Here is a 72,089-nt window from a genome sequence, read left to right as displayed (position 1 = left end):
AAGTGCGCGAGGGTGAATATGGGGTACGGGGATGTGTTGGGGTCTGGGCTGGAGACGCGGGGTGGAGAGAGATGCTGGGGGAAGGCTGGGAGGGCGATATGGAGTGTAGGGGAATGCTGGGGGAAGGTTGATTGGGTGATATTGGGTGTAGAGGGATGCTGGTGGAAGATTGGACGGATGACAAAGGGTGGATGCTGGGGGAAGGCTGTGCTGGTGATGAGGGTGATATGGGATGTAGGGGAAGGCTCGGGGAATGAACCTTACAGCAAAAGGAGTACGGGGGAGGCGCAGACGAGGCACCGGGGGACTCAAGGGCAGCAGGGACATGGGTCGAGTCTTCAGGGGTCGGTGAAGTAGTAGCAGCAGGCGTAGTAGGGTAGCAGGAGGAGCCAGCAGGGATGACGTAGTGGTCAAAGGCTCCCTTGATGAGGCTCGGGTAGCAGACGTTATGCGTCCAGCGAAGACACGGGGCCCTGAGGGAAGTCTCCTGGCCCCGGGGTTGTGGCATTCGGCTCCGGCACTGCCCCGCCTCGTCGTCGAACTCCTCCGTCCACTCGTCGTCGAACTCCTCCGTCCACTCGTCGTCGTACTCCTCGTCGCGGCAGCAGTACCTCTGAAGGGCAAAAGAAGTAGAGGTAGAGATATTATTGTGGTAGTAGTAGTAGTAGCCTAATAGTGGTTGATGCAGGAAAATAATATGTAATTGTAAAAGTAATGGTCTAAAATATATATTAAATGTAGTAGTCGTAGTAATACACAAATAAAAAAACAGACCAGATAAATCCACTGAGGAACAAAATTAACAAAACTTCTAAACCTAAATAAACATGTTACAATGACTTACCTTCAGTTTGTCGTACAGCTGAATAAACAGTAAAATACAGAGAAAATACATAATACAGAGAAAACACACAAATCCTTTAAAAAAACAGACGAGATAAATCCACTGAGGAACAAAATTAACAAAACTTCTAAAACTAGATAAACATGTTGCAATGACTTACCTTCAGTTTGTCGTACAGCTGAATCAACAGGAAAATACAGAGAAAATACATAATACAGAGAAAACACACAAATCCTTAAAAAAAAAAAAAACAGACGAGATAAATCCACTGAGGAACAAAATTAACAAAACTTCTAAAACTAGATAAACATGTTGCAATGACTTACCTTCAGTTTGTCACACAGCTGAATCAACAGGAACAGCAGCACCACAAACAGCGCCAGGCCTATCACCGACACCACCACCGCCTCCATCGCCTGCAGCTGACTGATGGTAGGTGTGGAGAGATTGTGGGACTCGAGGTGGAGGTATAACTCGCTACTGGAAGGCGGGAGAGGTATGGAGATGTGGAGGACAGCGTCTGGTCTAATCTCCTCGACGCCAGAAACTACAGTGACCTTATCTGCGATCGCTTGGGTTAAAGAGGACAAAAACGGTTGAGCCACTCCCATGACCCACCTCCCTCTCTTCATCCCCTCCCTCTATATCCGCCCCTATCTACCTCCCTCCCTCCCTCTCCTCCCTTTCCCATTCTTCCCCTTTCTCTCCGCCTCTCCTTTCCTCACTTCCTCTTTTTAATCCCCTACTCCTCCCCTTGATCCCTTCTTCCCCTCCTACCCCATTCTTCTCTCTCCCTCTCAAGGCTCTCAAGGTCTGATACACCTGACATCACCTGACCCAACCCACCTCATACACACCTTTTTTTCTACCTGGCCTTTCCTCACCTGTCCTGACCTTACTGTTAATGACTTCCCCCCTCCCCCCCCTACACACACATACACACACACACACGCACACACACCTGGTAACAGTATCTTGTATTCCTAACTTCTTCTATTATTATTATTATTATTATTATTATTATTATTATTATTATTATTATTATTATTATTATTATTATTACCATATTGTTCTGCTTTACTTCTGTTTTATTATATTCTTTTTTTTCTATTTTATTGTTATCTTTTTGTTTTTACTGGTTTTGATTTTCCTGTTCTTGTTTGTCCACTTTATTTCTTTTATTTCATTTCATTACTATTTATTTATCTTTTACTTTTTTAACTTTATTTCTCTCATCTCACCGGTAATTTCCTTCATCCACCTTCATTATCATATCCCTCCTCCTCCTCTCATTCAATCTCCCTAACCATTATCTTTTATTATACCTTTCTTTTACTTTCCTTTTTTTCTCTCATTTAGTTTATCCAGTTACCTTATTTCTCTGTTCTTTCACCCCACTTCCAATCTCCTTCCTCCACCCCAGTGATTCCCAACCTTTTTTTTTCAGGCAACTCCAATCATGCACCTCAAGACATGACCGCGACCCCACTAGTTTTATGAGTTAATGTAATACACTAACACCTTGTTCGACATTTTTGGATAGCTACATGGACGAGGACGACAGGTGGCAGTGAGGTGTGGGTGCAGTAAGGTGACAGGGTACAGGTGCGTGCCGATATAACGAGGATCAAGCCTCTACCTGTAACCCCTGTAACTACACCTCACCCATCGTAAGTAGTGGGAGGGATTCTGGAGCCGCCCTGTGTAGGCTTCCCGGTCTCTTGCAGTTTCCCTATGTTCTTGTGTTTTCTCCTCCCTCTTCCCACTTTCTTAATCCGTTATTCGCTCCCTCCATCCCCTCCCTAGCCTACTTTTCCCTCCCTCTTTCCCATTCCTTAATTCCTACCTTCATTTCCTTTTCTCCTCCCTTTCCCCTTTCCTCACACTTTCATAATCCCTTTTTCCCTCCCTTCATCCCCTCTTTCCCTCCCTCTTTTTAATCCCTTATTCTCTCCCTCCATCCCCTCATCATCCCCCTTCCCCCCTCTCTTCCATTTTCTACCTCTCCCTGACACATCCTCTCTCTCTCTCATCTCGTAAATATGGCGGCTCTTTCTTTCTTCCCTACTTATTACACCTCAAATATAACCTTGGTAATATTAGGAAGTGTATTTTCTTATTCTTTTTTCGTTCCTCCATCCTCCTCCTCTTCCTTCTACTTTCCTCTTTCTCCTCCTTCGTTTATTTTCCCTGTTCCTCTTCCTTCGTATAAGTTCCCTTCTCTTCCTCCTCCTTATCATATGTGTGTAGGTCGTAAGATGGCTGCTTCCTTCCTCTTATTTCAGTTACGTTAATCTCCATGTTAGTTTTAGTTCCTCCTTTATTCCATTGTTCTCGTTTATTTATTACTTCTCCTCCAACTCCTTAATATAGCGTAGGAAGGGAAGGTTTAATCATGACCTTCAGTAAGCAATGCAAACTTGGGTGTGTTATACCACCAGAGAGAGAGAGAGAGAGAGAGAGAGAGAGAGAGAGAGAGAGAGAATTGAGTAAACAAAGAACAAGGAGAAAGTAACGAAAGAAAGGAAAAAAAAGAGAAGGAAAAGAAAGATAAATGACGATGAGAGAGAGAGAGAAGGAGGGAGAGGGCAAGAAAAAGAAAGAAACATATAGATGGAGAGCAGGGATGAAAGAAAGGGAGAAATAGAATGAAATAAAGAGAAAAACAAAGAAAACGGACGACGAAAGAGAAGTGGGACCCCAATGCAAATATCAGGACGGTTTTGTGGGTCGTCCCTGTGAGCGTTTTTATTTATTTATGTGGTCTCTTGTTACTTACCATTACTCAATATTTGCCCCCCTATCTATCTTACTACTTATTATCTACTATTTATGATCGGAAAGGTGTCACCGGGGGGGGGGGGGGTTGTGTCATGTTACCAAATTACCGTATGCTCAGAACCTTGTAGCTACTTTCAAATTTTTTTTTTACCCTTAACAACTAAAAGACATCAACAATTAACGATTTTGATTATGACTATGAATTAATATCGTTACCGGTGTGGGTGCGACGGTTTGGGGGTCTAAATCCGGCAAATACAATATACGCGGAGTACGACAATTTTGTAACGTTGATCTTGACCTAATCATCCGCCAGTCTGTTTGTCAAGGGTCATCTCCTCTATTTTACTTGCTCTTCAGTGTGTTGCAATATATCACACCTGTACCATGGCCCGTGTGCGTCGCTGATATATATACTCTCCTAACAACACCTGAGCCAGCATACAGGTGTGTTAACATGTGTAATTCATTCAACATTTACTTTTAAGACTATTATAACTCCTACCTGCAAAAACCAGCAGAATGGAGGTAAGTTAGTAAGTTTTTCCCAGTCATGGTGCAGAGGCCTTACCAAACTAGCACTAAATAGGCTTTCAGAACTATCCATGGAAATACCCACCACCTCTACGAAGGCCAAAATACAGTAACATATATAAGTCGGATTCTCATTATTTTTTTTATTCACGGTCATGGTGCAGAGGCCTTGTCGAGCCCTTTCAAACTAGTACTAACTAGGCTATTAAAAACTACCTACGGAAATACCCACCACGGCGTCTACGAAAACCTTATCGAACATGTGTATAAGCCCGGAAATCTTTAAGAATACATAAGAACATACGGGCTCTTGCAGTTTCCCTATGTTCTTATGTACTCTTAAATATTTTGGGGCTAACACCCATATTTGAGGTTTTCGTAGAGGCTGTGGTGGGTATTTCAATTGGTAGTTTTAATAGCCTAGTTCTAGTTTGAAAGAGCTCGACAAGACTTCTGCACCCTTCTGAACCCGACTAATATCCATTTTGGCTTTCATAGAGGTGGTGGGTATTTCCATGGATAGTTCTGAAAGCCTATTTATTGCTAGTTTGATAAGACTTCTGCACCATGACTGAAAAAAAGCTAGAGAACCCGACTAATATCCATTTTGGCTTTCATAGAGGGTGGTGGGTATTTCCATGGATAGTTCTGAAAGCCTATTTATTGCTAGTTTGATAAGACTTCTGCACCATGACTGAAAAAAAGCAATTGCGAACCCGACTAATATCCATTTTGGCTTTCATAGAGGGTGGTGGGTATTTCCATGGATAGTTCTGAAAGGCTATTTAGCGCTAGTTTGATAAGGCTTCTGCACCATGACTGAAAAAGTTAGAGAACCCGACTAATCTCCATTTTGGCTTTCATAGAGGGTGGTGGGTATTTCCATGGATAGTTTTGAAAGCCTTCGCTGCGCCCCCACACCCATTACCCACTCACCTCATTTATTTCCGGATTATTGTTTAGTCTAAAGGTAGGGCAATAAAGCAAGGGAAGGAGCATTTTCTGTTTATTTTCTACATGCACGTGACAAAGACAGTGTAGGTGCTGTGTCTTAGCCTACATTTTTCTCCCATAATACAATCCAAACATGAGAAAGCAAGATAAAATGAAGCCTAAGAATCAAACACAGCACATACACTGGTTTGTCAGACTCACTCAACACCTCTATATACAAGCTTGCAGTTCACATCAAGCGATCAATAAATAAGATGAATATATACAATTCCAGCACAGTAATGTTGCTTTCAAACTGACAAAATCTGAACCACAAACACCCAAATTATTCAGGATGTATAAATAAAAACTCACAAGAAATATAAAAAATAATTAATAAATCATAACAATCATATCTACTAAGCATGAATGTCTGGTTGGCCACAAGACTTATTTTTTCACAAGTAAATGACAAAACTGTATTTACCTATTACAATAAGTGATGATTTATTGTAAGTTATTATTTTCAGCTTTTTCTGTAATCTAGTACTTCAAGGCAAAATAGCCAGCTTTAAAAATTACGGAGAAATTAGTTGATAAATTATTCCCTAAGAGGAAAAATTAATGCAGTCACGTTTTAAAAATGGTGAAAAGTATACTGCCGCCACCACTCAACCTTACACGTGATGATAATTTGAAAATGGTGTATGAACCTAACCTACAAATGGTGGTGTATTTCCCTGTCTATAAAAAGTGGAGACGAATCTTTCTTCATAACGAAACTAGGCTATCTATCCATATTCTATCAAAAGAGGTGACGAATCAAAATATATTGCGGTCGTATGTATCCCTATCTATGAAAAGTGGATGAATTAATCTATACCTACCAAGTTGTGATGAATCTATAAAAAGGCTGTGCATATTCTTGCCAATCAAAAGTAGTGATGAAAGTATCAAAACTGCTATTAAATTATCTATCTATGGGATGACCGTAAGGCAGGTAGGGTCACGTGACTCCACCATAACCACCCCAGCTGTAGCGGCGGCGACGGAAGCTTCTAAGGGGCTGTAGGAGTCTTGAATCCGATCCTCCCGAAGGCGTAGGTCAGGGTGCGGGATCCGGCCGGGCATGGTGAGGCCCAGAGCACTGACGGCCCTCACGTAGGCCTCCCTTGCCAGCCTGTACGTCCTCAGGTCCTGCGAGCACTTCATAGCGGCACGCAGCTGGTGGAGTCTTGGCGCCGGTGACCACGAATGCGGGGGCGTGGCGTGCTGACGACGGGTCTGAAGGAGGATGAAAGGAGTTAGTTGGCCTGTGATGTGTTGAAGATTATGCTGGTGACTTGCTTGCCGAGTTCGATTGATTGCGAATTTAAAGCAACAAATTGATTAACTAATGTTACTTTAGTATGTTGCTTGGTTTTACTTACGACGATGACTTCAGGTGACAGGATGATAATTGATTGAGACATATATAATTTATTTCGTTAATTAAACCAAAGGGGTGAAAGTTACGAAAATGGCTATCTAGAAAAAATGTTCCTCAAACACTTAATGTAAAGAAAAGAGGAAAAGTAGATGCAAAGATTAATAAGGAGGCGTAGATACAAAAAAAAGGAGGAAGGAGAGGGAGAAAAGGAAGGGTAGAAAAAAATAAAATAAGGAGAGAGAGATAGCATGGCCCTAGCTCACCCACTTGACAAGCTCCGCCTCGTCCTCCTCGTCGTGGTAGCTGAAGTAGACGCTCTCAGAACTGCCGTCCCGCACGCCACTCGCGTCCTGAAGAGTCTCTGCGACCATCGGGGAGTATCTGCAACCCCCACGACCCTCCTGAAAGCAAAGGGGTGAGAATCAGTAACTGGCGATCTAATGAATTTATTGGCGAATCTAATAGGCTATATAGGAAAGATTTATATGTATTCTGACACTGATAATATTCTCTTTTTTTTTTTTTTTTTGCAGCAGACCTCAAGGGCAAAAAAAAAAGGAAACAAAACCGCTACTCACTGTTCCTACAAGAGTTAAGAGGAGTGTCGTTTCCAAGGTTTTCACTGACCATAATACACTATACTTAATGACGAATCGGTTATATATAGAAAAGACGATAAAAAGTTCAAATACATAGAAATGAAGACAAAATGTAAAAAACGTTAGCTGCTTACCTCCTTTTGGTCGGCATCTTTCTCTTTCTCTTCCTCATACGACATGAAGATGAAGTTGTAATTTTGTTCATCCTCGTCGTGTTCTTCGTTCTTCTCTTGCTTTTCTCCTTCCTTGTCTTCTGCCATCCCGCCCTCCGTCTTCCCATCTTCCTTTTCCTTGCCACAATCGTTTCCTTTAGTTCCATTCTCGTCATTTTCTTTCTTGTTACGGTTCTCATCTTCTTTTTCCTCTTCTTTCTTGACTTCTTCCTTATCCTCGTCGTTATCTTCTCTATCCGCATCCGTACCATCCTCATCCATTGCATCAGAGACTTCGCTCGACGAGAACTCCAGAGCCTGCAAAAAAAAACGCTGGTAGTCGGTTCTTGGCACGATCACCGCCTGAAACTCCTCGTCCTCTTCCTGGGTCTCTGCTTGATGATCCCCATTCTCCTCTTCACTACTCGATGTCTCCGTCAGTTCTCCCATGCTGACAGTCACGTGGCCATCTCGGGTCACTCCAACGGCCACTTCTCTTAGTTCCTCGGCCTCTGGTAGTACGGGAGGGCGAAAATATGGTGGAGGAGCGTTGGAGTTGAAGTTGCGTCCGGTTAGATATTCAACGACCTCTCTGAATGCACGTTCTTCCTCGTCCTCCTCCGTCTGACAGGGGGTTTCCAGCGATCCTTCTTCGGGTTCCATGTCTATCTCTTCGATCTCCGTCCCGTCAAGTCCATCACGTCCTTTGTTTTCTTTCTTCTCGTTATCTTCGTCTTTCTTTTCGCCTTGTACTTCATTTTTGTCTTGTCCTTCAGCGCCCTGTACTTCATTCTTGTCTTTTTCTTCAGCGCCCTCTACTTCACTTTTGTTTTGTCCTTCAGCGCCTTGTACTTCATTCTTGTCTTGTCCTTCAGCGCCCTGTACTTCATTCTTGTCTTGTTCTTCAGCGCCCTCTACTTCACTTTTGTTTTGTTCTTCAGCGCCCTGTAGTTCATTCTTGTCTTGTTCTTCAGCGCCCTCTACTTCACTTTTGTTTTGTCCTTCAGCGCCCTGTACTTCATTCTTGTCTTGTTCTTCAGCGCCCTCCACTTCACTTTTGTTTTGACCTTCAGCGCCCTCTTGCTGTTCGTCTTCTTTCTTCTCTTCCTCCTTCGAGATCGGTTTTCCGTTCTTAAACGGAACCATTTCAATATAAATCGCCTTGTGTCCTTCCGTCTTGTAAAATACCTCCTCTTCCTTCTTTTCCTCACTCAAGACAGGTTTTTCGTTCTCCTTCATCTCTATCTCATTGTATCCTTCCTTGCAGTCCACGTTCGCTCCTTCAGTGCCCTTCTCGACTTCCTTTTCTTCGTCATTTGAGACCAGTTTTCCGTTATTATACTCCTTCATTTCGATGCCCTCCATCAAAAACACGGGGCAGGAGGCGCTAAGGTTGTGGAGGGGAGGCCCGGAGAACGACACTCTGGTGGCTCCAAGTCCAACAACGTCCTCGTCAACTTTCTTGAGAGGCTCTTCTTTCTCCGAGGAGGAAGAGCTGCCGCTGGTGGTGTTGCTGCAGTTGTGTATGTCTCTCTGTAGGAAAGGAATTCAGCGTTAAGGCAGTTTTAGAATATTATGTATAAATTAACTGATGGATTCCTTTAAACAGGAACAATAAAAGATCTGAATAATGGAAAGATCGAGTTGAAATGGATGTGAACGGGGAGGCAAAATGAAGGAGGGGATATGAGTAGAGTCAAAATAATTGCTCGGTTTAGTGTAAAACAAACGGAAGGAATACCCACTGCGAAAACAAGTTACAAGATATAATAATGCAATGGTCAAAATAACTGCATTTACTGTTAAAAATTATGACGAACACATTTTCAACACAGAAACTCAAAACGCACAAACGAAAAGAAAGAGAACAAACAGATAAAACAGAAAAAAATAAATATAAAAGCAAGATAATTTCGAAAACACAGAACACCACACAACACACTTACCTTACAACACCCGCTGTAGCGGACGAGGACGTAGAAGAGACACGCCAGGATCCCGACGATGAAGCACAGGCCCAGCACCTCGCCCGTGACCTGCGTGGCCACCGGGGGAGGGACGTTGGAGATCTGGTCCTCGGCGTTGAAGGGGACGGTGGTGTTCACTTCTGTGGAGTTCATGGTCCCAAAAGCGATGTATGGTGGTCTGATGGGGTCTTGGGGAAAGGCCTCGGTCTTGTGGTCTCGTTAGCCTGGTGGTCTTGCTTTCTTGTGGTTTTGGTCGTTGGTCTGGTGTGGTCTTATGGTCTTGGGGTATTGGAAGGCCTCGCTGGTCTAACACTTGCTGGTCTAACACTTGCTGGTCTAACACTTGCTGGTCTAACACTTGCTGGTCTGGACTGGCACTGGTCAAGTCTCTTCAACTCTCCAGTGAGATGTCTCCGTGGAAACTGATCTCCCGGCGCCACTCACCCTCGTTAAATACCCCGGGGCCACTCCCCTCGCCCAGGTGCATGTCGGAAGTCAAATCAGCTCCTCAAAGAACCCCAAATAAGCCTCCAATAACCACTAATAACTCCTCTGGACCATTCATTTCATAGATAATCGATACAACATACCACTTTTATACGTTTTTCGATATGAAACGTAATATTTATAGTTTAAAAGTATGATATTTACTATAGTTTTTCCATTCACTGACCTGACTTCCCTCCCGACATAGCTGCCGCGCCGTGATTGGCTGGGCGGCGCGCGGTCAGCCAATCAGAGGACCCGTGAGTGACCTGCCTTCCCTCGGCCCTTCCCTTCCCCTCCGTTTCAACATGGCGCAGGTGAATTCAACACACACACACACACTCACTCACTTATTATTATTTTTTCACTATTTGTTTCGCTTCTTTTCTCTCCTTTTCTACCCTCCATTTTGCTTTTTTTGTTTTCGTTTTATTCCAGTTCTTCTCTATTTTTCACCTTCCCTCCGCGGCTGAGTTTAACGAAAGCGATTTCAGCCTCTTTTTTCCTTTTTCTTCTCTCCTTTCATTCCTCCACAAAATTATATTGTTTATATATTTTTTTCTCGTTTTATTCTTCTCCATTTCTCCTCTTCCTCCCGCGGGTGAGTTTAACAAGAGCCATTTCAGCCTTTTTTCCTTCTCTCCTATTCAGTCATCCCAGAAATTATCTTACCTATTCATTTCTTCCGTTTTATTTTAATTTATCTCTGTTTCTCCTCTTCCTCAGTCTCCCCGCTTTGAGTTCCACGAGGGATCGCTTGTACTAACTGGTCTAATCTTTCAGATTTTCTTTAAAAGATATATGTAGCGTTTCGTTTGGCATGTTCATAGTTATAATATATAAACTATATAAAATATAGTATATAGGACTATATAAAAGAATTAAAGGCTCTGCAAAGAAAACTAGTGAATTGTTATTATTAGTCGTATATTAATATAATATTATGTTGGAATTATTGATACATATCAACACGAGTATATGTTTTATTTGCATATAGAAATAAAATGTATGATTAAAAACACCTTCAAGCTCACACACACACACACACACACACACACACACACACACACACACACACACACACACCACCGCCACAACGAATTATTTTCATTATTATTATTATTATTATTATTATTATTAAAAAATCGCAATCCTCGTTATTTTATAAGGAACATTTACTTTTTTCACCATCATTTTTACCTTATTTTAGTAATTGCGTGTATCTATATGGGCACCTGTTTTCTTTATTTATTTAACATATTTTAGCTATCTCTCTTTTTCTGTCTTCTATAGGGTAACAAAAATAATTCCAGCCAATGTATAAGACTTTTTTTTACTGAATTTAATACTCGACGACCGGCAGACACAATCCTTTTTTTCTCTCTCTCTTTCTCTCTCTCTCTCAGTAAGTAAATAAATAATCATACAGCCACAGACAAAAAAAATGCTATCTTTGTCAATGTAATTTTCTGGTATCTTGGTATTTGAACTTGTATATACTTTTTGTATGTTTGTCTGTCTCTGTCTATCTTTCTCTCTACCTCTACTTTTGCGCCCAATCCCTTTGCGAAACTGTATATATTTTTAATACTCTGTCTATTTCCATCTGTCTGTCTATCTATCAGTATACCCCTGTTTTTGCACCGGTCCCGTTGTGAAGCTGTATATAGTTTGTATTTTTTTTTTTTTTTGCCCATCTCTATTCATCTATATATCTATCGTTCTGTTAACTGTTACTGCACCTTGTTCCCTTTGTGAGGCTGTTATTTTACATCTGTCTCTTCATATCTGTCTATCTCCATCTATCATCTGCCATCATATCTATCTCCATCATATATATCTCCATCATATATATCTCTCCAGCCATCATCTACCATCATATCTATCTATCTTTCTATCTACCTCTGTTATTGTATTTTGTTCTGTTGTGAAGCTGTATTTATTTTGCATCTCTTTCTAGCTCAGCCTATCTAGATTCATCGATGGCTGTTATTTTAGGATGTTATTATAGGCCTACTGTTACTGTTTTATTGCATTAGGTCCCGCTGGTCGCAAGAATGCCTGGCTGGGAGGGATAACATACCAAGGGACAGTTAATCTTCAGGTCACACGTCTCTCATCTCCACCCCTCCCTCCCTCCCGCATTCTCTGTCCTGATCTCCGTTTCAACACCTCTGTTCGCTAGAGGGCGTGACATAACCCTTTGTAGTAGTAGTAGTAGTAGTAGTAGTAGTAGTAGTAGTAGTACTTGTAGTTGTAGTAGTAGTAGGCAATAGTAATAATATCAGGCAGATACACAGAGATAGCAACAACACACTTCGTTAAAATCATCACCACCACCTGACCTGACCTTACCTTACCTGACTACTCTCCACACCTGACCCGCTACACACACACACACACACTCAACACACCTGCGGATGTCACGCCCACCTTATACCTGTCTCACCTCCTTAATTACAGAGCTTACCTTTACCTGAGTACCCTTTCCCGCCCCTAGCCACACCTGTCAGGTTGTAATGTCATTAATCTCACTCCTCCTGTCTTTATTTTATCTCTCTTTTCTCTTCTCTCCTTTCCTAATCTATTTTCTGCATGCTTCATTTTTTTTTTCTATTGCATCCTCCTTATTTTTCTTCCTATTGTATTCTTTCTTTTATTGTCGTTGTTATTCTTAATCATGATTTTTATCCTTTCCTTCTTTTTCCTCTTCCACCTTCCACCTCCTCCTCCTCGCTTTCACCCAGTATCCTTCCCTCCACTCGTTCTCCTCTTTCCTTCTTTCTTCCTTCCTTTTCTTAATCCTCTTTTCCTCCATTCTTCCTTCCTGCCACTCCTTCTTCATTGTCTCTGCGTTTCTCTTTTCTCATCTTTTCCTCCATTTTCCCCTCTGCCCCTCCCCTCCACTACGTGTACATATTACCCTGTTTCTTTCTCCTCCTCTTTAACCCATTCCTCTCTCACCTGCCCTTCCCTTTTCACTGTTTTTCTTACCTTTTCCCTCCTCCTCTTGCTACTGTAACACTCCCACTAGTAATAATAACGATGATAATAATAATAATAATAATAATAACAATAATGATAATAGTTTGTTTTTCGATCTCTTCTTTATTGTTATTGTTGTTTTTTCTTCTTGTTTATTGTTATTGTTGTTTTTCTTCTTGTTTATTGTTACTGTTTTTTTTTTCTTGTTTATTGTTATTGTTGTTTTTCTTCTTGTTCATGTTCAATTTTCTCCTTTCCTTCTTCTTCCACTCCTCTTCCCATCTAATTATATAGTGTAATTACCACTCATGTATTTATTTAGATAGATAGATACTGATATATTGACTTATTAATGGATAGATGGGTCGTTAGGTAAAGAAATAAATTGATAAATAGATGCGATAGGTGTATTTATTGATGGAGAGAGAGAGAGAGAGAGAGAGAGAGAGAGAGAGAGAGAGAGAGAGAGAGAGAGATAGTTTCATTGGTTGATAGCATGTTGAAATAAAATAGTTGAAGCTATACGTAGAAAAGATATATTTAGAGAGAGAGAGAGAGAGAGAGAGAGAGAGAGAGAGAGAGAGAGAGAGAGAGAGAGAGAGAGAGAGAGAGAGCCATCATTAGTTATACATCAAATAGCCGTCTGGTAACAGTCTTTGAGGCGCATCTTCGCGTTCTGAAAAGCAATAAAGCGAAGATGGTGATTCCACCGAAAGGAAAAAAAAGGAACAGAAAAAAAGCTGTAGGAACCATTGTTTATAGGCCATAACTCAAATAGGTAGCACGACTACCTTTAAAAACTAGCACGGAGCATTTAAAATACACCTAAACCACACAGTAAGACGCCGGGAAGGTATTGAAAAAAAGTTTCAGGCATAATGAAAGCAATTTAGAGGGTTATTGATAATTGTAATCCGTGCAAACAGAGTAAACAGGCCACACTTCCCCTCCAGCGCCTCTACTGCACCAGCCAGCCACTGGGCGACGCCGACCCTTGTTCGCGTTTTCCTGAGGTAAGGGAAGAGCCCCGGGGGCGCCGCGCCCTGCAGGCCGCGACAGCCGGGCCAGCAGCAGCCGCGGGGAGGACGCGGCGCCCCAACCCGCCGCGGGAGGCGAGAAAAGTGTGGCTTGTGTCCCTTGGCCCTGGCCGCGGGGTCGCGCCTCTGTTGCCCCGCGACGATGCCTTAGAACCCCCTTTTTTTGCCGCCCCCGCGCCGCTGGCGGGGCTGGGACGGGCGTGGCGGCTGGGCCTGGCCGGCAGGGTGCTGCGGGGCGCCTCGCCGCGGCCCCAGGGGCGGGCAGGGGGCCGGGCGGGCGGTGTGCAGGGCGCCGCGGTGGGCTGTAAGGCGGTAAGCATCATGGCGGAGGGCGGCTGGGGGCCACAAGGGCACAAGGCGCGGCCCGCCAATAGTGCAGCCATTTGAACGGGTTTTGTTCACCTGGCCTCACTGACATGTGTCTGTCGCGTCCACCCGTGTCCCCAGGCCCCCCCCTTGTCCTTCCAGCCCGGCGGCCCCAGAGTGGGCGGTGCCCGCCGCACACTGGGCCGTGGGAAGGGCTGGGGGCGGGGAGGGTGAAGGCAAGTGACATCAGATGCAGGGGAGCTAAATAATGATTTGTATTGCAGTTATTCCCTTTGTTGTTGACAGATGACTACTGAGAATGCAAAATCAAAGAGCTAGGATTCTAAACTTGAAGTAAATGTACAGTAAAATTAGATGGCTGTCAAGAGAAAGTCTTATTTATTCTTTTAAATGACTTCAGAATTGTTGACAAGGCTCTGTTGTTTCTCTGTGATAAGCACTAAGCATGACATTTCTTACTTGTCAGATGTACTACAAAAGTTAATCAAGTCAGTTTACAATTGCCCAAAATGCGATTAATCTTAAGTTATCAATGTCAAAATATTGCTAAAATGGAAATAAAGCTTGCCATCTCAACTGCACAACAGTTTCGTAGGGTCAGTATACTTGGTTTCATTTCATCTGTGCATGAATTTTGCTAGATGTGGCACATGCACATTGCTAGGTTGTGATTTGGTGAAAATCTTGTCCAATATTATCAGCTACATTTAATAAAATATGTATTGAAACTATTTCCCCAGTTATGGATTTGAATGTTTATGTATACTTAGAGCCTTCACGCCTCTTTATATAAATCTCAATGTATTAGTGCGAAGCAATGTATTAGTGCAAAGCAATGTATTAGTGTGAGGAATACCTAGGGCTAACAGGGTATTAGGCTTTATTAACAGGACAGTAACCAACAAAAGTGCAGAGGTCATCCTCAGACTCTATTTAGCATTAGTTAGGCCACACTTAGATTATGCTGTCCAGTTTTGGTGCCCACACTACAGAATGGACATCAATTTGCTAGAACGAGTTCAGAGGAGGATGACCAAGATGATTCAGAGGTTTAGGAACCTCCCATATCAGGATAGGCTGAAACATCTAAACTTACATTCACTAGAAAGAAGAGTACGGGGAGATCTGATAGAAGTATTCAGATGGGTCAAGGGTTACAACAAAGGCGATATAAGTAAAGTTCTGAGAATTAGCCAGCAGGATAGAACATGCAGTAATGGATTTAAATTAGAAAAGTATAGATTTAGGAGGGAAATAGACAGGCATTGGTTTAGTAATTGGGTGGTGGGGGAATGGAATAGACTCAGCAATCACATAGGTATTTGTTTTAAGAGTAGACTTGATAGCTACAGAGACGAGAATGACAGGTGGTAGTTTGGGGGAATCTGGAGCTGCCTTGTGTAGGCCAGTCGGCCTCTTGCAGTCTTCCTATGTTCTTATGTTCTTGAACATGCCAATTTGTATTGATAAGTACTGTACCATACAAGACAATAAAAGACTATCTTGTATCAAACAGCATAGCTAGATCTTATATGAACAAACAGGCTTTTTAATACCTATATTTCATCTCATTTTAGGTACTGTACGTGTAAATACAAAAGATATCTGCCCCTGAAAGTGCAAATAAAGGAATTTTAACTTTATTACATGCAAATCACCTAGGTACCTTAATATTTAAAATAATGTAAAACATTGATGAATGTGATGGTAGACTTTAAAATATATATTACCCATGTGATTTACATGAAATGAATTATTAAAATACCTTTTATTTGCTCTAACAGAGCCAGATGTTATTGTATGTACCTAATATAAAATTAAGCATCGGTATTTTTAAAGTCCATTGTTAGTTCGCATATGATCTTACAGGACTGTTTAGTACAAGCTTATCTTTAGTGTGCTTGCATGGTTTTATTGATGCAAATTGCCATGTTTGGGATTTACAAAACATTCAAATCTGTTTAAAAAATGGTTTGAATATTTATCACAAATAGCCAACGATATCGGGCATGTTGATTTTTACCCAGTCACAAGCTAGCAATGCACATATGCCACACATCTACACTTGTGAGTGGACAGATTATAGAAGACATATGAATATAGGTATTTGCATCCTTCTGCTGGGGCCCCCTCCTCACCCCTCAGGTTTTTTTCTTGCTTTTGTTTTTTCTTTATTGTTTTAGTATCCTATTAGTATTTGCATATAAGAATTCTGTAAAAGTTGGGAAAAGGAGGAACACCTTGTTTCTAACATTTATTGTTAGCTGAAGGGGAATAAGAGAAGTCGAGATGTAGAATGATGTAATAGTCCTGTTAATTATCCAATTATTATTATTATTATTATTATTATTTTATTGTTAACTGATCCCTTTGGTAGTTGTTCAAGTTTACCCATTTACCAAGGACTAAGTTTTGTGATAAAAATAAGAGTTCAAAGAAAATACAATCATTTATTTGTTTCCTGCATACATACAGTTTGCTGAAATTGATCAGTTAACCTTAAGGGCTGACTATGTGCTAAAACCCATAGTGATTTCTTTTGGGTCTTTTATTACTAATCATCTACATCGGTTATATACATTCTGGTGGAACAAGTGGCATCAGCCAGTTCTGTGATGGGTTGACAGATTAGGATGAATTACAATGCTGAGATATCTTCTGGTCCAGTGAAGTGCCAGTGTTACAGTTGAGTATAGGCAGGAGAGGATAAAATGCTTGAAGCACAAGCAAAACTAACAACTTGGTTCTTAAGCCCAGCTGAAAACCATCACCATTTCATCAGTTTGGTTTCTTCCAGCCAATGCCCCAGTGACGGGGGGCCGGGCAGCCGAGAGATGGCCGAGCCTGCCCCAGACACATCAGGGTTCTCCCAGGACCTGTTCTCTCCACTGCAGTTTTGTGAGGTGGTGCAGGAGGGCCAGACAGCACACCACCATGTTAAGGAGGAGCAGCAGCAGCAGCAACAACAACAGCAGCAGCAGCAGCAGGTGTCACAAGCACAGCCACACCACACACAGCAACTGGCCTCCGTCACCACCTCCCTCCCAATGCCACAGGTTGGCTCCTTGGTGAGCCTTGCCGGGGTGACCACCAGCACAGCCACGCAGCATGGCCACATGCAGCCCCAGATGGTGGCCCACCCACATGTGCAACAGCAGCAGCACCCACACTTGCTCCCTCAGCCCCACGCCCAGCCCAGACTCCTCCAGCAACAGCAGATGGCGGTGCAGCAGGCCACAGCACAACAGCAGCCAATGCCACAACAGCAGCAGCAGCTCATGCAACAACACCAGCAGCAGCAACAGCAAGTCCAGCAACAACAACAGCAAACTCAGCAGCAACAACAGCAACAAACACAATTAATACAACCACAGCAGCAACAACAGGCACAGCAACAGCAGGCACAGCAACAGGCAGCAAAGCAACTTCAGCAGCAACAAGTCCAAACGCTGCAGCAAATACACCAACACCTACAGCAGCAGCAAGCCCAACAGCATCAACAGCAACAGGTTGTACAGCAGCAACAAGCAGTGCAACAGCAACAGCAGCAAGTTCAGCAACAACAACAACAGCAACAGCAACAACAAGTACAGCAAACACAAGAACAGCAAAAACAGCAACAAGTACAGCAACAGATACAGCAGGCTCAGCAGCTCCAGCAGTCACCGTCCCAAGCAGCGCCACAGCCACACTCACAGCCACATTCACAGCCACAGCAGATCCTCACCTCAGTTGGCAGCGTCCAGATAGTCAGCGGGCTGCAGCTGAATGTTACGGTGCAGCACGCAGCAGCGGCAGCAGCTGTGTCAGCCAACAAGGTGTCCAGCTCTGTGGTGGCCACCTCTCCCATCACCACCACCTCCGGCGCCACCACTGTTGCCCCGCCACTCATAGTCATCGTCAACAACAACAGTAATACCAGCACTCCCAACACCACGAACAACACCCCTGTGGGGAGCAGTAATGGCGTCATCAACACCAGCACCAGCAGCAGCCAGACACTACCAATGGCACCAACCACTTCCGCCACCACCACCACAGCCACCACCACTACCGCCGCTGCCTCCACGCCCACCACCAAGGGAACAACAAACAGTGAAGATGTGAGTCTTGACCCTTCACTTTCACTCTTTGTTCTGGAGCCAAAATTTCAGAAAGAGGGAATAAAACAAATAAAAATCCAAAACAATAAATAAAGAAGCTTGTTAAAAATTGAACATTGCTGCCATCATGATTCACCACAGCACCCCGTCTCTCCTCCCCAGGTCAAGCCAGTGCCAGTGAAGAGAACGTGGCGTCGGCCATGGAAGAAGAAGAAGGAGAGGGAGAAGAAGCAGCCGGTGAAGAAGGCGCGGCGGATCAAGAGGAAGCGCATCGTTGTCCCCAAGAAGAACATCATCCATATCGACCCCAGGAACGGACCCATGGTGAGAGAGAGATATTGATTGATTGACTGACTATTGATTTCTAACTTAAACTCACTCACCCCATACCACCAGCCTCTACCCACCATATATTTACAGTTATTCCTGCTACCACCACCAAACAGTTACTACCCACCATACTCCACCACAGAACACCTCAACACCATATTGTCACACAGCTTCCCTCAGTCACCATCACCACTAACCCACCAAAACCACCATCCTACCATACTTCACGTGCCACCACTAAACACTATTCCACACCACATCACAGTGCCATAGGTTTCAATCATCACCCTGCCACCACCACAACTGTAACTCACCCAGCCCCCTGCCACAGATTGACACATCAATGAACCACATCAAGAGGGAGAGTGAAGAGGCCATCAACCAGCTGAAGCAGAAGAGGCAGCGCATCAAGCTGAACCGAAACTCTGGCAGGGAGTACGTCAACCGCCTCGGAAAGGTGAGCACAGGAGGAAGTGTGAAGGATGGGCAGAAGGGATTCAGTTGCTGAGAAAGGTTAAAGAAGCCTAATTTGTATTGCTAGAAAAGGCAAAGATTAGTATTATCAAATGCTTCAGGTTCTTGTTATGACTATTTTTCAAGGCCAGAGAGGAGCTAATCAGGTTGTCATGAGTGTTTTTCGCATTCATTTTAGCGCGGAAGCCTTGCAGAACTACCGCCAGGATCATGAAACCACCATTGGAAAAATCCCAACAACTTTCACAAGAGCCTTTTTAGATAGACATGCCCACCAACTTAGCCTCACCTTCCCCTAATCTACTCCTCAACTCCATTACAACAGGTGGTGGGTGCGCGTGTGATTGGGGCGCCCTGCCACTGTCCCCTCAAGTGCTGGGAGCGCATGGGGTCCAAGGTGCTCGAGATCTTCAACAACTTCTGGGACCTGAGTGACTTCAACCTCCAGAATTCCTACCTCTTCACCTGCCTCAAGCTGTGTGATGTCAAGCGGCGATACACCAAGAAGGTAGGTCAGTGTGCATGTGTGTGAGGGTGTCTTATGTCTGTGTATGTATATGGCTGTGTGTGTTAGTGTGCGTGTGTGTGAGGGTGTCTTATGTCTGTGTATGTGTATGGCTGTGTGTGTTAGTGTGTGTGTGTGTGTGAGGGTGTCTTATGTCTGTGTATGTATATGGCTGTGTGTGTTAGTGTGTGTGTGTGTGAGGGTGTCTTATGTCTGTGTATGTATATGGCTGTGTGTGTTAGTGTGCATGTGTGTGAGGGTGTCTTATGTCTGTGTATGTGTATGGCTGTGTGTGTGTGTGAGGGTGTCTTATGTCTGTGTATGTATATGGCTGTGTGTGTTAGTGTGCATGTGTGTGAGGGTGTCTTATGTCTGTGTATGTATATGGCTGTGTGTGTTAGTGTGTGTGTGTGTGTATGTAGCATTGTTTGTGGACGATGGAGAAAGGTGTGCATTAGTTGCCTTGACAGTTGTACTCTGAGCAGTTCGTTTTAATGTCAGCAGTTTCTCTTTGCTGTAGTCTCATAAGAAATCTCAGGAATGTTGAGAAGAAAGGAAAGTTAAGAGTAGAGGCATAGATGGATGTGGAGTATGAAAACGAACAGAGAACATTATAGAATTAGGAAAAATTAGAGAGTAGAAGCAATCAGGAGAAAAACAAGGAACACAAACAGGGGGGAAGGACACATTGAAGACTGGCTTATTGAGAGGTAGGGATTTCCTTCTCTTTAGTACATTATAATACCAAGAAAGTTAAGAGAATGAAAGCAATCAGTTAGGAACATAAGGGAGGCAAACAGGGGAAGGACATGGTGAAGGTAGGCTTGTTAAGAGTTAGGGATTTCCTCCCCTTTCCCTCTCCACCAGCCGGCAGAGGAATCGCGGCGGCAGAACACGTTTGAGTACTTTGTGCGGATCAGCGGCAAGCACTTGAGGGTGTGCAAGCGGGCCTTCATGAGCTGCCACGGCCTGACCAGTGACAAACGGCTCCGCACACTCTTCCATCAGATGAAGGTACGTCTGGGGCATCAGTGTTCATTTTTCTTCTGTTGTAGCGGCGTCTAGCAGGCTTTTTTGTTGATGTTTTTATTTTTTGCCCTTGAGCCGCCACTTCCTTCCCTTTCTCTAACCTGTTTATCATGGCAGCATAAAGGGATCAGCTGCATCACTCTTTTGCCAACAGCTCTGATTTAATTATGTATATATTTGATTGTATTTTTCCCTTGTGGGCGAAAATGTCAATATGTGTGTGTCAACGTTTTAACCCATAGCTGTGACCCCCCCCCTTCCATTGCACCATTCCTTAGTGAGTGATGTACGCCCACACACAGCCCAGACCTAGATTCATATTATCAAGCATTTGGGGCTCTTGTTACGACCGTTTTTGAAGGCCACAGAGGAGATACATCGGGTTGACTAGAGTCTTTTCCCGTTCATGGCACAGAAACCCACCAAAACTACCACTAGGCTCAAGAAACCACCCTTGGAAACCCCTACAACTTACTGCGAGAGCCTCTTCAATTACATGCACTAAGGTTTCAAAGAGTTTGGTAACATAGGCCTTACTCCCTAAAGTGGGTCAGACTGTCAGAGTATAAACCTTGGAAATTATCTGTCAACCTCTTCTCACCACATGGAGGCACAGTGGAGTCTAGAAGGTTGAGTTTTGATGGGAAATACACACAGGGAAAGGGTTATAGTTTGAAAAGAATGCTGTACTCAGTGGGTTAAGTAAGAGTGTGTATCAATGTATGCCAAGGTAGTGATAACAGCTGCTGCCATCTGGTGGGGATTATGTTTAAGACTTGCTGGGATATGGGTTAGTGTTGTTGGTATTGTTGTTGTAGTTGTATATCCTAACTTCCTTGTATATCTTAACTTCTTGTATATCTGAACTTCCTTTTCTTCTGTGTTGTATTGCCTGTAGACCACTAATATATTTTTTTTCCTGCATCCTCTTGTTTTTTCTTCTATCTTTTTCCCTTTTCTCTTTATCTTGTTTCCTTTCTCTTCATCATTTTTATTTTTTCGTCTTTTTCCCTTTTTCTTCATTGTTTTTTTGTCCCTTTATCTTTTTGGGGTTTTTTTGTTTAATCTTTTCATTTTCTTCTTTTTCATCCTCCTGTTTCTCTACCCCCCACCCCCAACCCTATATCCTCTTTTTTTTATTATATCTTTTTCTCCTTTCTCTTCTTCTTGTGTCCTTTGTCATCTTTTTTTCCCCTTTTCTTCATCATGTTCTCTTGTACCATCATCTCTTTCACTTTGTCTTCATTTTTCCTTGACTTCATTTTCCTCCTCCTCTTCGTCTCTTTCCTCCCCCTGTTTCTACCCCCCCCCCCTACACACACACACACACACACCTGCATCTTGTTTTTTCCCCTTTTTCTTCATCTGGTTTCCTTTGTCATCCTTTTTTCCTGTTTTCTTCATCATCTTTTTCCTTTTTACTCTGTCTTTATATTTTCTTGACTTTTTCCTTCTCCTCTTCATCTATTTCCTTCTCTTTATTTTTTCCTCCTTCCCCCACCCTTACACCTTCTCTCAGGATGGAGCGCTGGTTCCCGAGCCCGACCGCCGGGGGAAGCATCTCCGTCCCATCAAGTCCCCGAATGGACAAGTCAGTCCCTCCAGCGGCCAGCATGCCCACCACCCACACCACCCACACCACCACCAAAACGAGACCTACAACAGTGGCAGCAACACATCCAGCAAGACCAAGAAGGCTCGCAGCTCCACCAAGAAGAAGCAGAACAATAAGGCCGACGCAGGGACAAATGCCAATGGGAAGACCATGTACACGCCCCCGCCGCCTCCCATCAGCCACATGCACCCACACTGCACCCCGCCGCCCCCACCAGCACACGGAGCCACCATGCAGGAGCCGCCACATGCCTACATCCCCAACGGAGACATCTATTTCCCCGGGCATTACCTTGAGCCACACCAGACCATGGCCCCACCACCCATGAACCAGATCCCGTCGTGCCAGAAGATGCTGGAGGGCCCTGCCTACTTTATGGCTGGGATGAAGGAGAACACCTTCCACCAGTAGGCCCAAAGGTGTGTAAGTAGGCATGAGAGAGAGAGTTTGAGAGAATATTATGGTCTTCCTCAGTTCAAAGGTGTGACATTTTACTGGGCCTCTTTGTCCTGGTAACATGGCCTCTAATTGTATGCCATGAACTACTTAATTACAAAGGTTTGATCAGGGCTCATGGTTGGAAGGTTGTTATTCTGCAGTAGACTGTTTTATCCCTTTGTTTACACTTCAGTTGGAGGAGAGTAGAAATGACTGACTGACAAGACAGTGGTCAGAGCTCAAAGGAAACAGACATTACTCAAGACTGAACAAATACAGAGCAGGATTTCAGGAGACAGTATACAGAGACCAAGCCTCATGTGCAGAGCTCAACATATGGAATCCCCATGGGTGAAATGGCACAAAGTCTGTCAGTTATATGACAGAGTATGGCATTGAGGTGTTTCTGCTTTTATTTTTACACCACTGAAATTGACTGCACATAGCTTAATAGTAAGTCAGATTATATGACCCAACTAAACATAGCTTGAAAGTAGGGATTTGGTTCATTCCTGTTTTGATTTGGTGTGTGGGTGTGGTTTCTTGTTGTAAGTGTAAGTCAGGCAGCCGCTAAACAGCAAAGTAAGGGATTGAGATCACTTCTAGTTGGGGAGTGGCTAGGTGACAGCTGGGTGGCCTGCCTTGGCAGGGCAGCAGACACTCATTATCAACTGTGTTTCTGTGATAGGTGCTTTAGGGGTCTAATTCAGTGTTTTGAGCTTCCATGGCCAGATTTAGATTAATACATGCAGCAAGAAGGAAGGAGGAAGCACTCAAGGGTGTGTTTGTATTTTAAGCCTAAAAGATGGGATGACTGTCATGTCCATTTTTATATTTTACTTTTCTTCCTATCTCTACCACTTACTTTATGCCATATTTAACTCTTGGACATACTGTATTAATATTAGAAACATTTGGTTATTGATATACACACCCACACACACTTGCCAGTAATAGCTGTGGTGGGGCCAGTGGACAACTCTCGTAATGGACAGAGTGGAAGATAAACTCATTATTTAAGGGGCATTTGTGCAGAGCATAGCAGTATTATCATATTCCAGATATTTTTTTAGTATTGGCCAACATGTGGGGCTGAATCTTTTTCTTTTCTGGTTGCTGTGGCATTAATGTAAAGTGTTCAGTTCCTTAATATAATCTAGAGACTAGGAATCTGTAACAGGAGGACACAAACACAGAGCATCAGTGCATATTTTATAGCTTGGAGTCGGTAATGACTTGAATATGAACATAATGGCAGTGTGCGATTTATGTTCGTGTTTAATGAGAAGAGTGCAGTGATAAATCAAGGCAGCAAAACATATGATCCTATAAAGTTATCTCTATTAAGTATACTCCATACATTCCATAGGTTATTTCTTGATTTTTAAGTTACTCTCTATCAGAGTTTGGGGTCTGAATTACCAGTGGGCCACACAAGTTCTGACTGCCAACCCCCAAATCTTATATATTCACCTGGACAGTTCTCTGTCAACTGGTATAACATGTATTTGTTCTGAAACATATTAATTTTGTCAGTTGCCTCAAGTAAAAGGTCACATAATAGCTATTTTGGAGAGGAGACTTTTTTTTACAATTTATGTCTTTCAGTCCCTCTCCCCAGTGTGGCAGCTAAGAGTGGGTGACCCTTGGGGGCTTGACAAAGAGCATTTAGAAACATGGCCATACTTCCCCCACTGCCAAGCTTCCTGGTGCACAAAATAGGAATGCTTAGTGACAGTTGTGCGGGAAAAAATGGTGATGAGGGTCGACACAGTTATGTTTTTTATTTAAACCAATTTATGTATATATATATTTTTTTAAGTGCTGCATATAACCGATTGGTTCTCTTGAGGGGCCTCTTGGACACCCCAGCCTGTTAATGGCACAGGCAAATTATATTTAAAATGGCTGGCGTAATGAATGACTCTTTCTTGTCCCATGTTGCCCCTTGGTGCTCCTCTTGACCAAACTCACTGAAGTTAGAGTAGACTGAAGATCTGTTCAGCATGTGGATTATCTTCCACCTCTCGGCAAAGGCTGAAAATTGTCGGTGTGCATCAGTGGGACTCGAACCATGGTCCTCGGAATCACCACATCTGCACACTGACCACTCGGCAGCACACAATATAGAGCAAGTTCAGGGTTATGGCAGACTTGGATCATTAACCAAAGTGTAGCTTTGACTATAATTTTGTCCCTTATAAACAAGTAAAGGCATTGCTTCTTGTGTTTTACGTGAGTCTAACTTTAAATGGCTTGGTCTTCTCGACCCACACAGCCTGTACCAAATTATTGAGGCAGCACCATGGATAAAAGTGCAGAAGATGGTTGATGCCAGAGTCAGGTCAGATGGTTCCAAAGTTTCATTCAAGTCCTCCCGAAAGTACACGTAAGTTGCCGCCGTTTAACATTAAGGAAACATATCGGAGCTTATGAGGGACTGAAATTCTGTCTTGAGGCAAAATCAGGAGGTTGTGTTAGCTTATTAATCATAGTGACTGCCATGGCCTGTAGGGGATATTATGTACCAGGCACTGAGGAGAAAAGGAAATGATACAGCTTTTTGTAATGATTTTTATATTTATTTTATATTTACAGTTCATTTCATAAGAGGGCTGAATCTCCTGTAGTAGAGTGTGTGTTACATATTCATTATTCTTATCAAGATAAATCTGTTTGCATCACATAAGCTCCTGTGTTCTTTGAGAGACTTTGTCTTTCATCTTTGGCTTTTCCTATTATACTTTTCCTTTATTTATCAAAAACTTTAGTGAAGCAAAATATTTGTGAATAAGTTGATGTAGAATCATCCACAAGCTCTCAAGGACCTTTTGTTAGAATATAAAGTATGCAAATGAAACAAGCCCAGACCCAAACAAAGGATTGCAGTAGGGATTGTCATCCATCATAACCCATATCATTTATTTATTTCTTATCAAGCAATACTCAAGTGGGTTTTTATTGTATTCTATCTATGATTTTCAAAATGTATGTTTTGTAGTTTGCTGAAGAATCACATTGGCATGGAAAATGGTTTCAAAAATGATATAGTAATGTACGCTGCAGCTTGTGGCCCCTGGTATTAGGGAAAGGCGGGGTGGGGGTGGGGGGTTACAAAGAGTGGGGGAGAATTTTGTGCCACATTAGGTTAATGGCTGGAGGCCGCAGTACAAATTATCTTTCCAAGTACATAATATTGGAAAGAGGTAAAGGATGGAATCAACACTTCCTTATTGATCAATACATTGGACTGAAAAGCAGCAGATTGATTTGAATCACTAAAATATCAAGGTAGAAGAGGCAGTGGTGCTGTGCTCCAATATGTCCAGGCTTTTCAGGGAGTCTTTGGTGCCTTTTGTGACCTTTTCCTTCCCTCATCATTTTTGCAAGGAAATGCAAGCATTCACAGATTTCTATAACAGACAGAAATCAGTGAATACTTACATTTCCTTTAAAAATGCTTGGTAAATAAAACCAAAATTGAATGTGGGATCACACCATGACATGACTGTTACATGTAGTAATTGTGATTATTTTAAAGAGCACCTTAATTATTACAAGTAATTATACATTTTTTTCATGCTATTCTGCAAGATAAATATGTATGAGGCATCCAGAAGAGCAAAGGACAGAGCCAGTTTTTTCTAGATTGCCCAGGGGAAGGCAGGCCACACACCCCAGGAGGAACAAGTTCCAAGGGAAAAGCGACCTTGTATTTGGTGTGCCAGGAGTCACTCTTCCCCTCAACTTATATCTTATTCTTCCTGGGATGTGTAGCCTGGCCTGCCTTTCCCAGTGCAAACTAGAAAATATGTACTCTGTCCCTTGCACCCCTCATATGTCACTGTTGAACTCAGTTGGCAGAGGTTGTGAATTAAAGAGAGAGGAAGTGGTTGAGGCAATGAGTCAACAGTGCTGATGTAACTATAATAAACTCGCAGAAATGTATTTCTAGGATTAACTGACATGAGTACTGAAGTGCTAGTGTCTAGATTCATGTGTGCCAACATGCATTATTTACCTCCGGAGCGGGCTAGTGACTAAAAGTGATTCACGTGTTGAACTACGTCTGACAGTGTGTGAAGTGCAGTGATTTATGAATTACACTTTTGAAGAGCAATATATCTTGTGGTAATTTCACAAAATATTTATTAAACTTCATGTTTTTAATATATATTTGGCATAACAAGAGTCATGAAGAAAATTGGCTAAGTGATGTGCATCTATCCACATGTTAGAACATCTTACAAGCATTGCCTGTGCTTAGGAATGACAGATAAAAGACTGATAACAGTGCTATACAGATATTACTTGAGTCTTGTCACAGTTAGTGTTAGCAGAAAAGGAAAAATTGAATTATTTATATCCTAGCACAAAGGAAAGGACAATGATAAATTGAGTAATGAGTAAACTTTGCGTTTCGGTACACAGGTGGAAGTATTCTGCTTAGGTGTAAAATAGATGTATCTTCCATCATCATGAGGACAATGTTACAAATTTTCAATACAAAAACTATCTCATTGCTTCTCAGATTAATGTCAAGATGCTGCATACAGGTTTTAAAATTAGTCTATAAGGCATTAGAAGACATAGTTTAGATAATTAAAACTACCACTAATATTTGTTTGGAGGAGAGTGACAGAAACGAGGTCAGTGCATATTATTCTTGTAACTGATGTGACGTAGACGGCTTCAATCAAGTTTATTTGCATAGCTCATTATTGTAATACAAAATGTTAAGAAAGCCTTGTCCATTCCTGTCCTTGGCAGCATTAGATCCAGGTTTTCCATCATCTTACCTCACTGCTAGTGAACGTTTGACTCATGCCAACCTTCCAGTGCTTTCAGGTGCTTGGCCCTCGCTGGTCCCTGAGAAGTGGTTGTGGAGCTTGGTGCTAACCCAGTGACTACATCACTTCTCTGTGGGAAAGGTATGGTCATCATGTTCCTATGGCCCTAGTAGATAGGCCATGTTGGCTTTATTGCTTTGCCTCAGGATTAGGATAATCAAAATTCATCCCTATTCCTCTTTTTAGGGAGGATGAGGAATTGTAGATATTTTCTCCATCCTATTATTTTGTAGTAATTTTCTTCCTCCCCTTTTGTCGTGAAGGGGTGAAAATTACTAAAATTTTTGACGGGGGTGGAAAACTAATTATTTCACCCATTTTATTTGAGCTTATTAAACTGTTCCTCCATTGGAGGGTGGGTTATTAATTTTTCTCCATCTCCCTTTTTTGAAGGTAAAGATTATTACAGTAATTTTTCTATCCCCATGCCTCCATGGTGTAGTGGTCAGCTTGCCTAGCCACAAATCTGTTGGCCCAGATTCAAATCCCTGCTAGGGCAGTTGGCACACAGTCCACCCAGCTGTTTACTCCCTTTCAGGGTGTCACACTGGCCTGGGGGGAGTAAAAGGTTCTAACCCATCACAGGTTCAGGGGCCAATGAGACAGAGCTGAGCATCAAGGCCATGTGCAGTTAAGGCCCATGTTCTATATTACCTTACTTTGGGGGATCAAGATTATTACAATTATATTAAATGAATGGAAATTTAAATTTTATTGGAAGGGTGGAGATTATTGCATTTCTTTCTTCTCCTTTTTTAGGGTGGAAGATAAATGCTATGTCCCTCTTTTTGAATGAGTGAGGCTGAAGCACACACTGGGCTTCATGTTTCTTGTTGCAGTGTACGCTCCTTCCAAGATGTGTGAAACTGAAGAGAAAACCCGATGCCTACCACAGTGAAACTCTCATTGTCTTAGACACTTTCAATACTGGTACTGACAGGGTTGGCCATGAGCAATGTGTTGGTCCTCATGGCTCTACTAGTACCAGGAACATCAACAGCTTTCTCCTCCTGAATTTTGCGATCCAGGAGGTAGAAAATTGCAAGCTCTTCGTACCAGAGATGCACCACTGGACGATAGAGCAATGCCAGGGGGGCACTTAAGGAGATTGATCACATCCTTGTAAGTACTGGAGAGGCAGTGGCAGAGTGGTCAGCGTGCAGGCGTGGTGAGCCCATGGAGCTAGGTTCTCGTCCCACCAAAACATGCTGATTTTTCCATCGCTGAGTGACGGGAGATAGCCCATATGCTACCCAGATCTTCAATCAACCCTAATTTCAGCAGTTTCAGTCAATAGGAGCGCCAGGGGCCAGTATGGGCTAAGCAAGAGTCATATCATGGTTGCCACTATAAATAAAATTTGCCTGCGCCATTTTCGGGCTGGGGTCACCCAAGAGGCCCCTCAAGGCAGCCTACTGACGATAGGCAACAGAAAAATAAAATTATTGGCGAGTTCTTCAGACCTGCAGAGTTGTCCAAAGTGCTGATCTCAGAAACTGATCATAGGCTTCTTTTTGCAACAGTCAAGCTTTGTTATGTCAGGTCAAATAGAATCTCAAGATCCAATAATATTGTGTTCTATCTCAAGAGGCTGAAAGACTTGGCATGTGCTCATGAGTATGCAATGACAGTCTCAAATCAGTTCAACATGCTTGGCACCCTTGAGGACCCTACAGAACTAGGATACTTTCAGATGTGAAATTCTTCAAGCTGCAAAAGAGTGCATTAGATAGAAGCCGACATCTAGGAGTGGTTTTGCCTCATGGGTGACGCTTGAGAATATTGAGGAAAGTCACGCTGCCCGGCTTGCTGGGAATCGGGACCAATATAGGGCTCTGTCGCAAGGACTAGAGCTCTCCTGAGGAAAGACAAGAAGTTTGTCAGGATTCTCACTGAGGAGGTCGAGGAACATCTCAGAGTGAATGAATGACCTGCTTACCGAGCCTTGAAAAAGCTCCACTCAGTGCCTCCCTCTTGAAGTGCCTCCCTCTCAAGTGAGTGCTATCCAAACAGCAGATAGCTGCCTTATGTCAGACATGACTGGGCAGAGGGCTTGTTGGGCTGAGTACTTTGAGCAGTTGTACACAGCAGACCCTCCAAGTGGGCAGCTCCCAGTTGCTGGGTTGCCGGTAGCAGATGTTAATCCACCCATCACAGAAAGCCCACATTCTCGACAAGGTCAGAGAGGCTTTGGCAAGGTAAGGGGTGGAAAAGTACCTGGTATCTATAACATCAGTGCGGAGCTTCTCAAAGTTGGAGGTGAGATCATGATTCGGGGGTTGCATGTGATCTTGATTGTCGTATGGCAGTCTGGTACCATTACTCCTGACTGGAAGAGGAGGCTGATCATCCCTATTTGGATAAGGAAAGGGGACTGGCAGGACTGCAATAACTACCATGGTATTACTCTGTTCTGTGCCAGGCAAGGTGCTTGCCCATATATTTCTAATGGGGATTCACAACCAGCTGGTAAAGCTGCAAATACCTGAGCAGTCCACGTTCACGCGTGATAAGTCAACAACTGTCCATATCCAAGCACTTCACGTGCTGGTGGAACATCGACACGTGTTTCAACAGGGACTTCCTTGTAGCTTATGTCAGTCTCAAGAAGGCATTTGATACTGTGCATTGCAAGGCACTCTCAGATCTGCAAGGACTGTTGGTCTATTGACTGGCCTGTACTTTGGGATTGAAAGTGCAGTGAAGTGTAGGGGGGACATGTTCAGCTTCTTTCCCATGAAAGTGGGGGTGAGGCAAGGCTGTGTCCATGCCCCATCACTTTTTAACACTTACATGGACACTAGGCAGAGTTGTAGACCAATGTCACTGTGGAGCATCTGTTGGCAATACCAAGGTCACTGACTTTGTTTTGCTGATGATGCAGTAATCCTTGCTGAGTTGCTGGAGGGTCTGGTGATGGCTTTCGAAGCACTGCATAAGTTGAAGTCCCTGTGACTCCAGGTCTCCTAGGCCAAGACCAAGGTATAGGTGTTTGGAGGCTTGCTAGATGAAACAGTTTGTTCATGCATATGGTAAGGACAATGATATGTTGGAAAATTTCACCTACCTTGGTAGCGCAGATCAGAACGTCGGGTCGCAACAGAAAGTCTTACAGCAGATTGGTTTGTCCCAGTGTTATAGACTCGCTTACCATAAGTATATGAGCAAACTCCAGTAATACGGGCACATTGCATGCTATCAAGTCTCTGTAGGTAACGTTCCCATACCAAGCATCTTCCAGCAGGATCCATTGTGCTCCAACTATGAACTTTGTGAGCTTGGTCTTGACCACTCACGATTATCTCATGGATTAAAAGTGGTTAAATATTCCCCGTGAGTTAGGTAGCTAAGACCATATAGCTCTGCTACTTTTACAAGAGACACTACCTCTCTCCCCAAAAAGGTGCCATGAGCTGGAATTGAACTCGCAACTTCTCAGTCATGAAGCAAACATCAAAGCCACTGAGCTTCTTGGCCTGGTTTTGCTTCTTATAGAAACAACCCATTGAACAGGGTCAGCTTGTGGGTTGGTTGCCCCATGCCCATCAATTCAGCTGTTCATGTGATGCTTCACAAGGACTTTAGTTCACATTGTCTGCCTGATACCAAGTCCATGCAAGTTTTGAAATGTCACTGGGCAAGGACAAATCATTGGATTGAGGCTGCACCTTCAATTGTGAGCAACCCACTTTGATATTTCAAACACCAGCAGGTGCCTTTCCACCCCTCAACCTTGCCACAGCCTCTCTAACCTTGTTAAGAGATTGTGTGGCTTTTGTCGATGAGTGAACTGACATCCATTATTTTTAAACCAGCAGTTGGAAACTGCCTGCTCAGAGGTTTTGCCATGTACAGCTGTTCAAAGTACTCTGCCCATCCATGTCTGACATATGGCTACCTTTGTTAGGACAGTGCTAACCTGAGAGAGGCTCAGAGCAGAACTGTTTCAGGGCTCCGGAAAATATTTGAGGTTATCCACATCAATTGATCTTCAATCTCCTTGGCAAGACTTAAGACATACTTGTCTCCTCAGGAGAGCTTTTCTTAATACTGGTCCTGATTTCCCAGCCTCTTCTTTAAATTGTGTTTGGCAAGGCCAAGGTTTTTACATGAAGGGGTTGCAGCCCCCTTACCCAACCAATCCAGATCAGAGATTGGGCTGACTGCTAGCCATGGGCAGGGACACAGAACCCCTGAGAGGATGGAACCCCCTTGCCACCCAACTGTAAGAAAGGTGCCATGTAAATAACTGAAACCAGGTAACATTAATATTTATTAATTTAATGATCCACTGCTTTACAGTGTACACCTTAGAAAACCATTCACTAGTTTCATGTGGGTGAAGGCGGCAAAGCTTCCCATTGAACAGAGCAGGACAGACATCATACGCACCTTCTACCCTCTTCCTACTGTGTTAAAGTTGCTCCCATACGTCGGGCAAATATTTATAAAAATTCCTTTATATTACCAATGTCCACTGGTATAATACTGTCCATAACATTTCCGATTAAAGATGCATCCATAAGATCTTTGATTAAAAAGTCATAATAAATACCCGAACAGGTACTAATGCTCCGCAGAACTGCTCTCCTTCAAGTATAAACCAAAAAGGACTAGACCTAGCATTTACCAATCTCATATGAACCTCTGGTCATTGGAGACAACAAAGGTCACTGTGATACCTCCATTCACCTGTTCCTAAGAATTTTAATTTACTATATAAAGGGCAACTATATATTTACCACGATCAAACACTTCCACCCTCTTCTAGTTGAAATTACGGAGTGAATGTTCTGAAGGTATTACATGACGTTGAGCCACTTCAGTGAATGATGCTTAAATGCAGCTACATAAACAAACTATCCTCATGAGAAGAAATGTAATGCAACAATGAAAAGCAGAGAAATAAGATATGAGCAATGAGAAATGCCTTCCCTACGTTTGTACATAAAAAATATACAACCATTCACCATACCTCAATGAGATGATAATGGCAGGGTGATTATGATGGTAATGGCAATGATTATGGCAATACCAAAAGCTCTACTGTAGAAAAACACCCCAGAAACCTCCCTATCACAAGATACAATCCTACCAGCTGCACCGGGGGTTCTTCACAATGACTCGGGATTATGGAGGAGGGTTTTGTGACAATGAACTACAAAAAGGACAACTCAACAGACATTTGATGATGGAAACAAATAATAAATACGTTGACCTGAGTAACTTGCCACCATTTCATGTAAACATGCAGTGCATGCACACGAAGCACATAAATGGTAACAAATGTGACATGACTTCTCGCTTTGTAAAAACCAACATGGATCACTCGAAGACCACACCTTGACTTAACAAGTCTGACATCCATTTCATAATGAGTCATCTGGCACCACCAAGGTGACCTTGGGGCTGTGGGGAGATTTGGGCAGTGAAGTGGGGTTGAGGGCAGTTTCAGGAGAGGTGCAGGTGGAGTGAGGCAGGGATCACTTCTTATCCAACTTAATGCTCCTTGGTTCAGAAAAGGGTCCCAACCGACTTTTGGTATCCACAGCACGCACAGCAAAGTGGTACACGTGGCCAGGCATAAACTGGGGAAGGAAGCGAGAAATATAATGAAGTCCTTAACCTTAAAATATTCTTAATTGTTTCACAAAAAATTCCCTAAAATATTCTTAATTGTTTCACAAAAAATTCCCAACTTCTCCTATACATCCTAAGACTTTGGCTCACCTGGGTCAGTGTGCAGGCCATGGGCAGCTCCAGGGCCTTGACACTGCCCACCTTCTTCCACAGGTTGGCACTGGGCGGGGCAGCACCCTCCTGGTAAGCATACAACTGATAGGAAGCGATGGTCTCATGGTCCTCTGTCTTTGCCATTGTCCAGGAGAGAACAATACCTGAGGGAGAGAAGGATGGTTGTGTTGATATAAAGATAGTGGTGGAAGGGAAGATAAAAAAAATAGGTGGTGGGATGGGAAATTAAAATTAGGTAACATGTGAATAAGAGCAGAAAATGCAAAAATCATACTGTAGTCCATTCATGTAAGCTGGATCCCTAGCTCCTATCTGAGTAAGACACTGCTGATTGGCAGCCATTATGGAATTGATGGAAGCAGCACTTTGAAACTAATGAATGAGTGTGGGAGGGAGAGCAGAAGTGACTAGTGTAGGAATAAAGATCAATGTAGGGTGGCCAGATAGAGGAGATGATGAAGTTAATGGTAAGAAAGGCCCCTGAAGCTGATGGCATAACAGCAGAAATGTTGAAGTATGGAGGAGGTGTAGTTGTGGAATGGATATTATGGAGTGTAACCTAGCATAGGAACAGGGTGAGGTGCCAGAGGATTGGAGAAAGGCTATTGTTGTGCCGCTGTACAAAGGGAAAGGGAGCAGAGGTGATTGCAATAGTTACAGGGGAATAAGTGGCAGGAAGGGAAGGGTTTTAAATGAGAGAATGAAGAAAATAACTTGAGAAAAGTGTAGGCAATGAACAAGGGGTTTTTAGGAAAGGGCAGGGTTGTGCAGACCAAATATTTGCACTGAAAAAGTTGAAAATACACAAGGATAGGAAGCTGTTTGCTGTGTTCATGGACCTGGAGAAAGCATATGACAGGGTTGTGGGATGTTCTAAGGATATATGGTGTGGGAGGGCATTTACTGGAGGGAATCCAATCCTTCTATAAGGATGCGAGTGCCTCTGTATGCGTAAAGGTGTGGGTGTGTGATGTCAGTCATGTCACCATGGCTTTTTAATGTGTACATGGATGGTTGCATGAGAGAAATGAAAGCCAGAGTGGGGGGGAGCTTGGTCCAAGGCTGAAAGTGAGGTACGAAGTAGTCATTGGTTGCAGGCCTGTTTGAAGATGATACAGTGTTGTTGGCAGAGAATGAGGGGATGATGCAGAGGATAGTGGATGAGTTTGACAGGGTGTGTAAGAGGAGAAAGTCGAGAGTGAATGCTGGAAAGAGTAAGGTTATGGTATTTGAGAGGGCAAGAGAACAGGTCATTGATTTTGCAAAGCTGTACCGAGTTAGAGCAGAGGGTACAACGAAGTGTAGGGTAAGGTTAGGGGAGGAGAGAATGGAGGAGGTGACCGAGTTTAAATATTTAGGGACTGTTTTATTAAACCATGACAGTATGGAAGGTAAGGTGAGGGAAAGAGCAGTGAAGGGCAGACAGGTGCATTGGAGATAGTTATGAAAGGAAGAAGTGTGAGCATGGAGGTAAAGAGGGGAATAAGGCCGTGGCCACACAGGGAGCGAGAAAGCGGGTGAGTGAGAAACTTTAATACATGATAACCAATGGAGGTGGCCACACTGGCAGTGAGCAGGTAATGGTGAGAAAGCGGGGAGAGTTGACGATTAACTTTTCTCGCGCGAGATCGCTCGGTCAGAAGGAGTGACATCACAGACATGCTTCTATATTATTTGCCGTAACTCAACTCATACAATAGTTAGGACATTCTGGTTAACACCGTTAGATGCAGCAGTGATTGCAGAACTCGAAAACATATGTTTGTGAAAACTCAATAAAACAGAAACTAAATAAATAGTGATGTTGAAGTTAAATAATCACTCCGTAATGTTTATAACACATTTTACATATAGCTACCATTTGCAGCGGCTATGAAATGAGTACTAAAATAAATATTTCCATCTTATAGAAAAAAGCCTCCTGAACACAAGTGAATACAGATTTTTCATAAAACGCCAAATAAGTGAAGCACGGAACTATTTATAAAAACTTTTCACCTCATCCCTCGTGTGAGCCGACTCGGATGGGGGCGAGGGCTGTGTTTACTTGTTAAGCTATACTGCCCTGTGGGCCGCATTGCCATGAAAACCCTTGCCTCACCTCGTGTTTTGTGTGGCCACAGAAACTCACCTTGCCGCTCTTGCTCTCACTAGCTTTCTCGCTTCCTGTGGCAGCGGCCTAAGGAATAGTATTATCCTGCCAACTCTGTCATATGCATCAGAGACGTGGACATGGAATGCAGCACAGCAATCGAGAATACGTGTAGTGGAGATGAGTTATATAAGGAGTGCATGTGGTGTGTCAAGATGGGATGGAGAAAGTAATGAAAGTGTGTATGCGCAGTTTGGTATGGGTGCGACAGCGAAAGGAGTGGAGTGGAGTGGGTGAAGCATGGTGCATTGAGATGGTTTGGACAAGCGATGAAAATGGGGGAGAATGACTTTGTGAAGAGAGTGTATGAGGGAAGGATTGAGGGAGGGGGTGTCAGGGGAAGACCACCTGTGAAGTGGATCAATAGGGTGAGTGACTATTGGAGTGAAACAGTTGGAAGTAGCAGGATTGAATGTGCTGAGAGGGAGTGCCAGAGCAGGGAGAGATGGAGACACTTCTGCCGCAGCCACCCCCTGGGGGAAAGTTCCCGCATAAAATCTTCGTGAATACAACAGTACTTTAAATAAAAAAAAATAAAAAATTGGGATAGTGTAATGAGGCAAGGGAGATTTAAAAAAAAAAAGTCATTTAAACATTGAATGTTCTCTGACTGGTACTTTCCATAATTACATTATCATTTTACCCTATCAAGTTCTGTAAAACCATGTAAGATATAAAATCACTGCTCAGTCCAATGGTGTCAACAAAGTTTACCTATCTTGTGTAACTAATGACCCGAGTAAAGATATTCACATTTTCTGAAATTACTTGATTGTGTTGGGTGACAAGAGATGTCTGACACCCCGCCCGCCAACAGTCGGTTCACCCAAGTCTGAGGTGTGCATTATTGAGCATTGGCAACCTGCTGCTCCGTGGCATGTCCGATTGCGTGGATAACATATGATAGCCTACGCTTAGGAAAGCCATCAGTTTCAATAATACGCAAGTAACATTTAACAAATACTGTCAATTATAGTCAATTTAGTTAAAAATTATTTGTAACATCCCAAACAGCTGTTTTGTTAATATAAAGCCTGCTAATTTTCTCAGTGGCAGACAACACCAAGGCTGTTAAATAATTTAAATCAGCACTTGTAAATTAACAAAACAACTGTTTGCATTAGTACTAATAAATTTTACCTTAAAATTGACTATAATTGACGGTATTTGTTATTGTTGTTTGCATATTACTGATAATAACGACTGTTTCCTATGCATAGTCTATCATATATTATCCACGCAATCGGATGCGCCATGGGACACCAGGCTGCCAGTGCTCGATAATGCACACCTCAGCCTCGAGTGAACCAAGTTTAGTGGGAGGAATCCACCTTAAATGAATGGTCTATAGTGTAAGAACCATTAATTCTAGGGGTGGGGGAAAAGGTGGAGGTTCACAACCAAGTTGCAAGTTCAATCCAAGCTCACTGCGGCTTCAAAGTAACCCTAGCAGTTATATGGTCTTGGCTACCTGGCTTGAGGTGATTCTTTAGTCTTTCCTTTTCTGGAACCATGAAGAGAAAAAGAAAACATGAAAAATACAAAGCAATATAAAAATCTGTCCTGAAAAAAATTTAAGAGTGGTGGCATGCGACTACTTACTGCTGTCTTTGTGTGAAAGCTTGAGTGTGGGTTGTGGAGGCAGCTTCTTGGATATCCCCCCCACTTGCTGAAAGGGAGTCTTGGGTAAAGGTGCTGGGTGCTTCATCTGAAAGAAGTTTGATTTGTTAATTCAGGGAAAGTTAAGACCAAGAGAAGGGCAACAGGCACATATATCTTTCCTACTAAAAACTTAAGAGGTATGACGACCTCTGGAGCTATTTCTGTCTTCCATCAGTAATTCCTTATAGGAGCAGCATGTTACTGCGGTTTAAATATTTTTGGTCTGTCTGCTGTATGGAGGAATGAATGGAGGAACAAACAAATAAGAGAGCAAGGATGAAGTGAACAAAGTTAAGCATGCAAGGCTCTCTCATAACCAATGACCAAGACATGAAATTGACAGTACAATCATATTTTGGTCATGATATTAATAAAATAAGAGGTATTATAAAATTTGACAAGTAACCAAAGTGATTGAAAAGTCAATGACAAGACACAGACCAAAATATCTAACAAATCAATTACAATTATTGAGACTACATAATTCATGGCTACTTACTGAACCACTCGACTGCTGCATTGTGGTGGTGGGTGATGGGGTGGTGCCAGATGTCCTGGCGGGGGCTGGGGATGTGTTGGCCAGGACTCTGGTGGCGCTGGACGTGTGGTTGACATACGTGGTGATGCGCGCCTGAGCCACTGCTGGGTTGGTGATGCTGTCCTGGGTCTGCCCCGTTGACTGGTTATGGATGGAGAAGAGAAGACTTAGCATGTTTGCCTATTCTTTGGAAAAAGAACTTGAACATTGAGCTGAGGTATAAAAAAAATTGATGGTGACTATTTTCAAAATTAATGAATATACCGTAATTATTCAGAGGAGTTAATTTTGTCACCTTGACTAAATTTTCAGAATTACTAATGCTGTTTAAGGCAGGGCGAAGAGCAGTCATCAGTAAGCATAAAAATATTTACAATGAGAAGACAACCGTACGGGATAGAACATGCTTTTCTCAATCCTTTTTATAAATATAATCAACAAATACACTAGTATTTACAAAATAATTGCTTTCCTTCCTGCATTGATTTCAGCAATCAAAAACTTTTTTTCTCATTTTACTATGCAGTACAGCTGATTAATTATAAAAAAAAGGCATATGCAGTAGAGCCATGGTGTTCTAAAGCCTATTTTTTGTTTTTACTATGTAGCACAGTTGGTTAGTTTTTAAGTCTTTTTTTTTTTCTCTTTCAATGCAATACAGCTGGTTAATTTTCAGAGCTTACTTTTCTCTTTCTTCTATGCATTATGGCTGGTTAATTCACAGAACATGGTCTTAACCCGTGGGCTTCGGCTATGGGAAAGCCGAGAAGTGGCCGAGAAATGACAAAATTACACTGCATTTTGAGACTAAGGAAAGAGCATGGAATGTAAATCAGAGTACTCCTCTCATAACCATAATGCCATTAAAAATATTTACATTTACTCAAACACCATTCTTTTTGGGTGGTGTTTTTACAAAATAAGCAGTCTCATGACACGTGGCATCTAGCCGAGTCACTTGTTGTCTACTATAGAGAATTTGACAAGTGATTACTGTATGGATAGCTAATTCAGTCTGCCATGACCTTACAGCACTACCTATGGCAAAAAAGCCCACCTCAAGATCACTCACCCACCACAATGACCAAGGGCATTCATGGTGGTTTGCGCTATGCCACCACCGCTTACAATTAGCTCGAATTAGGTGTTTTATGGCGAGCCCTTTTTAGGGTCCACCGTGCCACAGCCACGACCCGTGAAAGCCCTGAAAAGGGTCTGCCAACGTTCTCGGGTTAATTACATGTTAGTCAACCAATAAATAGGTTCACTTAACTTTTCATTGTCTGAACTAGAAACCAAAAGTTACACAAAACCTGCATTATTTCAATTGCAAATCTGTACATTAAAAAAAAAAAAGGGGGGGGGGGGGGCGGGGGGGGGAAAATGAGGGAGAAGGGTACACAAGGATAGCAAAAAAGACATCAAGTGAACATAGTCAGTAATGAGAAGGAAGGAGGGATAAAAGGACATGAGGCATAGGGTGCAGGCAAGGCAAGAAAAGAGGATACATGGGGCCCTTAGTGAAAATTATGAGTAAACTCATGAGGGTAAGGGAAGAGGAAACAAGGGTATCAATTGAAGGAAGAGGACCAAATGAATACAGTGATGGTAATGAGGAAATGGGCCATGATGCAAGGGAGACATGGGATGGAACACTCACCACCTGGCTGACAATAAGGGCAGTGGTGGGTTGGCCTCCTGAGGCGTTTGGCAGCAACACCATCTGTCCCACTCCTCCCTGCTGTGTGAAGGATGGAGGGACTGGGTGAGTGCCTGCATAACACTGTGTTTGGATGCATGTGTGTGTGCATGCATAAGTATGGGGTGGGTCCAGGTGTGAGGGAGGTGGTGGGTTTAAGCCTTAACCCCTTCACTCCGGTGACGCCAACGTCGGCGTCCGATGGCGTCACCGTAGGGAAAGGGTTAGTCCTCTTCTAAACCTCTTAATCCTCTTCCATTTCCTCTTAATCCTCTTCTAAACCTCTAAAGAGGAAATGGAAGAGGATTGAGAGGAATTTAGAGGAGGATTGAGAGGTTTAAAAGAGGAATAATCCTCTTCCATTTCCCCGACCCTTTCCATACTGTGATGCCGACGTCTGCATCACAGATAGAAAGGGTTAAGGAGAAAGATAAGGTGACCAATGCTAAGAAAAAAAATCTGAGTGAAACAAAGGCTGGTCAAAAGATTCAGAACATTCTTCTCTTTCTGTTAGCAACAAGCAGAAAAGAAACAGCAGTGAAAGCTGGATACTTAACAAACCCATCTTTTCACTAATTGATTAACCCTCAAACATTAAAAATTGAAAATTCAATTAACAAATACCAAGATCTTGTTTCACTGATATTTTCATAATACAAATATATCAAACAAATACCAAAAGAAAACAAAAATGCTGCTTCACTGTGAAGGATGCAAAGTTGTTGGGCAGTAATCTGCTAAGTGAATACTTGAGTAAGCTTGAATTGAAGTCTTGATATGAAAATGTTATTCAAATTGAACTGAAGTAAATATCAAACAAATTAAACAAACACCCAACAGTTTCCCTTAATATCACAAAAATATATTCTTACAGCAATGCACCCTTGACATTATGCACAAAAAGCAAAAATAAACAACTATCTATTTTATTTGAGGAGGGGAATAGATACAAAAAAAAAAAAAATTTCAGTAGGTAACTTTTTTAAGCAGGATTCATTTCCAACTAAACTGATGAGGTGTAGCATCTATTTTTACCTAAAGCTACAAGGGTATTCATTGATAAACTTATATAAGGCAAAATAGGAAAGTTTTGATATGAGAACTCATTCTTGCAAGTATAATTCAATGGACAACCCAAATGTGCTGGCCAAACGCACCTGCAGAGGAACAAGTTGTGCTGTAGCTGAAGTTGGCACCTTCATTAGAGTGCCTGGTTTTGGCACCACACTGCCCCTGTTGACAATGCCCTTGGCTCCTGTGGGTGAATGATTCATGTGTTATAACAAGTTCAAAGATACAATCTCTTATTTATGTTATTTTTCTAACTAATATTTCATTTTCTGTGCATGCCTCTAAAATGCACTATGTTATTTGTCTTTCACTCTTATTTCAGTGCATATCTAAGTCTTAATCCATCTTTGAATTATTTACATTCACTTCAAAATTTATGGTTTCTACTTCCCTCCACCCCTTTGGTCTTTGTCATTACCTATTCTCCTTTTCCTTCTGTAAATAATCATTCTGGCTTATGTCTCCTCAGTCACTTCCCTTTCCTGAGTTCCCTATCGTCTGTCCTTGCCTGCCTAACCTCATGACTCCTGGCTTCCCCAACTACTATTACTCTCCCTTACATGTTCCCTATACACTGTCCTTGCTGCCTAACTATCTTCAAGTGACTCCTCCTCTGAGCCCCCTTTCCTCACCCTCGTCCTCATCGGTGAGGTCTATCACCCCTCCGCCTCTTCCTGCGGCCAGTGTTGTCTGTAAGATGGGAGCAGGACTGGCACCCTTGTCGTTCTGGATGAGGATGGGCCGTTGCATGCCAATTAGAGTGCCTGCCTGAGGTCCCATCGTACCTATGTTACTGAGGGGGGCCCGAACCACCCGCCCTTGTGCAACTGGCAACACAGTTGTCGTGGCGTTCACCCCTGGGAGAAAGAGGGAGGGATTGATTGGTCGATGTGGGATAAGTGCAATGGAGGGTACAGCAAACGTGTGATATCGAAAGGACAGTATGAATAAAAAAAAGTAAAAAACATAGGTAATAATAAATAGTCCAATAGAGAGTAAAGTGAGCTTGTATAATGTTTGAAGGACAGCAGGTATATACGGTATATCAAAAAATGTATAAAAATAAAAGCTAAAAACGGAGAGCTAAAAGAAACTGCATGACAAAGAAATTAATGCTAATCTACAAGAACCGAGGAGATACCAGATAACATTTACAACTGTGCGCATGGTCAGTAGTATACACATGAACACACCACTGCAAGAGCTCTTGTGCCTTGGTCATTGCCTGTAACTCACCAGCAGCAGGCCTGGTTAGAGGTTGCATGGTGCCTGCCGGTGCCATCATCATGATCTGCCCATTGGGCGTCCTTACAGCAGTGCCTAGGCTGGTAGACGTGCCCGCAGGAATACCAGGAGCAGACGCAGGGATTCCAGTCAGTGTTGCTGGACGCATGCCCGAGGAAGTGGTGATGATGCCCACGGTGCTCCCTGGAATGAGGTTCTGGCCCATGGAGGTTGGTAGCACCTGTAACAGAGAAATATCAAGAAAGTAAGCCACCGAGAGTACAGAGTACCCATTAAAGCCTTAAGGGGAGGGTGGGTCTGGTGCCTGCTTCCCTCAGCCTTTTCTTGCCATTTATACACCCTCCTCTTCTCAGCCCGATGCTTACCCTCAATCTTTTTTACTTTCTTTTCCACACAGTTTATCAAATATTTTTTTTTATTTTCACGTGCCCTCAACGATGTGACAATACAAACACCATGAAACACTTATGTACTTCGTGGCGTTTATTGTAAAGATCCAGAACAAACTAGAATAATTACAGCAAAAGATCACTGCAAATAACATTTATATGAATACCAAAATAAAATATTTCATGGATACTGATTCAACTGTTAGATTACTTTACAAGTCAATCAATACATGATCCTCTCTGAAAAGTAAAAACAAGACTTCGTTGTTACTCACCCCAACCACACTGGAGGCACGAGGAGAGATAGTCTTGATGTTTCCACCACTGACGCTGGCATGCATGATCCCCTTGTTGATCTGAAATTAGCGTCAGTGACTTATATATAGCCCAGGCAAGGTGGATGGTACAAAGTTGAAAATTACTCATTTATCACTCTTACATCTTGCAAAGGTAGTAAAACAAATGGAAAACCTATCTCTCTACTCTGGCTCTCTTTACTTTGAACTCCCTTGGGGGATGACCAGATCAGAAGAGTCCATATGCTCCTTTCCATATGCACTCTTTGCATACTCCAACTCACTAATTCTTCTATCTCTTCTATCAACCTTATTCATGTATAATTTCTTTGTCAACTCATTCCTTCCTATTCCCCACTTCTACTACTACAAAATTTTGAATATCTAATGCTACATAAAGTATGACCTATTAAGAGCATTAAACATGATCTGGCAAATATCACTGAAACATGCATGAAAACACATATATACAAAAGGTAAGGGGCAGGATGAAAAGTATAAAACTGAGAGGTGTAAAAGGTGATGTGAGGACAAGGCATAATAGTTCTTTGAAAAAGAAAGGATGAAAACAGAGTAAGACGAAAGGAATGCAAAGGACGGGAAGGAACTTACAATGTGTGGGGCTGCCTGGATGCCCACGGACCTCTTTATTCTGATTGGAGCTACATACTGTCCTTTCCTTGCCTGATGTTCAGCTGCAAGACGCGTCGTTACCTTCCGCAGGTCCTCAATCTGTTGGGAGAGGAAGCTCAAACTAGAAGAAAAAAAATTCAACTGATCTACCTTCATTCATGTCTGTAAGTCTACTGGCTAGGGTCTGGAGAACAGCTACATATCAACTAATGTATTGTTTACCTATTCATTTATCTGCATAAATGTATAAAAGATGAGGTCTTGATAGTAATGTATCTGCAACTATCAATCTATCTAACCCCTGAAGCCTGACTTTAAGAAATAATCACAGTAGAGGGTGGAATCTAGCTAGCACATATGCATCACCCAAGCATTACTTAATCGCTCTCAACTTTCCTAACTGTGCCTTCTAAGAAACACTACACAGGAAAATAATGGGTGACTTTCCACAGCTTTAGCAGTTTAAATTTGACCCAAGACAAAGTGAATTTCTAACACCTCTGCAATGTCTGATGCCACAGAATGTCACACAACAATGAAAATGTTGATTTAAAAAGATATATGGCAAAATGTATTTGATCTTCTAAGTCTTTTTCAATGAATATTTTAGTTAATTTAGTATCACATAACATTAGTTATCACACAATTTGCAGAGACATAAGAAATTCACTGCAGTTATGGGACTCAAAGCCTAAGGCCTGATTCCATGGGTGACACAGGTGATGGACCGCTTTTGAAAAATTTCCCATTTTACAGCACAGCTCCCTCTCTCCTCTCACTACCTTACCTATAGACATCCACAAATATCCTTGCACCACCAGCCCCTCCCCTCACCTCTTTGTGGAATTGTGCCACCTTCCGCATGTTGATCTCCAGGGTAGAAGTGAGCTTCTCGCACATCTGCTTGAGATGGCCTAACTCTGATCCATACAGGGTGTTCTCACTGAAAACCCGCAGAATGGCATCCTTCAGACCCTACAAGGTGGAAGAGTATTTAATGTACTGTCTGGACAAAATGCAATTTATTTGTCAGTCAATCCTTTTCATTATTATTTTCCTATAAGACAGAAAAAACAATAATGAAAATAACTTGTCAACTGAAAACAATTTCAATATTAAGTACAATTAAGCTTAAAACTTGAAAATGCAAATGAAAAACTAATATATATTTATTATTCTAAAGCTGATGGGAAGCTAGTCAGGGAAGATTATATTTACTTTGTTTAAAGGAAATCAATTTACTTTGTCTACGAGTTGAGACTTTAATTGTTTCTCCATATCAAGTAATTGATCAAACAAGAGAGGAATCAGTGCAAAGCTTCACAGTTTATCAATTGGTTGGAACACTAGATAAACTGTAATAGAGTAGTGAAAAATCTCAAAATGCACACCAACACCAGTGAGTGCAGGGGATCAAGCCTGCCTTGAAATTGCTCTCAGAAGCCCCAGGTTAGATCCCCAGCACTCAATGGTGTACATTTTGACATTTACCTGGAACATTTGAAAGAAAACATTAACTTGACACTCCAACAAAACCACCATAAAGACTGTGGAATGAAAGCCTACGTACAGCTAGATTTTTTCAGTTACAGTCTGCTGTAAAGTTTGTACAATTAACTTTTTCTTCTTCTTTCAAGGAAAACAACTTCCTCTACAAATGAAAGAGCACCAAAGTCAGTAATTACTTCATACCATTGACAGAATTGAGGAAACCATAAGCAGTTAAAAGCCAAGCTATTTGAAGCATAGTAAGTATTCAAGTTACCTTGTTCAGTGTAAAACAAAACTTGAAGGAAAATCAAACAAAAATTCAATGCAATGAATGTTAGTATGTAAGGATGAGTCATTCATGGAAGTTATTTAAAAAAATACTACAAAGATGGATGGAAAACAATATATATATATATATATATATATATATATATATATATATATATATATATATATATATATATATATATATATATATATATATATATATATATATATATATATATATATAAGAAAGAAGTGACAGGCACTGAAGAAGACAGCATGCAGAAAAAAAGGGTAAAACTAAAGATAGGGTAAACAAGAACCAATCTAAAAAAAAAAAAATAAAAAAAAAAAAAAAGCTACTACTACTATTAAATAGTTTAAGCAGAGGAACAGCTGGTGATGGAAGACATCAAATTGGAGGTAGTTTTCTCACATTTTTATTGACCTTCCTTTCTCTGCCTCGTGTGGTCCTCACATTCTCCTTGTCGGCCAAGCCCTGTTCCTTGCCGGGGGCAGTACCCAGATCAGGAAGGCCAGGGGTTGCTGGATCTTCTCCCTCTGGGCCAGATGTGATCGCAGGGGAGGGAGAGGTGGAAGGGGATTGAGAAGGTGAGTCAGTGCTGGGGACCTTCTCCCCTGAAAGCCTTGCAATGCCATTCTTGATGCGTCTCAGCGTCACTAAGCTCTGGTTATTTGAATTCTTGACTTCTTCGTATTTCTTGTACTCAAGGTCAAGCGCTGCCTCGTACACCTCCTTGTCCGTGATTTTGAGTTCTCTCTGGGGTGGGCCAAGAAGGGACAGTGTAAGAGAATAGAAGTGATTGAGGATATGAACCAAACATGCATGGACAGTGATTTAATCTCACCTAACTGTCCAGTTAAAAACCATAGCAATCCTTGAGCACCCCTAATAGCAGACATGGAAAAAATGTTAATAGTGGCATGCAAAAGCAAAAAGTAACGTCCATTCAAGTTGATAAAGGAATGGTCATTAAAGATTATATCACTGTTCAACAAAATGATGATTAATTAAAGTCTAAATAATCCATTCCATTGGAACTGCAGTCTTTGGTTAATGTTACTCTGATATTTTCCTCAAGTTACCTATTTTAGAGTAATTCATTTACATAAGATGAATTTTAGTTTTACAATTTTACAGAATGTAATGTTGGTAACAGTTACAGGAACAGGAAATAAAGTATTTGATGGGGCTCAGTTAAGATACAGAAGAAAATCAAATAATGACAAATGCAGAGGAAATGTTGAATGACAACAAAAAAGCACACATTAGTTTTTAATCCAGTGCTTCATGTTTCCTTCAGTAGTCATCTACTTAATATAAAAGTTTAAAATTATAATTATCAGTGATGATGGTATTACACAGCTCTATTATTTTTTACCGAAAAAGTAAGGTCTCTGGAAGAAGTTCCTACTCTATTAAAGCAAAGAGTTCCCAATATATTTGGATAAGACTCTGGTTTGGTGGTGGCCTTGCTCCGTGATCTTTAATTGAATGCATTTCAGGATATTTGTTACCTTCTGATTTCATCTCGAAATAACACGTTCATGAAGTTCTATTATGGTGATTCGACCTATCCTCAAAAATGAGAAAAATTACTTCCTATTGGAAATTTGGGATCTAAAACGATCTTTTCAGTGAAAATAGTTAATATACCTTATTTCTCGACTAGGCCAGTTATGTCGCATTTCTATACACATCTGTGGAATTACTAGTTTGACCGTTCATTGACACCGCGAACTTTCAAACTTTCACTCCAATCACTATAGCTAAGTATAAGCAGAGGACGCTATGGCCTGCGAAACCACATACGAAAACATAAGAACCGGAACACTCGTACAGACAAAATTCGAGGATGTGTCAAGGCTGTATTTCTTGGGCTTCAACTGAACGGAATCGAACACTCGCACACACTTACCCGCGGCCAAGAGAAAAACCATACACACTGGAGGACAGCCTCTAAAACACGAAACTATTCACTGACGTGCCGTTGCAAATGGTAAATCCCAGACGTGAACGCATCGACAAGTATATAAAGCCCGCCACAACTCCCGCCTGTACCTTTGCAGCGGCCGCGGCGTCCGTGGGGCCGAGGCTGACGGGGTTCCGAGGTCGGTGGACATTGGACACACCGTTCATTCGGCTATATTTCAGTGATTCCATTCTTTTCCGAGCTTTCATCCGACGGGCATACGCAGCCATAACCCTTAGCCGCTGCTTGCGTAAGGGCCGACCCATTGTGACGCCGAGGAATCACAATTAAGTACATATAACAGGGAGCTGAGGCGGCGCACATCCCCCGCCGCCATGCGCACCGCCCGCCTCGCCGATCCCCCCAGACTCCCTCTCTTCCCAATGGTTTGGTGTTGCCGGGTCGAGATCTTACCTTTTATATACATTCCCATCAAAAACTGCATTTGTTTTTCTCTACAAAGACGTAATTTCAATGTCTAGTATAGGGAGAATTAACAGATAAAAATTGATAAGGAATATTCAGCAAAACATGATTTGTGTTGAGTGAAATTAATTGCCAAGCTGCTCTCCCAATGTCTTAATTTCTCGCACCCCAAATAGATGCAGCTACCTCCCACTAGAGGGCACTTGCATTTCTGCCCCCCCCTCAAGCAACTTGCAGCATTTTGATCTATACAACGAGAACGTCAGACGCGGGAAATTACACTGTGAGATAATAAAGCAACTTTGAAAATTAGTTTCCTTCAAGAGGGAGGAATTTTCAACTACACAGAAACCTTATTTTGAGAATAGGAATACACCCCGTCCTTAGTGTCGAAATTTTCTCATATTTCATTATGGGCAAAGCAATGAGAGTATCAATATGATGTTACGGAATCAATCCCTTCGATATGATTTTCGATGCCGATCCAGAATAATCAATCAATCGTCCACGCTGACTACACTTCCCACTTGAGAAACTGATGTCGACCAACCGGACATCCTAAAAATAAAACCTTCCCTGGCAATCAAACAAGACAAGGCCGCCATATCATTCAGGCAGCAAAATCGTTATCAGTCGCTAATAAACTTAAGATTCGTGGCATGTGTCCGCCACGCATTACCACTGTGAAAAGCAAAGTATCCATGACATTGAAGGAAGAATATAAAGCGTTTCCTCTTACTGGTCCGAGAGCAACACTACGGCCGGCAACTTTTAAGAATCAATAAATAACCAAACCGGAAGGGAAACCGGCAGATTCCCTTTATTTAAATGTTAAAAAGACTAAGACTCGTTAATACCTTTATCTTAAGTGATAAACCTAAATTCGGATATAATCGCAGGAAAACGCCGCTGGGTTGGGACAATGTTCAACATGATGGCATAACATCTCAAAAACAGGATGGGTCGGATAGATACATATTCTGCTGCGTGTAAAAAAAAAAAAAAAAAAAAATAGTACCAACATGCTCCCATTAGTAACTGATTTCGGTATCATAATTACATTAAAATGGTTATGTTTAATGACCGCTAGTTCGTTTGCATTAATTGCTACTTGAACATTATCACCGCCCGAAAATGTACGCATCTCGCAGGTGCGTCGGTTTCTTATCCGATATACACTAAGCAAGGTGCAAACACATGGTAAAAGATTACGCGTTATATGACTATAGAAAACAAAAACATTATTTCTTTACCTTGCATCCGTCCTCGCTGACCGAGGGGAACACTCGTATCCTCTTGAGATCTGGTTTGACGTTTTCTTCGTCATCGTTGGGCCTTTTCACCCCCGTGGTATTGGCTGAAGGGGAAGACGAGGGTGACCCTGCCAGCCCATTTACCATAGAATTTGAGTCATTGCTGTCCGTCTTCGAATCCTCCATTGGATCATTATTTTCGGCCTTGACATCCACCTTACCGTTGACATGAACATGGGTAGCCGCGGAAGTAATAGTGACTGAGGTCTTCTCTTTCAGATGTGGGAGAGCAGGGGATGATGTCCTCGATGTGAGCGTGGGTGTGGGAGTCCTACTTTTCGCACTGACTTCACTGCTGCCATTACTGTTGATTGCGGCGATGTTGTCTGTAGCGATTTGTAAAGCTGTGGTGATGCTGGCCGCGAGGGACGGAGATGGTGACTGGGACGGGGAAGGTGAGGAAGCAGAAGCTCGCGTCACGGTGGTGGTGGAGGACGACGTTGAAGTAGTGGAAGAAGAGACTTCTGGGCTTGGTGTTCTAGAGTTCGGGGAAGGAATGAACTCCTTCAGAACCCCAGCAGGGACAGATATCATGGGGGCTGCGGCAGTGTCGATATCCTTCATGGTTGATGGGGTGGGGGAGGGATGGTAGAAATAAGAAGAGTGGAGCAGGCGCGAGTTGAAGGGTGGCAGCTGGGGGTAAGGAGATGGGGGAGAGTCGCTCCCGCCAGTACACAGCACCACCCAGCTGATCCTCTGTTACCAGTATCGCCGCCGTTGCTGCTGCCGTCTCGGAAACCTGTGGATAATTAAACCATTGCATGTAGGTATGTGGCCTCTCCACTGTATACTGAGGAATACATCTGTGAAACTTATACTGCTGTGTAATCTATTATATTTCCGTTGACAAATAAAACGCCTAATAGTCAAGTTGGTTACCTGGTTACGTATCTGGAGCCTTATGTAATTATCTAGCTCTTGAATGATGCCTGTCTGACACATTCGGTCAGTAAAAATATTAGTACCCTCTATTCCTATGGCCAAAAAAAAAAATGCCAATTACACGTACACAATATATATATATATATATATATATATATATATATATATATATATATATATATATATATAATACACACACACATATATACAAGCGCGGTCCACATAAAGCAGTTACCTCGCGGCCAGGCAGACAGCATGGCAGCCCGCGGGAGCAGCGCGCATGCGTCAACAGAGCACCAACACAAACGGTAAACAGGAATCGGTACGGGTGCTCCAGCCACCACAGAGATACCTAGAAGACGGTTTTTTTTCTACCTTATCGAACAAAGGATTACTCACGCAGCCTGTAATATGGCAATCCGGCCGGTGTAACATCCAGGAAATAGAGACCAGTAACACAGTGCAGAGCGGCCCGAGGAAAGTCCACTCCCTATCACACCTCGAACCAAACTGGCATTGTGGGTAAGGTGGCCGGTCACGTGACGCTCTTCGTGGCCTCCCATTGGTCGAGAAGCCAAAGGAGGAGGGAAAAGGCGACGAGGAGTGGTTGTCTAATGCTGGGCGAGACTTAATTTTCTATTCCCGTATATAAACGGACCGTTATCCTGAACGACTTCATGAAACCTGTTGGTCTGCTGAAAACGCTAAATATAAAGGTAAGGTACAGCTGGGAACAAACGCTTTGGCTGCGCGTGGCCGCGGTGCTCATATCCGTAACAATTTGACGCCATACCGGAACCGAGTTGTTTCGTTTTCCCGTTTTCTAGGTAACGAAAACGGAATTGACACGGACTGCAAATAGTAAGGCTACTGTCATATTCCCTAACTTGACTCCCGACGCCAGGCCACACGCCAACGGTTTTGGAAATTTCAAAACAATCAGCGCCCTCCCTGACGTGTCACCCGTCCGCAATAAACCACCCACTACCGTTGGATGTCCATCTCAACAACATCCTTTCGACATGGCCTATTTACGATGGTCGTAATGTACGTCTGGCAGCGGGGCATTGTTGGAAGTCAAGACTGTGAATGTGTTACTGTACCCTAATACATCAAGGGGAGGAAGCAGCTTCTTTTTTTTTTTTTTTTTTTTTTGCATCGCCTGAAGCGCCGGCAGGCTTTCTTCAGGGGCCTGATGGTCGGCCCAAGCAAGCCCGTTATGGCGCAGGCAATTTTTATAGTGGCGCCAGTTATGCTTGGCTCATGCTCCCCCCCCCCGAACTCATTCTTGATTCACTTGGACGGTTTCTTCTAGAGTCCGGGTGGATGGGTGGTTTTCTGGACAGCATGTGGGTAGTGTTAGGCCACTCGGCGGTGCCTGAAAAATCTCAGGTGGTAGCGTGGGGATTCGAACCGACGTTGTCGGTAATTGCTGCCGTACCCACCACCACCATCACAACCCGTTCGATACACAACCACTGACGCCACCACCGCTACTGCTAACTTTCATCACCACTACGGACTGAACCTCCATCAACAATACCATCAAAGCACGAGGAAACAAGAACATCTGCCACATCACCAAGATAGCACCGCCCCACAACCACTCTGCAACACAACGGTCTCCACCACACCATCACCGCCGCCGCCACTCCGCCTACCCTAGCTAGCCCTCATCCCACTACCACCACCCACTGAAACACACTAACCATTATTACATGTGCCCATAAAATTACTATCATCATCATCACTATCGTTAACTACAGCAATACTCCTAACCCCACCCATTGCAACTCAAACTGCCATTTATTGTAACGAAATACAAGCAGGAATACCATCACCGAATAATAAATGCAACACGCCACAATACACATAAATGTGTAACATCAACCATCAAATGCTATAAAAAGAAAAACACTAACAACACATGCCATACCACCCAACGCAACACAAAAATAAAATTCAAGTGTTGCGCTGCACACACACACACACACACACACACACACACACACACAAGAAAAAAAAAAGTGAATTACACACACACACACACACAAAAGAAACTCAAACCACGCAACACAGGTAGAAAACTCGCCCTAACCTAATGTAATACAAACCCACCGAGACGGCAACACAGGCGAGGGAGGGTAGAGGCAGGAACGGGAAGGGAGGAGAAACGGGGGTGAAGGTGCGTGTGGGGCCCTGCGCGAGGCTTGTGGGATGGGCGTGAGTGGCCGTCTCCGCAACACACCCACGCAGCTTTTGAGTTGCTGACGTGGGTTGGAAAAGTTCCCACAACATACTTTTATTCGGTGCGGTGTAATGAATATGTAGTATGGTTGTAACATCCGTGGATGTGTTGCTTCTGATCCCGCAACACACCCGCAGTCATATGGGTGAAAAAAAGGTCGTGGAAATAGAAGTTTGCATCTTCAGAAGTTTACATTTTGTTAGTTCTTCAACTTCACCATCTTACTTCATCGCAATACATAGTTAACTTAAGAAACACAAAAATGCAGTCCGTGGATGGACGTTGATCGTCATAACCTGGATATTGCATATCATAATATTAACAAAACTCTTGCATATTGAAGTGGACATAATTCTAGATATCAAAATCAATAAAATAACTTATCTTACAAGTCTAGTAACAATATTCCCATGCTCGCGTGAGGGCAACACCGGGCTCGGATGGGTTGGCAGCCCTGTCGCGGCATTTCCACCTCCTGTTTCTTGTTGATAGATTTCATTCTCGTCAGACTTTTTTTTCACGAAAACATGAAAATATTCGGCCTTAAACAGCTTACCATATCTTAGTTCCACCTTTATCCTTGGAGTGGACAAAAATAAGTATTTATGAGGAAAGGTCCGTGAGTGTGTGGGGCTTAGTGGCCGTGCGGGTCACCGGGGACCCGAAAACTTGCTGCAGCAGATTCAGCCCCACTTTACTCCTTTGTATCTGCTGCTAGACCATACCCACGATCACTACCACCTGACCCCAACCTCAAGAACTAATGGAATAGACTAAGAATACAAATGCTAATCCTGCATCCGATTTAGAGAAACCACTCGGGACTATGGATAAAGCAGAACAGGTATAGATCAAGAGAAATGTAAAATAGGTTAAAAGAAGTCAATACATGTATCCAAACAATAATCTGAACTACATACACCATGCTTGACCCAGGAATGACCCAAAGCGCGGAACTGAAACCGTTCCCAGCGGGGGATGCCGCAACACAAAGACAGGAGAAAGGAAGACAAGCATAAAAAAAGAAAAGCAGACTCTACGGTGGACTTCTGAGCTTGCTTTCTACAGGCTCCGTTTGCCTACTACGCAGTAAAATCATTATTCATACGTCTGGCAGGCAGCAGCAACGAGCACGTCCCAGCAGGACCAAGGCACGCCAAACTCCTCGATGTCATGGCGTGTTTTGTAGTATGCATGAATGGGAATGTGCTGCTGCGGTGCAGGTGATTTGAGCTGGGTACCGGGTAGTGATGACGCAGTGGTGGTGGTGTGTGGATGTGGTAGTAGTAATAGTGGTGGTTGCAGTGAGGGGGGGGGGGTGTATCATTATGGTTGATGGCAGTAGAGTGTGTGTGTGTGTGCGTGTGTGTGTGTGTGTGTGTGTATAATCGAAAAATAGGGCCTCAAACCGATAGATACTCAGTACTCGATTTATGAATCTTTATTAAACACGGCGAATCCCTGTGGAGTCAGCAGTCTCCCCATGCAATTTTCAACATTTCCCAAAGTTTTTCGTTCACACTTTATCTCAATATGCCATGTCTACACAATATTACAACTCTAACAATCATTTATGACTTGTAGCCAAAACTAAAGGCTAAATACTGCACAACAAAAAAGAGAATACAACCTTAAACTTATAAGCTTCTTAGCAAAAGATCTAGAAAACCGATGGCAGTTAGAGAACAACAACAACAAAAAAAAGTCATTTTAACAAATAATAGTAAGAATGGAGTAACTAGCACTGCATGACATCGTCTTAGTTTTGAAGGTTTCCCTAACCGTATTTAGGGTAGTAAATAACTTATGTGGGTCAGTCTATGTGTGAATGAGAATAGATAGATAGATAGATACCTAAGAAATGCGTTCATCTTCGTGTCTGACCCTTGACCTTGAAGTAGGAATGAACCCAGTGTTCCGGGTCACAGGGCAAGTATGACATCTTTTACCACAGTTTATCTTTCCAAGACATCCATTTATCGCCCAACCCGAAAGGAAGGATGAACAGCTGGGTGGGCTGTGCGCCAACTGGCCATGCCGGAATCGAACCCAGGCCCACAGATTCGTAGCCAGACGTGCTAATCACTACACCAAGGAGACGCATTAGGTCTAGTAAGGAAGGATAATCACCCTCAGAAACTTCCATCTAAGTTATGACGATAACAATTGTTATATTTATTTTATTAACAAATGACAGGATAGATACACTAATATAAAAGAAGAAACACTGGGTGGAACGTTCCTTTAAGGATTTTTTTTCTTCACATCTTATTTTTGAAAAGAAGAATAAACTCAAGAGCAACAACAGAGCTAGAAAGGAGAGAGAAAAGAGTAGACAAATAATTGCACCCTGTTTTGTCGCCATAGTCGCGGCGTTCAGTGCCAATAAGTTCTCTCACGTTTCACAACGATACACAAGAACGTAGAGAGATTACAAGAGATCAGACGACCTACACAGGGCAGCTCATAAGTGGGTTATTCAGACTTATTCATTAAATGTCCTTCCCATCCATAAATCTATCTAATCTCTATTTACAACATTTCATTGAATGCCTCAACTACATACATGCTCAACCTTGTTCATGACCGGTTCTTCCCTTTTCCGCTCCTTTTCCACAAGTCAATCGCATAATACATCTAATACAATGAAATAATAAGTGCATGGCGTCAGTGCACCACTGCAGAAGCATCCCTTTATTGCCACCAGTACCGGGGGATTGTTAAGGGTTTGGGGCTTTGTATGGCATATCATGGTCTCCTATATATAGCTGTGTTTAGGAATTAACTTTTACTTACAAGACAAAGTTCATCGAAATTATCATTCCAAATATCATTCATATCAGAAAGGGAAAAAATGGAGAATTGGGTAAAATTTACACAAACAATGAGCATATATATCATACTTGATTTTAAATCTTTCATTTGAAAGGGCAATCACCCTCTAGGAGTTTTTAGCCCTCAGTATCTTTACATCTGGTTATGTGAGGGAACTAACACACTGGCTTTCAAATGTCTACGGAAGAGAAACTTTCACTGCGCCGGAGCCGATCGATGACGCATCTGACCAGTCTCCAACATCCCCCAACTAGGCCTTGCATGTTGGGATAGGTACCCATGCTTGATGTGTCCTCCAATTTCCGACAATACAGCTCATCACACCATGGTGTGTATCTGATAGATGGCTGTACAGCTTAAGAGACTCGTGAAAAAAACGATGGATCCCGATCCCGTTCCCTGAGGCACTCCCAGTTTCTGCTAGGTGACTGCACGGCTAGATATGTTTACGAAATACCCGTGACTCCTGATACTGTTCCCTGAGACAATCCCAGTGTTTGCTAGGTGGCTGCACGGCTTGGGATTTTATGGAATAACCATTAATTACTCATGTTACTCTTCCCTGAGACACTCTCAGTATCTGCTAGGTGACTGCACGGCTTGAAATGTTTATGGAATACCCATGAATCCCTAGCACTCCCAGTATCTGCTAGGTGACTGCACGGCATGGGATGTCCGCGAAATACTGATGACTCCTGGCACTGCTCCTGAAGACATTTCGCTGGAGAGTGAAATATCACCCAAATGTCAATACTCATTCTAAAAATGGTTGGCACTTGTTTCATTGAGTGAGTGTTATCCGCCTGCACAGTTCAGCTCATGGAAAATCAATGGATCTGTGTAGCTACCTGAGGCCCTAGGCTGAAAGATGATAGCATTCATATATCGGTACTCTTGAACAGAATGGGTACTGCTCGTTTCGTTGGACGGGTAAGCAATAAGAAATTCACAGGGATAGTTTACTGACGGCAGAACTAGTGGGCAGATGGGATGTAGATGCTGAAATGGGTTGCTGGTTCCAAATCTTCTGGTCAGCTTTCAGCAGTGTACATAAAAGCCTGATTTTCTGACGTGCGAGGTGCTCCCCATAATTGTGACCGGAGAGGAGAAAAACAGAGCGCGGATATAAGCGAAATGTGTGGTGTCACAGTTACCATCAGAGGAAAAGATCGTAAGAAGTTCTCACAGTAAGAGTATTAAAAGGAGGCGTTAGTGAGAACGTTTAACGACTTCTTTGTATATTTTTTTTTTTGTTTTTTCAGCTGATTCTACAGTTTGACGTAACTGTAACATAGTAATGACTGTCATCATCTTCATCCTTTTAGTAACATAACCGTCGAAGAAAACAGAAAAGCATGACATGAAAACTTTTTACAGTAAAAAGATCAGTTCAGGTGAAAAAATAAAAAGTCTGTTAAGAGCTGCTCGCACTAAGAGAAAAGTATAAGTCATATTAGAATGTTGGATTCGGTTAGATAACTCTTGATACTCCTCTTTAGAAAGTGTTCAAGTCGTAGGGTGGAGGAAATAAGTACAAACGAAGGAGAACTGCTGCAGGGCTTACAAGTGAAAGGGATGAAAAAATTAAGATGCTGGTTAACTCTTACATAAAGGATTCGGATATCATAGGGTAGAGCTAGAGCGGAAACTCATGTGCAGCGGGCCTTACAGGAGTGGTGAAAGCATGCAGTTCAGAAGAGCAGAAAATGAAACTATTGATAGAAATAAAAATAAGGCAACAATGCGACGCAATTTAAGATGCAGAAAGAAGACTATCAGTAAGAAGGAAGCTGTTAAAAGTGAAGTCTCCGTTTCTCTCTCTAAATCAGAGGCGTGCGCAGCCAGTTATATAATTGGAGGAAGGGGGGGGGGTCAGATTAACTAACCATAAATGTAAAACACACTGCACCATGCACGTTGATGTGTATGGTATACCTATCTTTCTGATGATGATTTGTCACCACAAAATTTCGGTTGGGGTGGGGGGGGAGGCCCGGACCCCCGTGCACCCCCTCCTGGCTGCGTTACTGCTCAGTATTTTTACTTGTTAGGCCCCGTTCAAGCTGTGCCGACTCTGGGCTACGACAACCCAACGACTCAGGGTACACGAGGTCTTGAGTGTGAAATGTTGATGTGAAAGGGGTCGCACATGGTCGGAAAGAGGTCTAGAAACGATCGCCGAATGCTGAGTCGGCACAGTTTGAAGGGGTTCTAAAACTCGCTGGGTTGTCGTGGCCCAGAGTCGGCACAGTGTGAACAGGCCCTTACTCCTTTAGAGTAGGTTACTGAACGAAAATGAAACACCTCAATCAACGCAATTTGTAAGGCAATCAAGTCCTCTTCGGTTTCAAAATGAGAACAGTAAATAAATAACACCAATACTTTTAACGATGATGAGTGATAATGGTTTCACACCTACTACTAAGAAAAATACACTATAATATAATTTCCATCAAAACTGCTGCTATTACTTCTTAATAAGTATTTAACCGAATTACCACTACCACCACAGCTACTATAAATAAAAAAAGTCTGTCCAAATTAACTTGGCCAATTTGCACCGAGAAGCTCCTCCCCCATTCTGGCTAAGCTCCGCCCCCCTTTCACCTGACTGGTTGTTCCTAACATAATGCATTGTATCTAAGACATGTAATAAATATATGATTGAGATAATCTAGTTAGTTTCACGATTAAAAAATATTCGTAATTCAATTGAATGACCCCACTCTAACAATCAATGACATCACCTAAGAAAAAAAGTACAATAACAATACTGCCAGTTTTCAAGGGAGAACGGGCCCTTCAAAACAATACAGCAGTAGCATTGAAAGCGATGGTAGTAGGCTAACTATAAGTAATGCACACTTTCCGTCATTATTTCCTACATAGCCCATTCACATAGGGATTTTCAATGCCAATATTCTTACTAATACAAGTTCATGGTTATTTGTCTGTGATAATTTCCGATATATACTCGAGTATATTTTATTAACATCCTTTAAGAGCGGAAACAATGGTCGCATGTGTGTTGCAGCTATCTCATATTTTTTTACGAATGTACTATACCAAATATGCCGTACACGCGTTTTACCTCGCCTTTGTAGAGGCTTATGCTTCGAATAAAAAAGCTTATAGCACATTCTCTTTAGCTGCCTTTGTGGAAAAAAAGAAATAATGTGGCCGAAACCGAAATAGCCTGCCCAACTGACGACCGAAATCGAAGGTCGCGAACCCTCCTTGCACCCACCCTCACACTTGCCGCTACACACATTCACTCTTGTCCTCAGCCTCAGTCAGTAAAGATGGAATAGGCAGTGAAGAGCAAGCGAGCAGGCTCAGGCGGAGGCAGGGCCGCGCGTGTGGTTTGTTATTGTTTTGGTAGACACGGGGGACAAACTCAGCCGCAGCGTCATTCTCAAATACCATTTATGATGAAAGTAAACTATTTATGGGTTCTGTGTAAATGCATTTCCTTTAAAATATTTAAAAAGAAAAAATAGATAAAAACATTGAGTTCAATCCATCAATACATAAAATAAAAAATTGTCAGGAAAACAGACGGTGCGAAGAGCATGAAACATCTATATACAATTATTTCCATTATTGAAGTCTTTATAGCATGGAGTAATGCGTAAAAGTGTTGCAATTATTCTATCTTTTCGTTTAGTGATAACATAATGTACATAGAAAATAGAGATCCAGTTGTCCAACTTGTCTGTAAAATATTATTGTCTGGTGAATCAGGCAACTGCTGACTGAGTTAGTGGCCTTGGCCATTGTTTTGAAGGGCCCGTTCTCCCTTGAAAACTGGCAGTAATATTATTGTACTTTGTTTCTTAGGTGATGTCATTGATTGTTAAAGTAAAGTGCCGTCATTCAATTAAATTACGAATATTTTTTTTTTAATCATGAAACTAGCTAGATTATCTCAACCATATATATTTGGTACGTGTCTTTGATACATTGCAATACATCAACAGCTAATCATGTGAAAGGGGGGCGGAGCTTAGCCAGAATGAGGCTTCTCGGTGCAAATTGGCCAAGTTAATTTGGACAGACTATACTACTACTACTAAAACAACTACTACTACTACTACAGCAGGTGGTGATAAAGTAGTATATTGGTCGCAGTTGTTCTTTGCCGTGTCACAACAACTAATAAGACCTCTTTCACACTAACCGGTCTCTCGCCGTCGGCGTGCACGCCCTAGCGCCGTGAGCCTTTCACCCTATTTGGTGCCTCACTATGAACAACCACGTTGCGGTGCCGGCTCCCTACCGGCGCTGGACCTTGCCTAGATTTAAGTTCATGGGTGTTTTCCCTGCCACGGAAGATGGATCGCAGACAGCGTCTGAAAGTCTCTTGCATTAAAGAAGAGGAAAAGGCAGCAGTGCAGAATCCACTGGAGATAACTTCTCAACCAACAGAGATACACAGCAAACATGAAAATTCATCAATCCATGGGGACATACCCCTGGGGGCGCATCGTCTAGCCCACCCTGCGACGACAAACCCAGGGGTTCCTCCCGGTAGGTATCCATGCAGTCCCCTTTCCCATGCCAAGTACCTCATGGCAGGATCGATTGTCTTCAATCCACGAACTCTGTGGGCGTTCCCTCGGCCTCCTCCACTCGGGGTTGTCTCCGACAGAAACAAACCGATGAGCAGGGTCAGCTGGGTAGCGTGCCACATGCCCGTATAGACGGATTTGGCGTTCGCGAACCATGCAAGTAATAGGACTCAACCAGTTTCACGGAGTAATTGCTGGTTTGACACAATATCATTTCAGCGATAGCACATGATTCTGCGAAGGCACTTATTACCAAAGGCATCAACTGGCCATTGCAAGTCACTATTCCGTGTCTATTTATATCTCACAGAGTCATAGAGTATAAGACAGGGAGCACAATCGACTTGACTTTGTTTTTCTGTACAGGTAGCAACACCATATACTCACTATAAGACTGCCTGACGAGACCCACCGTTGTTCTGCATTATGCTACCAAATTATGTGAAATTTTCTTCCAAGATATTAATGTCTTCGCCACCTGCATGAATAGACTGTAGGGCTTCTGTTTCATCTAGCAAGACCTTATATAAATGGGCCTTGGGTCTTGGCCCAGAAGACCTGGAGCTCATCGTGCAGTGCCTCGAAAGCCATCACAAAAACCTCCAGCGACTCCACCAAGATTTCTACATCATCGGCAAAAAAGTAAGTGACCCTGGCATTACCAACAGAGAGCATAAAAGAATAATGCATAATTCTTTAACTACTTTCATATGACCATGTGCACTTTTAATGAACTGCAACGGTGTGTGGATAGGAGCCCACAATATGATTACAATTAAATGTACCATTTACCGTTGATGAGATTTCATGCCCCACACCGTTCCCAGCGCAGAGCTCCGGAGGACAGTCAACAATTACGATGTTAGCCTCAAAAAATAATCTTCGATGCACTTATTCGTAACGTCGTAGTGAATGAGTGAGTCTTGATTGCTTTCATGAATAGCCTACTGATGTCCTTTTAATAAACTTGGCATCATCAAAGTCACTTGGCCATATTTAGGTTTGTACTAATATCAATATATTTCCTTTGTATAGTATCACAGATATCCATTGTGTCATTTTTCATTTATTTGAAATTTTATTTATTGTATCATTAAATATCCAATGATTATTTCCAACTCACTGAACATTTAACACACAATTTATCTTTTGAGTCCCAAACACGAATTAATAGCCATGATCGGTTATGTTACGAATTCTCTCAATTTCCGTCTTAATAACTACACAACACTGGTCATTCGCTGAGTAATTAATTTCAGGCTTCTTGTACCTTACACAATTTATGCATCTCTTCCTCGGCCATGGTGAAATCCTTTGATTTATGATCACCAGCACATTTGTAACATTTTGGGGCTTCTCCATTGTTGTTGGCAGTGCGGTTAGCCTCAAGATGGCCGTACCTCTGACAGTGATAACATATTATTGCATGGTGTCTATCTTTCACTGTATACACTCCCCATTCTTGTTTTATCTTGTCATGATGTTTACGAATCAACTCTCTAACAGTTGGATCACATTTCAAAATATAGTGCATTGTGCCACCTGCAGCAGGCTTGCTAAAAATCTTCTCAATTTTCCCCTCAACTCCTGGAATCGAGTGAAGGAACGCATTCCTGTTTGTATCTCAATTATCTTATCCTGGGTCTCTTCCTTATGCACGTTGCAGATCATGATCTTAGGCCTTAATTTTCCCACACCTTTTGTGCAAACTTGCTCTACATTTTCCAATTTCTGAGCTGCTTCATTCCTAGTATTCTCATCAAAGTTCATAAGAAAGTTGCCTCCATTCGTGAATTTTGAACCAGTAGTCTAAATGCCTTTTTATCTTGATCAGAGGAGATTCTTCTTTACTTTCCTCCTCCGCTTTGCAACATCAGCCCAACCTTCCCCCGCAGACAATAGATTCGTTTGCTCAGCGCGGTGCACATCAATGACCTCAATCAGCTCTTCCTTCACATCGAATGCCCGGTTTTCAACTCCATCTCTCACAACTAATATTTCTTTAGATATTTCTTGCTTAAATTCATCCAATTTTTCCACAATGTTGGTAGCCAGAGATGCCTTGTGAAGGCATGGTGTACAAATCCAGTTTATTATTCTGCTTGATCCCCGTCAGATGAGCACATTTCGCATGGCACCCCTTAGGACACAAACAGCATGCAATCCACTTCTCGCCTGTAAAATCTTCACAGACGTGACACAAATCGCTCACGCCCCCTGCCAGCAATTGTCGACACAGCAGCTTCCGTGCGGAGCTCACGCTACACACGTCCGCCCGCTTCCAAGAGTCACTCCTCACGTTGTGTGTTATATGTACAGCACGCTTCACTCCATGTTGACACAGTCAGATTTCAACTCTTATAGTCTTCTACGGTCTTGTCCCAAAGTACTGGTCTCTTCTCAACGAGATAGATAAGCTGTCCAATACTCAAGGCTGATAGGAAAAAAAACAGCCAGTGGAATAGCGAGGGTTAACTAATAGGTAGCAACCGTGCTAGCCACGGAACCGGGCGGACCAGTGGGTCGTCGCATGTGCTTCCAGCGGCAGGACGGTCTAGCAGATTCGCCGTGAACGTGCAGTGTGATGGTCTCCATATGAATGTTCAGTCGACTGAAGTTCATGATAGACATGCTAGTCCTTGTCGACAGACAAACTTGGTCGGCGTCAGTCGATAGAGTCGGTCTGTCGGCAACCTCTTCATGGACCGTCACCTGCATGGGCCTATGCTCTCTCCGCAGAGACTAAATCTTTAAACATCAACAGTTCACGGAGCCGGACCCCATGGCCACGGCCAAGGCGAGAAACCAGATGGTGTGAAAGCGCTGTAATGATACCACCCTGCTTTGTCCCGCAGCGTGGTAGTGCAGTCAAGTGCCTGGCTCATGCTGTCCCCTGGAGCTCTACTTGATCCTCCATTGAGTTTCGCTAGAGTCGAGGTTGATAGTTTGTCATCAGGACATCATGTGGGTAGTCTTGGTCCACTCGGAGATGACTGAAAATTGTCAGCAACAGTCCGTTCCATCTCAGAAGAAAAAAATGGGGTATATTCATCCTTACCAGGTGTCACCACCGACTACGTCTTTGGGCCCACGAAGCTTGAACTTTTTTTTTCAATTATCGTAAATAATGTTTCTCTGGGACTGGTAGCAGTTACACTTCAATAAAATAAACAAACATTACTGTTAATTAAAAATGTAGTTGATCATTCTCGAGGTTTTATTTATTGGTAAACGAAACAAAATAAATGACTTTTGGAAGATTCTCCCCATTAAGAATCTTTCTTGCATGAAAGCCCTGCAAAATCATTCAGAATAGGACATCTTAAAAAATTACTTACAATATTTGCTGAGTACCTGCTTTGTGAGTATTAGTCTCGCCTTCGACGAAATTTATCAAAAATATTAAGGCGTCAAGCAACTCAACAGAAACCACTGTTTGATCTCCGTCGCTGACACTGGCCCGCTCCCTGGCCTTAAACGTCATCACCTTTGACCTGCCCACTCTACTGGTAGCGACAGGCATACACCCAAGGTCTTGACCCACCCCACACAAAAAGCAGCAGTTAGTTGAGGGTGGAGTATTACATTCTGGAAGCGGAAGCTAGTGACCTCACGGAGACCCAAACACCTGGCTGTCCTTACAACTTCTGTCGAGTTTAACGCCCTAAATGTTTCTTGATAAATTTCGTCGAAGGCGAAACTGATACACACAAAGCAGATACTCAGTAAATATTGTGATATAAATAAAATAAAATTAAGATGTCCAATTCGGCTTGATTTTGCAGGGCTTTCATGCAAGAAAGATTTTTAACGAGAAGCTTCCAATAGTCACTCATTTTCTCTCGATTACCACTATATAAAACAACGAGAATGACCAACTACATATTTAATTAACAGTAATATTATTTTTTTATTGTATTGGAGTGTAATTGTTACAAGTCCCAGAGAAACAAGTTACTTACGATAATTGAATAAAAAAAGTTCACGCTTCGTGGGCCCAAAGACGTAGTCGGTGGTGACAACTGTTGGATGGCAATCCAGCATACCCCATTGGCGTTCGGCACTCCTCTTAAAATTTGTTACAATCCGGAAGTTTCTCGCTAGTGGCTGTCCGCAGGGTTTCTCAACCTTTTTTCGGCAGTGGCCCCCTCCAAGGTAATTTGAGTTCTCGTGGTCCCCCCTAAGTTACTACATCTTGGGAAGTAGATATACGTAGTAATGATCGTTGTTAGGATCAGCCTTCCTGAGTCCTAACGCGTCCAATACTGCTACCACTTTTTTTTTTCTTTTTTTTTACGTCGTGGCCTATTGCGCCGGTAGGCTTCTTCCCGGTGGATCCTGATGGTCAGCCCAAGGCTTCTTCCCGGTGGGGCCTGATGGTCGGCCCAGCCCGTTCTGGCGCAGGCGAGTGTTTATAGTGGCGCCATCTTGCATACACGAACATGCTCTGACAGTCTGACTCAATTCTTTAGCGCTGCCTTATGTTAACGTGTAAGCAGAAAAATGATATACTGTGTTAAAAAAAAAAGGCAGATAAAGGCTGTCTTTTTTTTCAGGAAAATTAAAGGGCAAACGGACCAAAATGGGACAATGTCCTTAAAAGGATAAACATAGCAACCCTGAATCCAGTGTTGCCAGCTCATGTGAAATGAATGTTGCCCGGATTACAGCAAAAAGACGCTGAAGTCGCTAAATGAAGCAGTAGAACAGCTGATAAGAAAACACCATAAAACAAATATGAAAATATTAAGCTCATAATTTTATGAGCAACGCAAACTTAGGAAGTGCTGTGGACCCCCATTTTCCTAATTTTGTTTTATGGCCCCTGAAAATGTCTCATGGCCCCCAGGGGGGCCATATGGCCCACGTTGAGTAACCCTGAATTAGGGATAGGCTATAGGCATATCTCGTGTGTGTTGAGAGAGAGAGAGAGAGAGAGAGAGAGAGAGAGAGAGAGAGAGAGAGAGAGAGAGAGAGAGAGAGAGAGAGAGAGAGAGAGAGAGAAAAATCAACGCAGATATCCTACATGAATTTATATGCTAAAAAATGCATCTATAGTTTTCTCATTGTATTATGTTGTCTTTAGCATTATTGAATATCACTGACCTACTTGTTGAAAGGAATGCGCATATTGCAACAATTTAAGAGAGGTGTGCCAAACGCCAATTTCTTTTCCGAGATGACCGGACTATAGTAGAAGCGGTCGAAAATGAACCCAAGTCCTCCAGAACACTAACGGCCATAGTGTTAGTCTTCCCCATTCCCTTTCCGTCCCCATCCCCATACACGGGACTGGGGTATAGACAAGCCGCCCCGTCACCTTCCCATCCCCGGGACAGACATGAGGGACCAATCCGCACGTCATAATAATGTTGGCAGCACTTTCTAACCAATAATTACAGAAAACGAAATAAATAAAGCATTTTTTACACACCATTGTATTCATATACATTATATATCATAAAACAAAACGATAGCGTTGTTGATCTACAAGTAAATAACAAGTAACGCGGGTAAGTTAATTTATGACAGGTTGGTATCCATGACTCGTCACACACACTTGGGCAGCCACATAAGGGTTGCCAGGTCGTGTCATTTATGGTATTTTTGTCTTAAATCAAGGTGGTCGCCAAGAAATGCTATTTTTTATGGTATATGTTAAGTATTCCCATAATAATGTCTTATTTAGTCATCAATCTGCCGTCTTTTGCCATTCTTGGGGACAATTATAAATGAATTTTCAGGAATAACTGTACGTTTACAATCATGTGGAAACACCCGAGTCTTTACAAACTAAAAAATATACATTAACTTCAGCAAAGTTTGCGATATAATATCAGTCATAAAAATATTCTGATACTTTTCAATATATGTCCTTTTATTAATAACAAATGGAACACTATTTACTCATGAAATATACGAAGGAAAAGCCGAAGATGTCCTGCTCTCTACCCCGCGGAGTCAATGACTCCCGGCGCCCTCCCGACAGCAGACCACGCGCTGCCAGTTTTGGAATGTCGCGCTGCCAGACGTATGTAACGACCATCGTAAGTCCATCCCCTTGAGTGCCGACCATAGCCGATGTCGAAACGACGTTGTTACGACGTTGTTGAGATGTACATCCGACGGCCGTAGCTTATTCGTGACGGGTGACAGATGTCGGGGAGGGCCCCGATTGTTTTGAAATTTCCAAAACAGCGGCCCGACGGTGGGAGGCGTGGTCTGAGTCGGGAGAGCGCCGGGAGTCATTGTCGTGAATGTATGACTCGGGCTTAAAGCAACCCCAACTACATGGGGACGCTTTACACTACGGTTTATGGCCAAGAGAAAGAGAAGGGAAGGGAACGGGAATGGGGGAGATTAATACAACGGCTGTAAGCCCGCACGCCAAGCAATAAGCCCGAGTCACACATTCACGACAACTCCCGGCGCTCTCCCGACTCAGACCGCGCCTCCCACCGTCGGGCCGCACGCCGACAGTTTTGGAAATTTCAAAATAATCGGGGCCCTCCCCGACATGTCACCCGTCGCGAATAAGCTACGGCCGTCGGATGTCCATCTCAACAACGTCGTAACAAGTCGTTTCGACATCGGCTATGGTCGGCACTCAAGGGGATGGACTTACGATGGTCGTTACGTACGTCTGGCAGCGCGTGGTCTGCTGTCGGGAGGGCGCCGGGAGTCATTGTCGTGAATGTGTGACTGGGGCTTTAGCCACCGCCTCCCTTAAACATAGATTTCGTCCACTTCACATTTCAGTGATTACAAATTTAAATGGAATCCTACTTGAAATCAATTTACTACGTCCACTTCCTTAGTAAAAACCGCATACACTAGTAACGACTAACTAGGCCCTCGTAAATTATACAACTGAAGGGGAGCATACGCCCGGGAGGGCGTCGTTTCACTCACTCGCCGACTTAACTCATGACGGTCCTCCCGAGCATGCTCATGCGCCTCATCCATCTCAAATCATTTTGGGCAAGATCGATTGCCTTACCCCCACCACGAGCTACGTGGGCGTCCTCTTGGTCTCCTCCACTCAGGCTTGTCTCGTACAGAAACAACCCTGTGAGGAGGATCGACGTCCGGGAGTCGTGACGTGCCCACATGGCAGCAGTTGGCGTTCGCGAACTAAGTTGGTAACAGGCCTTAATTCAGTTTCACTGGGTGGTTGCTGGTTCGAAGTCATTCCAGCGGTACCCCCTTGATCCCCATGATCGTATTTTTATGCCAGTATTTATTTAAAACAGAATTCATGCCCAACGCCAATGACGGAGGATCCCATTCATGATCAGAGAATATCATCTAATGGACGATGGCATTGACAATCATATCCAAATAAACAAAGTATCACAAAATACCCCGAAAATTAAATATGCATGCAACAGGTACTGGTGAGTAAACCTCACTCTGGGTCTAGGGAAAAATCATGCTTCGGATGCGGCAGAAGCCTGCACGAGGATGAGCTAGTGGAGCGGAGCTAAGGTGTGTGTGTGTGTGTGTGTGTGCTATTACTTATTCGTGTATTTTGAAGAACTGGGTTAGGCTTGTATGTCCCAGGTCTGGGCGCCTTGGGTTATTCGCCTTTGGCATGTGCCAAACCACCACCCCGGGAGGCGGGACACAATCCCGCCAGACAGCCGTTACTCCCTCCCTGCAGGGCGAACAGGGGCATGGGTGTGAGGCAACCACCCTTTAGTCTCTACCCCGGCTGAGAATCGAACCTGGAATCCCTCGGTGAGCCGAGCGTGTGAACCGCTGCACAGATGCGCATCGGACCTGGGAGGAGAGACATCCCCCGACTGACACCCACTCACTTGCGGGTGGCTTGGAGCACGGGTGTAAGATCACCTATTCATCACCACACCGGCCGGAAATCAAACCCACGATGTGTGTGTGTGTGTGTGTGTGTGTGTGTAATTCACCACGGCCTTATCACGAGCTATATTCGTCATCACCAGCAAGTTGCCTCCTGATTAGAACAAGCTCATGGGTACTGCTGGGACCTTCACACGTCACATAGCACATCCCCCTTACTCAAGGAGAGACAGAAGCCGCCCCTTGTCATGCGAAAAATCCCGGCCTGAGCGGGGCTCGAACCACAGCCTGCCACGCCGGAACCTGATCGACAGGGCAGAGCTTTATCCACTGAGCAGTAGGAGCTGTGTGTGTGTGTGTGTGTGTGTGTGTGTGTAGGGCAGAGCTTTATCCACTGAGCAGTAGGAGCTGTGTGTGTGTGTGTGTGTGTGTGTGTGTGTGTGTGTGTACGGCAGAGCTTTATCCACTGAGCAGTAGGTGCTGTGTGTGTGTGTGTGTGTGTGGCAAAGTGAGAGAGAGAGAGAGAGAGAGAGAGAGAGAGAGAGGTTCGTATACATCGGTTCAAATTGTAGATGGGAAGGTTAGACCACAAGCCATCTTGCTTCTGTACCACTCCTATCCAGCGCTCCTTCCTAAAACACAAGCCAATGGAGGTCCAAATATTTCCATTTTTATTTTTTGCTGGTGAACTTGAATTGTAGGGTGGACAAAGCAACGCGCCCCCCGGTGTATGCCCTAATTGGTTGATATTGATTGGGTTCAGGCGGAGGCGCTATGGAAGATATCCTAAGTGGCATAGATGCAAGATGGTATCTGGGGTACCCCTGGCCACTCTCCCAATCTACGGCTTTGGACTTGTTTACAAGTCCGTAGCTGGGAATGGAAGGTTAAAATATATATAAACTTAATTGTATCCAACCTAACAAAGCTAAAACAAAATCTGGGAAGTAATATGACGGAGTGACACATGAACAAGTGGGTATGTGAGCTAGGCTTGTTTTCATTGCTTTACAGATCAAGAGGTGGAAAACGGTCAAAAGAATAAGTTAGTAACTTCTTCACTCCCAAAGTGACTAACATTCTACAATCCATAGAAGGAAGTTTTAACGAATGACGGTGGTGGAATCAAGTAAGCGCTATGTATTAACAGGTCAAAGCCTAGGAAGGGGGTCGAAGGAAATAAGAATCCTTAACTTGTATACCTTTCTATTTTACAAAGGTTGTTTGTCATTCCGTTATGCATTGATGAAGCAATCAAACTACTTTAACAGTTATGTAAACACGAACAACTGTGAAATCGAATAAGCAAAATAGATATTAAAGCTAAATGATCAAGGCTTAAAAATGGTCAGCATGGGGGCAAATTGTGATGACAGGTTTGCGCCTGCGCAGCACCGCAGTGTAGTCAGCTCTGGAGTATGGGTGCACTGTTTCTACACTCGCGGTTAAGAAAAAAAAAAGGGATGATTTTAGCCATCCCTAGTAAGCAATATTCGCATGGGTAGGTAGAATGTATAACAGACATGACGCCACACTTGCCTGTAGTGATTCTAGCAGGTGGCGCTCACACTGTTCGCACACTCAGGGTCACAGGTTGGGGTGGAGGCGGGATCCCAGGTAACGCTTCTCCCACAACAACCAACCAAACTGAGAGAGCAGTGAGAAGCGCTCGCCGCCGTGCCGGGGGACGCTCTCTAACGCCTACCAACCTTACCGCTCGAACCGTCCCAGTCCAGGAAAGCCAACCTTACCGAAGCCGCTGCCTCAAGCCAACCATCAACCGACGCGCTCTACCAGACGCCACGCTTACCAACCTTCTCCCCCCCCCAACCCGCCGACACCCATACACATTTTTTTTTTCTAATTCATTATTATCAGAAATGCCTAACTTACAGTATCACGTGCCAATTCCATACCATCAACCGACTTTCATCAGACCAGAAACTCCACGCTTGACAACCTTGGTCATAATTACATAATATATATATATATATATATATATATATATATATATATATATATATATATATATATATATATATATATATATATATATATATATATATATATATATATATATATATATATATATATATATATATATATATATATATATATATATATATATATATATAAGGAGGCTATGGATGGTGAAGTGCGAGGATGGCGTCCAGGTGGACGCTAGTCCGCGTCCAGCCCGCTGTGATAAATCTGGCAACTCTTCAGACATCGCCGAGTGGCCAAAGACTACCCACAATATGCTGTCCTCAAGACCACATTTCAACCCGGGCACTAGATTCTCTCTTAAATAGGATCAAAGATGAGCTTCGGGGGACAACATGAGCCAAACAAGAGGGCGCCAGTATAAACACTTGCCTGCGCCATAACGGGCTAGGGTCGACTACCAGTCCCACCAATAAAAAGTCTATTGGCACCAAAGGCCATAACGGATAGACATAGATAGATAGATGAATAGATAGATAGATATACTGTATAATATGTATATATATATATATATATATATATATATATATATATATATATATATATATATATATATATATATATATATATATTATGGATAGATAGATTTATAGATATATAACTAGATATATAGACATTGATTGATTGGTTCATTCATTCATATAGAGAGACAGATACCTATTTATATAAACAAATAAAGGTAAAATTGGGGGCATACGCTACAATTGCGGGTGACCGCAGTGCTCATCTCCGTCGCACTGTCCCAAGAACTTGTGGTGGGTAAGATAACATCAGGTCACAAGGCCAGTGTGATATCCGGCTTACCACAGTTTACCTTCCCCAGGTATCCATTTATCGACCAGACCGGGCGGATGAATGGCTGAGTGAGCTGTGCGCCGATTGCCCAGATCGGGATTCGAACCCGGACCCATTTAGATTTGTATCTAGTCAGACTAACCACAGCACCACGGAGGCATACCTAGGTAGATATTGATACATAGATGGATTGATATATTACTTGATTGACTGACGTCATGACCAACAGGTAGAATTCTCTAGCTATAGGCTACACTTCCCAGGAGTAGCGCCAGTGGTCTTTTTATCGGCGTCGCAGACGCCGATCAACAGATTGTCCATCTTCTTAGTTGTTGTTCTCTTCAAGTTGTTTTCCTGGCTTACCCATGCATTGTAGACATGACACTGTATAATAACATTTGTTAGCCCTGATGAACCCTACATGGCATTATAAAGCAGATTTTTATTTATTTATTTATTTATTTTATTTTTTTTACGTCTTGGCCTGTGGCGCCGGTAAGCCTTCATAGTGGGGCCTGATGGTCGGCCCCAGCCAGCGCCGTCTCAATGCCCCAGCCCGTTGCGGCGCATTCAAGTGTTTATAGTGGCGCCATCTTTACTTTTCAGCTTTTTCCATTTCAGACCCCTATAGTTACATTATATAAATTGTTGGGGGAGTGTTGGAGGGTCATGCGACGCCGATCTAGCACAGTTTTTTTGTGCTATTAACACTTGTTTTCTTTTTACCCCCCCACTTCAGCTGCCTCCTATAAATAAAGAGGCATTCAGAAACATTATGTGAATGATCGACTGCCTTACATCAACGGTACACACTTATTTGGGATCTGACAGGCTTCAACGTCAGTCTATTGATTCACCAGCAATAACGTTATAACATGCAAATTAAATATATACTAAAAAGTTCCCGTTAAGTCAACCAAATTGGATGTCCAGGGCTGCCAACATTTCCATGCTTGTTCTCCCCTCAAGGTATTTTCCTCATATCATCTCATACCACCACTCCTGCCAACCCTACCGGTGATTACTGTGCCATTATCTAGCCTCACCACTCAGACCGCGCGTCTCTCTCTCTCCCTCTCATGCCTCACACTCCCCTCCCATCCCATCATGGCTGCCAACCCTGCATGCCACAGGCAACCCACTACGCAGTTTCTTTCAATCCAACATACCAACCTCTCGTGCATCATCCCTCCCACTCTTCACGTCACTCCACTATGGTTACCAACCCTGCCGACGCCGCTTTGCCTAGCCGTTCGTAGATTCCCTTAGCCCCCCCTCATCAATCTAGTCCACCAGGTTTACCAACATTACTGAATCAACAGCAGCTGGCTGCCATAAGACGACCGCGCTATTTTGCTCTACACTTTTGTGCTATTATATACCTAAAATCTGTCCTCCTTGTTGAGAAAATCTAAAAAGAATAACGGATCGAAGAATGGTACGGACTGAATTTCCCATGTCGCTCACCAATCAGCTATCACCTACAACACCCGCTCCCAAGGCTGCCTGTGTGGCGTGTGCTAACTGGCTGTGAGTCATCAATCTCCTGACTCGGAAGGGCTGCCAACATTACCAGATTTTCATGGTCTCTTGGCCTTGATTCCCATGGCTGCCAACCTATGAGGTATACATGGTAAGTTGCTGTAGCTATACGTCCCTTCCTTCAATACTTTTATCATATCGCAACAAAAGATACAGATAATTATAGATTGAGATAAATAGATAGGTATAGATAAACAGATAAGCTCTGATTTATTATTATTATTGTTTAAAATATTATAATTATTATTATTATTATTATATTATAATTATCATGATATAATGATAGTCATCATCAATACGGTCTCCTCGTGTCAGTCATTGGAGACAGTACCGTAACAATAACACTACGCATTAATAAAATGGTAGCTATATGTACTGATGAACTAAAAGTGTTTACAAAAAAAAAAAAATCAGATAAGGCCTACATGTAAGTAATGCACGTTAAGTACCCACACAAAGTGAAAATCTATACATGGTTTAATTAATACATCAACGTAAGCACAATGTTATTTTCGCGACGAAGAGAGAAGCATCATACACCAGCCACATACATGAAGTAAGCCACCCCCACTGTCATACTGCATGCCAATTTCCACTTCGAGTTATGGCTTGCAAGTATCAGCTCAAGTTTACTTTTACCAACCTGTTGACATTGAATGACATAAGGTAAACCTATTCATAGTTTGTTTTCAGTCACTGCAATTCTTATTCACACCGCCTTGGTCCTCCAGCTTTTCTCGTTGCCAGACGTATACGTGCTATATCTTTAAAACATTTTTATAATATACAGTCTCACTAATGTTAACTCTTAACACCATAATTTCGAGGATTCTATTAAAACCTACGAGTAAGAAAACATATATAATTATTGTAAACTGACTGGGTAATATTTATGTACGTAGTAGATATATACTAGTTATTTATTTATTCATAAATTCCTAAATGACTATTTTTTTATTATTTATTTATTTGTTGATATTGGGCTAACACAATAGATATGTGTAAATAGTATTAAAAGCACAACAAAAATCAAATAAGGTAAAAAA

General features: G+C 42.8%; 3 protein-coding genes across 12 annotated transcripts in view; 1 reads left to right on the top strand and 2 right to left on the bottom strand.

Annotated features, from left to right (window-relative positions):
- Positions 1–730, bottom strand: part of LOC127005067 (uncharacterized) — a 1,794-nt gene extending 1,064 nt beyond the window's left edge. The window contains exon 1 of the mRNA XM_050873544.1: positions 1–730. This exon is cut by the window's left edge and continues 206 nt beyond it. Within this exon, the coding sequence (XP_050729501.1) occupies positions 1–508 (508 nt within the window). The 5' untranslated portion in view covers positions 509–730.
- A 12,888-nt stretch (positions 731–13,618) lies between these two features.
- LOC127005063 (uncharacterized) lies at positions 13,619–31,522 on the top strand. 5 transcript variants are annotated; one of them, XR_007758256.1, is made up of 9 exons: positions 13,619–13,723; positions 16,872–18,177; positions 18,340–18,501; positions 18,839–18,964; positions 19,307–19,489; positions 20,354–20,500; positions 22,035–22,549; positions 27,408–27,499; positions 28,178–31,522. XR_007758256.1 is itself a non-coding variant. In XM_050873542.1 (8 exons), exons 2-7 carry the CDS (start codon positions 16,909–16,911, stop codon positions 22,539–22,541), a joined length of 2,394 nt encoding a protein of 797 aa, XP_050729499.1. In that variant the 5' UTR covers positions 13,619–13,723; positions 16,872–16,908; the 3' UTR covers positions 22,542–22,549; positions 27,408–27,781. The 5 variants fall into 5 exon arrangements, 4 of the variants coding, with proteins under 4 accessions (XP_050729499.1, XP_050729497.1, XP_050729500.1 ...); XM_050873542.1 differs by lacking the exon at positions 28,178–31,522 and having other exon boundaries at positions 27,408–27,781; XM_050873540.1 differs by lacking the exon at positions 28,178–31,522 and having other exon boundaries at positions 22,035–27,781.
- A 156-nt stretch (positions 31,523–31,678) lies between these two features.
- LOC127005062 (mucin-5AC-like) lies at positions 31,679–50,788 on the bottom strand. 6 transcript variants are annotated; one of them, XM_050873535.1, is made up of 14 exons: positions 50,771–50,788; positions 48,286–49,084; positions 45,049–45,393; positions 43,692–43,832; positions 42,837–42,956; positions 42,204–42,284; positions 41,531–41,759; positions 40,927–41,151; positions 40,381–40,478; positions 39,185–39,265; positions 37,486–37,665; positions 36,927–37,032; positions 33,149–33,315; positions 31,679–33,006 (listed from the first exon to the last, which is right to left on the bottom strand). In XM_050873535.1, exons 2-14 carry the CDS (start codon positions 48,907–48,909, stop codon positions 32,902–32,904), a joined length of 2,502 nt encoding a protein of 833 aa, XP_050729492.1. In that variant the 5' UTR covers positions 48,910–49,084; positions 50,771–50,788; the 3' UTR covers positions 31,679–32,901. The 6 variants fall into 6 exon arrangements, with proteins under 6 accessions (XP_050729492.1, XP_050729490.1, XP_050729493.1 ...); XM_050873533.1 differs by lacking the exon at positions 50,771–50,788 and adding an exon at positions 49,627–50,717; XM_050873536.1 differs by lacking the exon at positions 50,771–50,788 and adding an exon at positions 49,627–50,717 and having other exon boundaries at positions 39,185–39,262.
- Between the last annotated feature and the right edge of the window lie 21,301 nt (positions 50,789–72,089).

Source organism: Eriocheir sinensis, chromosome 29 (genome assembly GCF_024679095.1).
Source record: "Eriocheir sinensis breed Jianghai 21 chromosome 29, ASM2467909v1, whole genome shotgun sequence".
NCBI classification, from domain to species: Eukaryota; Metazoa; Arthropoda; class Malacostraca; order Decapoda; family Varunidae; genus Eriocheir; species Eriocheir sinensis.
The sequence above is the reverse complement of the archived record's forward strand: the minus strand, read 5'-3'. Positions and strand labels throughout refer to the sequence as shown.

Coding starts and splice junctions, on each gene's coding strand:
- LOC127005063 (XM_050873542.1), top strand. CDS start 16,909: ATGGCCGAGCCTGCCCCAGACACATCAGGGTTCTCCCAGGACCTGTTC. Junction 18,502..18,838: donor ACCCCAGGAACGGACCCATG/GTGAGAGAGAGA, acceptor CCCCTGCCACAG/ATTGACACATCAATGAACCA. Junction 20,501..22,034: donor CACTCTTCCATCAGATGAAG/GTACGTCTGGGG, acceptor ACCTTCTCTCAG/GATGGAGCGCTGGTTCCCGA.
- LOC127005062 (XM_050873535.1), bottom strand. CDS start 48,909: ATGAAGGATATCGACACTGCCGCAGCCCCCATGATATCTGTCCCTGCT. Junction 41,760..42,203: donor GTGCCTCCAGTGTGGTTGGG/GTGAGTAACAAC, acceptor TCTCTGTTACAG/GTGCTACCAACCTCCATGGG. Junction 39,266..40,380: donor CACAACTTGTTCCTCTGCAG/GTGCGTTTGGCC, acceptor TCCTTCACACAG/CAGGGAGGAGTGGGACAGAT.